The 57,343-nt window shown below is 29.1% G+C and overlaps 3 protein-coding genes and 2 pseudogenes across 11 annotated transcripts; all 5 read right to left on the bottom strand.

Annotated features, from left to right (window-relative positions):
* Window positions 1-9,590: 9,590 nt before the first annotated feature.
* On the bottom strand, window positions 9,591-12,711 carry LOC149881469 (uncharacterized; annotated as a pseudogene). Its single transcript, XR_016445660.1, has 3 exons — window positions 12,371-12,711; window positions 10,158-10,331; window positions 9,591-10,005 (listed from the first exon to the last, which is right to left on the bottom strand). The product of XR_016445660.1 is annotated as an uncharacterized LOC149881469 (transcript).
* Window positions 10,352-12,358, bottom strand: LOC145192188 (uncharacterized; annotated as a pseudogene).
* A 5,823-nt stretch (window positions 12,712-18,534) lies between the features above and the next one.
* LOC145182173 (uncharacterized) lies at window positions 18,535-28,624 on the bottom strand. 5 transcript variants are annotated; one of them, XM_090068909.1, is made up of 4 exons: window positions 28,377-28,622; window positions 27,557-27,713; window positions 25,054-26,967; window positions 18,535-18,904 (listed from the first exon to the last, which is right to left on the bottom strand). In XM_090068909.1, the coding sequence occupies exons 3-4, from the start codon at window positions 25,881-25,883 to the stop codon at window positions 18,535-18,537; spliced, it is 1,200 nt and encodes a 399-aa protein (XP_089925035.1). In that variant the 5' UTR covers window positions 25,884-26,967; window positions 27,557-27,713; window positions 28,377-28,622. The 5 variants fall into 5 exon arrangements, with proteins under 5 accessions (XP_089925035.1, XP_089925036.1, XP_089925034.1 ...); XM_090068910.1 differs by lacking the exon at window positions 28,377-28,622 and adding an exon at window positions 27,985-28,358 and having other exon boundaries at window positions 25,054-27,149; XM_090068912.1 differs by lacking the exon at window positions 18,535-18,904 and adding an exon at window positions 24,557-24,644 and having other exon boundaries at window positions 28,377-28,623.
* A 7,726-nt stretch (window positions 28,625-36,350) lies between these two features.
* LOC149881468 (uncharacterized) lies at window positions 36,351-47,615 on the bottom strand. 2 transcript variants are annotated; one of them, XM_090068873.1, is made up of 5 exons: window positions 47,440-47,615; window positions 44,295-44,390; window positions 43,725-43,860; window positions 40,338-40,759; window positions 36,351-37,448 (listed from the first exon to the last, which is right to left on the bottom strand). In XM_090068873.1, the coding sequence occupies exons 2-5, from the start codon at window positions 44,309-44,311 to the stop codon at window positions 37,058-37,060; spliced, it is 966 nt and encodes a 321-aa protein (XP_089924999.1). In that variant the 5' UTR covers window positions 44,312-44,390; window positions 47,440-47,615; the 3' UTR covers window positions 36,351-37,057. The 2 variants fall into 2 exon arrangements, with proteins under 2 accessions (XP_089924999.1, XP_089925000.1); XM_090068874.1 differs by lacking the exon at window positions 36,351-37,448 and adding an exon at window positions 39,853-39,985.
* Window positions 47,616-50,584: 2,969 nt separating this feature from the next.
* On the bottom strand, window positions 50,585-55,425 carry LOC145193727 (arylsulfatase B-like). Of its 3 annotated transcripts, none has more exons than XM_090069540.1 (8): window positions 55,212-55,425; window positions 54,941-55,100; window positions 54,358-54,517; window positions 53,890-54,036; window positions 53,525-53,776; window positions 53,280-53,424; window positions 51,251-51,526; window positions 50,585-51,043 (listed from the first exon to the last, which is right to left on the bottom strand). In XM_090069540.1, exons 3-8 carry the CDS (start codon window positions 54,466-54,468, stop codon window positions 50,721-50,723), a joined length of 1,254 nt encoding a protein of 417 aa, XP_089925666.1. In that variant the 5' UTR covers window positions 54,469-54,517; window positions 54,941-55,100; window positions 55,212-55,425; the 3' UTR covers window positions 50,585-50,720. The 3 variants fall into 3 exon arrangements, with proteins under 3 accessions (XP_089925666.1, XP_089925667.1, XP_089925665.1); XM_090069539.1 differs by having other exon boundaries at window positions 50,586-51,043; window positions 54,358-54,470; XM_090069541.1 differs by lacking the exons at window positions 54,358-54,517; window positions 54,941-55,100; window positions 55,212-55,425 and having other exon boundaries at window positions 53,864-54,038.
* Between the last annotated feature and the right edge of the window lie 1,918 nt (window positions 55,426-57,343).

Below are 57,343 nucleotides of genomic sequence, written 5' to 3'. Positions count from 1 at the left end.
AGTACCAAAAACTTAGAGAACCTGAGAGTTTTAGATCCGAACTTTATACTGTTAAAATTTTATTGAGCTTTCAAAGTGGATCGACTCGCTTAAATTAAATATTACTTAAAAATAATTTAAAAAAAAAGCAAACACTAAAACATTAATTTAGTTATTAATATTCTGATTGATTTGAATTTAATAACTTCTGACTAAGAACGAATCAAGAAAGCAGAATTATTTTTCGAATGCAAGAAGCGTAGTTGACCCGAAATCATACTCGGATATTTAAGTCATTTGAAATTTCAAATTTTTTGAGTTAGGTCAATTTTAAACTGAAATAAAGTAACATACCGCCATAAACATTTTGTAAATGTGTATAAAACTTACCATTACCATATAACTTACTCGAACCTTTGCAAAATATAAAAATGAGTTTTTACCCAGCAAAAGTAGTTACTTAAGTATATTTATGTAATTAATTTACGATGTTACTTTGTGAAAGTATGTTTTTGAATAAATTATTTACAGAAAACCTTTCAATGTCATTGTAAAAACTTGTGTTTTTTAAAACTCTCTGTATGTCGTATGTTAATTGTAATGTGAAAAAACATTCAAATAAAAATCTGTATATGCTGCATTTTAGATGAAGAAAAAGCCTATCAAATCAAATACCAAATTTGTTATTGACAGAGTCAATCCTTTAGAAGTCTGCAACAATATAGAATTTAAAAGAAAATATAAATTTACAAGAGAAACTTTTGTTATTGTAGTTAATGGGATTTTTAACAATAATATAAACAATCAAGGTTACCCTCTTTCATCTGGGCAACGACAGGCAATTGCATTGCGGTTTTATGCTACGGGTTCATTTCAAGTGAGTAGACGTTCAAGAAATGGTATAAGACATTTATAACTACTTATTGAAGATTTTATGTTATGTTTTTAAACACAACCATGTTATAACAACAAATAAAATAATGCTAAAATAACAATAAAAAAGTACTTTATATTTAAATTTGTATGTAACTTTATATTAAATTTGTAAATTTAATTAAGTATACTCTTTCAGAGAGTAATAGGAGATTGTGAGAAACTGAAAGTTAATCGTCAAATGTTTGTTGAGTGGTTAAAAAGGTTAAATCTGAAACTGATTCTTTGATTATTCAGTAAAAAGGTGGCTGTAAGCTTTCATGGAAATTCGCTATTTGTTATTCTCTACAAACTTTCAAGTTTTCTTTGATAAAGGAAATATAGTTATCAACCATTATTAAGATTTTACTAAACTCAAAGATATTGTGTGAAAAATGCAGATCCTGGTCATGGCCGCCGAGAGACGGGGGTGGACGGGGAAGATTCCCGGGGCCCGGGAAGTAAGCAATTTCTCTCGGTGGCTATGATCCTGGAGGAGAAAAATGCAGAGTTGTAACGAAACAGAAAGGGATTTTTTTTTTTTGAACAGCCAGGTCATAGCAGGTCCTTCAAAAGAAACTTTATCTGCTTGTGTTCAATGACCTAAAGGTGTTCACATTTCACGAGTTTTTAATAGCTCATCTTTTAAACAAGTTAAAGAAGCCCGTCTACATGTGCAATATTTAACGTCACCTTTTTCTAGCCCAACAAAAGAAAGTGAAACTCTTCAAAACTTTGGTGTTTAAAAAAAAAAAGATTCCCTTGCCTTAATATTTACTTACGAACAAAACTACAAAAACTCGATGCAAACAAAACTACAAAAACTCGATGCGAACAAAACTACAAAAACTCGATGCGAACAAAACTACAAAAACTCGATACGAACAAATCTGCAAAAGACAATAAAAACCTGTTTTGAACTTTGCAACAATTAAACACGAAATGATAAACAAGAATACTTTTGAGAAACAAAGAAAAATCAAATTTTGGACCAATTAACATTAATTTTTTGGGTGTGTCTAGAATTACAGATAATAGCTATAACAAAAATTTTTATATAAACATTTTTTTTGGGTGTGTCTAGAATTACAGATAATAGCTATAACAAAAATTTTTATATAAAAATTTTTTTGGGGTACGTCTAGAATTACAGATAATAGCTATAACAAAAATTTTTATATAAACATTTTTTTGGGGTACGTCTAGAATTACAGATAATAGCTATAACAAAAATTTTTATATAAACATTTTTTTGGGGTACGTCTAGAATTACAGATAATAGCTATAACAAAAATTTTTATATAAACATTTTTTTGGGGTACGTCTAGAATTACAGATAATAGCTATAACAAAAGGCTAACAACAAAAAAAATATTTAAAAATGTCTCTACTGCATAATATTTCAGAAGAATTACATTTTAACTTTCAAATTCGTATTTTCATACATCAAAAAACAATTTTTAAAAAAACATTACATCGAGAAACATTAAATTATCAATCCATTTTCTCTCCACTTACGAATCATGCTTTAATTTAAAGAAAGTTTTCTTCGAGTTTTCTTTACTTCTACAAACTATTATTTTGCTAAATATGATCAAGTTGTGGCAATCTCATTTAAATAGTACGATACAGTCAGAAAAACTTAAAAGTTCTTTAAAAAGTAACGGAGAGCAATAACTGATTATAAATTAGTTGAATTAGAAAATACGGCGTAAACAAAATTAATATCTAAATTTATATCAAAATTATTTATATCAAAATTAATATCTAAAACAGTTGTTTAAAAACTAATTAAATTGTTTGTGTAATGAAAGTTTGCTGAGTACTGTCCTCCTCATCTTCAGATTTTATACAAATAAAACTTAAAGCGTTGTATTGCCTTTTAAATTTAATCCTATTAATCTGATTAAATGATTAAAAGAAGTTTAAGTTTTAATGCGTTATAAAAAGTGTTAATGACCAGAGAATATAATAAAATCTTTTGGCAACAGGGTTTGTGCAATTTAAAATAATTATAACTCCCACCAACCCTTTATCTTTGGTGCTATCAAACTAACTTTTTCTTTAAAATAATGAAGGGCTGTTTCAAGGCATTGTGAAAAATATTAAAGAATGGTTTTGATAAAATTAAAAGTAATTGGATTAGAGAGCTTAACTCCGTCCAAAGAAGTCTACAAATCTTGATATCTGCATCCACTGACTGTACGGTACACGTTTTTTTTCTTTCTCTCTTTACCACTTATGCGTCTAGAACTTCTATCACAGTTACTTTTACCCTTTCTGTTATTCTATGTAAAATCAAAGTGTTTTTTTTATTTTATTGTTATTTTTGTTAGACTTTGCATAAATGTCGAAAATCAACATAATTATATATATATATATATATATATATATATATATATATATATATATATATATATATATATATATATATATACAGTATTGGACAAAAATTTGCAACCAACATCGAACAATACTAAAAAGTGTTCCTAATTTTACATGTCTTAAAAACGAAACGAACTATGCTACCACAGCAAACAGTTCAGGAGTCTGGAGTCATAGCATGCCGTGACATGAGCAATCAGCTGACAGGTGACAGCACACAGGCAGAATTTTGTTGACAAGTTCCATTTTGCAGCGGACAAAACAAGTGCAACTTTTTTGGTTTGTTTCATTTTCTTAAGTCTGGTCCGTGTCAACGTCACGGAAGTTTTTTGATAATTAAAGAAACTATCCAGAAGTTTCCAGAAGTTTCTAGAAGCATGCAGAAGCTTCCAGAAGTTTCCAGAAGAAGCATCTGGAAGCATCCAGAAATATCCAGAAATATTCAGAAGCATCCAGACGCATCCAGAAGCTTCTAGAAACATTGAAAATAAGCATCTAGAATCTTTCAGAACAGGTTCACACAGGTTCATTTTACTATGTAAGAGACATGTAAATCGACATGTATTTCAGTCAGTATATGGCAGTTGGTAGCAGATAACAAAGGTGGAAGACCGCGTTCCACCACTTCTAGAGAGGATTCTATAATCGTCAGATCTGTTAAGAAGAATCCCTGGATATCATCAGTCGAGATACAAAAGCAATTAGAGCTGCCTGTATCGGACCGAACAATCAGACGACGTGCTGTTGAAGCCGGATTTTTTTCTCGACGCCCTAAAAAGAAACCGCTGATTTCACTAAAAAACCAGAAGAAAAGACTCCTGTTTGCTCATCTCATATTGACTGGAATGTGCAGAAATGGCGAACTGTCCTGTTCAGTGATGAATCGAAGTTCAACATCATTGGGAGCGATGGCATTTGCCGTGTACGTCGACCGGCCGGAAAACGCCTCGATTTACATTACTGCCATAAGACCGTGAAGCATGGTGGAGGCAATTTAATGATCTGGGGGTGTTTTTCTGCTAACGGTTTAGGTCCAATACATTGAAACGATGGAATAATAGACCGTTTAATGCATAAAAATATCCTGAAAGATGTTATGTTACCTCATGCTGAATGGAATATGCCAATAAAATGGGTTTTTCATCAAGACAACGATCCGAAACACACTGCAAAAGTAGTCAAGCAGTGGTTTCAAGACAACCACCTATCGGTGATGGATTGGCCGCCTCAATCTCCGGATCTCAACCCTATCGAGAACCTGTGGGAGATCGTCAACCGCAGAATTAATCGTGAAGGTGTTTGTAATAAGGATCAACTGTTTGAACAAATACAAAAGGCCTGGGCAGCGATTCAACAAAGTTTCATTGATCACCTGATCGAATCTATGCCTCTAAGATGCAAGGCTGTGATCGACAACAAAAGATTCGCCACGAAATAATGATAGCGAAATACAGCTTGGTCAACATTTTCTAGAGTTGCACTTGTTTTTTCCAGAAGGAAATTAATTTTTTTTAATACTTTTGATTAATTCATTAATTTTCGTGTGCAAATAATGAACTTTGTGATGAATAAAACTTGAAGAACTTTCTCTCTAAACAGTTACATAGTTATTTCTCTAAATTGAAAAAATGCAGCACTTATATAAAGAAACTAAATTAGCATTATTTGGTTGCAAATGTTTTGTCCAATACTGTATATATATATATATATATATATATATATATATATATATATATATATATATATATATATATATATAATTATGTATGTATGTATGTATGTATGTATGTATGTATGTATGTATGTATGTATGTATGTATGTATGTATGTATGTATGTATGTATGTATGTATGTATGTATGTATGTATGTATGTATGTATGTATGTATGTATGTATGTATGTATGTATGTATGTATGTATGTATGTATGTATGTATGTATGTATGTATGTATGTATGTATGTATGTATGTATGTATGTATGTATGTATATAATGAAAAAGAGAGGTAATGATTTAGTATTAACATCACTGAGATACAAAGAAATACGAAAAAATAATAGGCATGCATCACATAAAGAGTTATCGGTTATTATATTCCATGCTGAGAAAATTCTCTTCTTACAACCCACATTTTTTTAATCTATAGAAAAAGAATATATAAAAAATCTCGCAAATGTCTTGAGCATCAAACAAAATCTTTGAATGGAATCATGAAACATAAAGTTTTTAAAAGAACAAAAATTCAGTTAAAGGTTAACTCCATATCAGAAGGACATTAAGTTGTAAATTTAGGAGTTCAAAAACTATTTTTAAATTCAGTCTTTAAAAATGATTAACTTTGATGGTTTCTTTAAATTCAAATAGAACAGAGTTACAAATGACAGCATCGAAAAACATAAAAAAACATTAATAAGAAATTTAAACAGGATAGAGTTACAAATGGCAGCATCGAAATATAAAAAAAACTTTTTACAGATCGTTAGATTTTTTATGAATTTTTGATTATTTTTGTAACTCTTTATATTTTAAAAAATGTTTTGATCATGCAAACCAAATATTCTTTAAATTTTTTCAAAAAGCTTTATTGTTTTCAAAAATTTTTATGTCAAAAAGGCTATTTTTAGTTAAAAGATCTTTTAAGCAGTGTTGACTTGTGTACAGGGCCGGTGCAAGGGCTATGCGAATTATGCGGTCGCATAGGGTGTCGGCTTTTCTGGGGCGCAGCGCTGGCGTAGCTAACGTTTTTTTTTTGGTTATTTTTTTTTTAAGTTTTAAATTGGATTTAAAAAAGTAAAAGTTAAAAATAATAGTGAGTACTTTTTTTTTATTGCTATTTTTGTTAGACTTTGCATCAACTTAGGCGCCCCTAATATGTAAACAACTCACAAGTAGTGAGTTGTTTACATATTAGGGGCGCCTAAGTTGATATGCTAGACTGTTGATTTTGTAAAATATTTGCTCAGCACTTCAATGAAAAAAATAATTAAATCAAAAAGTAGTAGTTAGGTGATTGTTTCAAAGATTAAGTTTGTTAGATTATTATTTATTTAAATCGTGTTTTTGTGTGTTAAATGTTTATTGCAACTGTATATTTACATATTAGGGGCGCCAAAGTTTATATTTTACGCTATTGATTTTGTAAGTATTTGCTCAGCACTTAAATAAATAAACAATTACAGCTAAAAGTAATCGTTAGTTAAATATTTGAAAAAATAGTGGGTGAGTTATTATGGCGGAAAAAAAAGAAACCTTCGGGTTTCTTTTATAGAAAACGCAAATCAGATATGGAGAGAGAAGACAAAAAACAAGCAAAGGCATTGAGTAAATTTTTCTCTATATTAGAAAAACAATATATAAAAGATAATCAGCATCAATTTCAGGTAAGAAATAATACAAGAGTGCATTTATTATTATCAAGTTAGTTAATAAATACAATAATAATAATTTAGAGAGATACCTTTATTTAAGCCTTAATAACCATTGTGTGCTTTTTTCACAACACTTTTTTTATTGATATTGGGTGTTGGGTGTACTTTTAACCATATTTATAAGTCATAACAAAAAAAGTAATAAAATAGCTTGTACTCTATTTTCCTATATAAGCAAAGATGAACCTGTGAAGTCGGCAAAAGAGTCTTTCAAAGTAAATTTCTTTTTTTTAGTTTTAGACACTGCAATTACTTCATTGTCAAAAAGATTTAAACTGATGGAAAATCACAGCAAACATTTCGAATTCCTCTATAACTTGAAAAAAAAAGACAAATGTGAAACATATGCAATTAAAGAAAAGTGCAAAAACCTGCAATCCATTTTGATAGCTGATTATAAGAGTGACATCAATGGGAATGGACTGTTTTGTGAAATTGTAATTTTAGCTTCAATGTTGCCTAACGATAGCTGCCCCAAAACAGCACTATGTTATATTACAAAAAAAAAACGCTTGATTGACATCTTTCCCAATGTGTATGTAGCACTGAGAATTTTGCTTAACCTCCCCATATCAGTGGCCAGTGGAGAAAGAAGTTTTTCTAAATTGAAAATTATCAAAAATTACCTTCGATGGGCTCTTTATATTTAATATGTACTTGCATACATTGGTCAAGACCGAGCAGTGAATGCCTCAGGGAAGAAATAGCATAAGCTCTATGGTTAGGATTAGTAAAAATACTGTATGACAGATGTCCAGAGCAAATGCAAGACTCTCATAGATGAAACTTATTTTTCTTTCCTAAAACGAACGATATAGATAAAAAAATTTCACAATCCAAGTCCACCCACCTACAGTGCCATTATTCCTCAAAATATCATTAAGACTACCAAAAAAACCCGGAAAAAAAACTATTATCAAAAGAACGCATGCGGCACCCATCTTGCATCGAACCCTGATCACCTGATTGATCATGTTTACGCAATGTTTGCTTCTTACTCTTCCACTGAGCTACGCAGATTACATTTAGATAAGTTTTATTAGATAAAACCCTATTCTCTTATATTCTAGCCTAGTGTCAATATTCGTTTTCATATTCACCATTCTCAGTGTATATCTAGCCTGATTCTCTTAGTTCTAGCCCAGTGTCAATATTCGTCTTAATATTGATCTTTTTCAGTGTATTTCTAGCCTGAGCCTCTTAATTCTAGCATAGTGTCAATATATGTTTTTATATTGACCATTCTGACCATTCTAGTCTTGCGCCAATATTCGTTTTAATATTGACCTTTCACAGTGTATATCTAGCCTGAATCTCTTAGTTCTAACCTAGTGTCAATATTCGTTTTCATATTGACCATTCTCAATATATTTTTAGCTTAAATTTTTAGTTCTAGCCTAATGTCAATATCCGTTTTCATATTGACTTTTCTCCGAAAATAAGTTTCTGTTAGGTGAAGTTCCTATCAAGTTCTTCCAATTATAGCCTAGTCTCAATATTAGTTTTCAAATTTCTAGTCTAGTGTCAATATTTTTTTTCAAAATTGACATTATTAAAAGGACTAAGTTTCTGCTTGGATTATCTTTAGCCTTATTTTCTTAGCTCTAGCTGATTATCAAAGTTCGCTTAACTTTTTTTACAAACGCTGAAGTTATTCGATCTAGAGAACTGAAACTCTATTGTTCGCAAAAAAAATTTTTTAGAAAATTCGAATAGCGTCGCGCCGCTATTCGAACTCCAAATACTAAATAATTATTAGAATTATTTCTGAATAATTATATGTTTATCATCAACGCTTTCAAGTAAAGTCACGGTTGGCAAAGTTACTCAATGTGTTTAAAAATATTTTAAAGAAATCATTAAGATTCCTCTTGAGATGGATACGCCAAAACATAAAGGATATATCCTTAGTTGTTCCAGCATGTATTCAAATATCTTCTGAAGCATAAATTTTCTATGAAACTCGTGATGTCATTTAAGAATGATTTTTGTCAATCTGATTCGGTTTATAAAAAAAGGCTTTTTGCTCGTTGTTTTGTTTTTACTTTTTGAGGATAGATTTTTAAACCAGAAACCATTTTTATAAAATAATTTTTTTTTTCTTTTACTCACTATCATACTTAATATAGGCATAGAACAAAATGGGCTATTTGGCCCAAGAGGTAAACCATTTCCATATCTTTTACCTTTATAATTAACATGTAGTTCATCACCTAATTCACCTCCAAGTCCAGATCGACCATAAGAGTCCAAGAACTTGATAAGAGATAAATAAAATCCATTATTACCTAGAATTATTAGAGGTTAATAATATAATACATAGAAGTATTAGAGGTTAATTTGTTGATAAATCTGTTTTTTAATGCAGGATGGCGTAATTATAATATACTTAATGTTTTTGGAAAAAGTCTTTTTCAACCAGAGTATCACATTTTAAAGAAATCCTTGTAAGAGAAACCATCCTAGGAAACAATAAGTAGATCCTGTGATAAAAAAGAAGCAATAGTGCAAACAGGAATATCTTTTTTTCACTAATTGAGGCAGGAGCAAAAGAAAATAAGCAACTGGGATATTGAATGTAGTTTTTTTGAGTCAGAGTCAGATAATCCAGATCCTTGAGAACTAACATCAGAAAAAAAAAATCTTATCATTTTTAACGATGTGTAACTGGAGTAATAAAATAAATAAGAGGTTTATTACTTTCGTGAAAGACAAAGTATGTAGATTCAAAACAAGCAATACGTGAAAATGCAAATTTTATTTGTCTACTTCTAAGTGATTGTAAGAGCATAAATCATATCTATTATGATCATGTTAGTTAAAACATGCAAGTTATTGAGTTACAGAACCTGTTGATTACTCTGAATCCTCGAACTCTTCATCAACGTTTTTTTTTAAACAATATTATCCAATTTTAATCACCTTGAATGCCAATTTTACAAATAATTTTTAAGAAGAAAAAACTAAAAATGTAACAAATCACAATTCAGCGATAATTTAAGATGGGCATGACTTGTCTTAAAACATCAATTGTGCAAATAACTGTCATATAAAAGTCATTGTGTTTAATGTTTTTGCCATCTGATAACCGTCATCGGTTGTCAATAATTTCAAGTTGGATATTAATTGAGCCTAAGCAGGAATTTCATTCATCGATTATTATGATATGTTATGTCCTCCAGCATTAGTGTAGAAGAAAAATGAATTCTCTTTGGTATCATACTGAATGTCTCATTATTAAATTGTTGTCTACTTAAAATGGACAAGGTTGGCTGTGAAGGTTTTCTTTTTTTTAATTCATTCTAAAACGAAATGTACTAGTCAATTTTAAACATATAGAAGAGCTATAAAAACTAATCAAATAAAAATTGGAATAAATTAAAAGAAAAACTATTTACAAGAACATTTAAGTAAAATAAATATTGCTTAAATCCATAAATTATACTTTTCTTACTTCAACATAGTTTAATAGCTGCTCTTGATTAGTTACCAATTCAATCACAACAGGTTTGAGTTTCCTATTGTTATTTGAAACAGAAACCTGTGGAAGCCTTTTCACTGTTAAGCTGCGACACTTGGTATACTGTCGTTGTCGAAAATTGTTTGGCAACTTTTTAAAAATGAGATCCTAACATAACCAAAATATAATCTTATAATTTATTAAAAAAAAGTAACAAAATAGCAAATTTATGAGGCTGTTTGCTAAACAAACATTAATGCATAATTTGTCAAATAAAACTTTAAAAAAACATTAACTTTTAAAATTTACTTATTTATAATACATAATGCATAAATGATTGTTTATTTAAGCCAAAAAGTATATAAAATGAAGCAAAATAACATTTACAAACTCAGTCAAAAATAATTTGTGGCAATATTATGCTTTCAGTAAACATTTGGTTGTAGTTTCTCTCTCTGTAAATAGGTGCATATTCACTTTATGAATGACTCCAAACTGATTTAGCTATTTAACTAACATGGAAGAGCTGGGGGTACAATATAAATGTTACCAGCCTCTTTAAAGTAAAATGCAGGCCAAGGAAAAGGAATATTTTCTGGTGAAATATGTGTTAAAGGAATAGTAATATCTTTAATGGCACTAAAAAAACCTCTTATCTCATCATATGCAACAGACTGGAGCTGTATTGTAATAAAAAACTTTCTGTCACCTCTGACTTGTATCTCCTTAATTATATAAACAAGAAATTGTGAACTACTATGAAACCATAAACGTGACCCAAGACAATATTGAATACCATTAACCTAAATAAGAGATATTACATTTTTCTTAAAAGTTACTTGATCTAATTCACAGAGAACTCCATTATTCAACTCACCAGTAGAACTTTAAAAAGATGATACAGTGCTTAAAATCATTCTCTTTAGGGCAGTATATGGCATATTTTTAAAATTGAAGTGTCTGATATTTTTAATTACTTTTTGTTTTCTCTCAAATCCCATGAACATGTGGTATCATAGAGGACCAAATTGTCTGGATTGATGTGGATAATGTATGAGAAAATGAAGATATAATTCCCTGGATATAATTCCATAAACAGTGTATGATAAGCAGCTATTTTTTCCTCTAGGCAAAATAAATAAGCATCAGTTGTAATAGTAAAAAGACATAATTGAAGTATATGAAGAAGTTTAATTAGGCATGAAAATTGAAGATCAATCGCAGTTGTTCTCAAAAAAATAGGCAAAACACGACAAAGAGATAGCACCTGAGCACTTCCAAATTTCCCCTTAATAACTAAATCGACTATTACAGGTGGTTTTTCACTGTCCTGTGGATACTGAAAGCACTTTACAAAGTCATTTAGGCTATCTAGTGTAAATAAACCTTGAAAAACAGCGTTATTTAAGTAAAGTTCTATCTGTAAAGGTATTACACCTTCTAACAAATCATGTATGGGATCAAAAAGCACTTGTTTTGTGACATCGAAATTTCTAATTTCTGATAAAATGCTTGCAGAATGAACACCATACAATTTTGACCACTTTTGGCGTTGTTTGGGAGGTAGAAGTGGATTATCAAGTTCTTGGACTCTTATCTTATGTTCTTCTTTATCACGAACAATAAACTGAGAATGTCTATTTTGATTAAGCATATCTGAATGAGTAGAATTACAAACTCGACAACACCTAAGAACTTTCCTGTTAAAGCCTTCCTTAAAACCAGCAATTGTATTACATACTAACGAATCACTGATAAAGCTCTTCAATTTAACTGTGAATCGCTTACCTTTAGTATTGTTTAAAGTTGAGCAATCAAATAAATATAGCTCATTTAGAGATTGATATAAATCAAGCAAAAGTGATTTCGTGAAGCTTTTATTTTTCACTGATTTAGAACCAGTTATTGCTAAGGGAAATATTGAAAAAGTTTTACTGAGGCTATAATCAGCTACATTTAAAAACTGAAAATACAAAATTCCACAACTTATGTTTTCCTCTCGATTTACCTATTGGATTGGTAATACCTAAATCATCTGAAAACAATGAAATCAATATTTCTGAAAAATTCTCTAAACACTTATCATATTCAGGGTATATCAAAATAAACCTAAGTATTTCTTTAAATGAAATATAGCATCCCTGTAAGCCATTTTTACAAATAGATTCAACTTTTGGTACATTGAAAGCATTTTTAAAGCATCTTACTTTTTGGATTGCATTTGTTAGTGGATTAGATGCAAAGCCACTTAAGCAGTATAAGATAGTTGACTAGAAATGCCTGTCAATGAAGACTGTGAAAACGCACGCTTTTAAGCTAAAGCTTCTTGAACAAATACTGGTTCAGATACATCTGCTGCGCTCTCTAAATTTGATTGGTCACTAGACTGTTGGTGTGAAGTAGGTGTCTCATCACAAGTCAACAGTGGAGAATTGGACAAATGCTGTGAACAATATTCTGCTGGTGAGCATGATGACATATGAGGCTGACCAAGTAGATTTGTCACTGGTAAAGGTAAACACTGCTGTGGTGAAGAAGCATGAAAATTTTCAAGGTCAGTTTAAAAAGGTTTTTTTAACAAGAGAAAATTTATTTAAACTTTGGCAAGAAGAGCTTGAACAAAGTTTAGACACTGGCAAAGACAAGGCCTCAACTTCCAGGTTTTGCTCATTTAGAATAGCAACAAAAGTATCTTCATCGACAAAACATCCATTCCATGTGATTCCACAAATGTTCCCACTTGCACTAGCAAACTTCTTTGAAACTAAAATAAAAATATTACTTTAAATAAAAACACAACTTTGAAACTAAAATAAACACAAAACATAATTTTTCTTCAGATATGTCTGTCTCTTTTGTAGGCTCTAACCATTTTACAAATTTATTTAAAAAGAGTTTAAAAAATTAAAAAGGTAATGTGGGGTAAATTTGACACCAGAATTTGACAACCTCACTAAAAAAGCAGCAACTCAAAATAAAACATATAATAAAATTAAATATATATTTATGTGTATAAATAAAGATAAAGTTTGTTTTATGTTAAAATGTATGTGTTTAAAGTTGGCATTTTGCAGACAGCTTTTAAAGTTACCTTATGTAAAACTTATGAATAAAAATCAAAATGTTAAATAACATACATATGCATTTGCAAAAATTTTACTAAGGCAAAATATTACGTAAAAATTTTACATTATTCTTAATAACAATCTATAAACATTATTAAATGTGTATTTCTGAAATTTTTAAAAATAAATATGTATACCATTATTTAAAAAATCAATAATACTGCTATTATTAGCAATAACAAGTTTTCACTCGCCAAGGTACTTAACAAGAACAGCTTTGAGCATGTCTCCTTCTTTGGTATTTCTTTTCTAGTTACAATATAAATTTTGAAAGTAACGGTGTTAAACCATGTTTTGCATAAATATTATTTTGTATTGATAATAAGGCACGTTAAATTAAGTCAAATGAAAAAATAAGATTAAAGGGTTAAATCATTATATTTCAACCAATGGCCTGTGGGGCACCATCTACGATTATGCTCCAGAGTGACAGTTGTCAGGTTTCCTTTAACAATCTTTGAATGAATTGAGAAAGGGTCACAACATGATTTGTGGTATATTGAATAGTAATTAATAAATTGAAACCTGTGGTGAGTGCAAACTGTATGCAGATGAATGATTTTTATTCCAGGTCTTAAGGTCAGAAGGTATTTATCTTCATTTAATACTTCTGAAATTTCAGATTGACTGAAGTATGTATTTTTATGACAATCTAACTTTAGTTCAATACCAATAGAACAAGTATTCATGTTTATCTAATAAATTTAATCAGGATGAAATACTATTGAACCTTCTTCTGTATAAATTTACATGATGTAAATTTATACAGAAGAAGGTTCAATAATGATTTGATTCTACTTATACATACATACATACATACATACATACATACATACATACATACATACATACAAACATACATACATACATACATACATACATACATACATACATACATACATACATACATACATACATACATACATACATACATACATAAAGATGCAACAATTAATTACAAAGTTTATTAAACAGAAAAACATACTTTGAAACTCATACTTTGAAAAAAAAATTTATTTATTTAAACAAAACATCAAATCAATATTAAAATGGCTTGATCAGTCTTGTTCTACTTCATATTGCCAGTAATGTATGAACCCACTCTCCTACTTTTGCCTTGAATTATTAGCAATTTAATCAACTATAAAAAAATCAACATAATAAAGATTAAATTGCAATTTAATGATTAACTAAATTTTTTTGAGTATCAACTTTCAACAATAATGCAGGCTCTATATAATTATTACCGCTTTAGTTGTGCTCCTATCCAGTATAAAGTCCAGATCAAGGAGAAAGTAACCAACCATATCTTTTTTTTTTTAAGAAATGACTTATGATAGGTTATATCTCTCATATGGGCCAGGAGGCAGGTTGGGGGGTACTGGTTTCCAATAACGCTATTCAACCCTTATAATTGAAAAATAGGGTTATTAAAAAATGCTGCCATTTTTGTTGTGAACATGACAAGTTTGTAATGTTTACATTTTTGTAAAGTTAGATCTAATGGCCTCATTTGCTGTTTATATCAGATCAATACAAAGTGTTAGAAAAATTTACGAGCTATCCCCAAATGGCTAAAAATGGGACTTTTTAGTCAAGTGGACTATATATTTTTAGATAAAACTGATTTCTAAAATATAACAAGCTGCTTATATTTTGCCCATTTGTTGCAGACAATTGTAGCTAATCAGAAAACTTACATGTAAGGACTTGTTGATGAATAGAAAAATACTACGGTTAACTTCATTTTGCCTTTTTTTAGGATTTTCCATAACTTTTCCATAGTTGAGGAGGCTGTAGTTTTTTTCTAACATGATTCAAGCTAATGAAAATCACTATCTTTAAGACAAAAAATATCTAGAAAATAGTTCTAGAAAAAATGAGCCAATTGTTGAAAGTTAGAAAAAAGTTATTAGGCCTAAAAGTTGTCTGTTTTTACCATTTGAGGAACCGAGGGGGGCTTCCTGAGAGTGTTCGTAAGGCTATAATTTCTAAACCATTGCACTTGGAACTCTGAAATTGCACATTTAAACTAATTACATTGTGTAGATAATGATATGTAAAAATCAGGAAAATCAGAGATGGTGCCCCACAAAGTTCTCTTGAAATTGGTTGAAATATAATGATCTGACCCTAAAATTAAATTTATAAGGCCCATTAACTAATATAAAATATTATTTATTTAGAGATTATATATATATATATATATATATATATATATATATATATATATATATATATATATATATATATATATATACTACACAGAAAATTATAATTTAAATCAATGCAGTTAATTGTATTGATGTGTGTGTGAGTATATATATATATATATATATATATATATATATATATATATATATATATATATATATATATAAGGGCCCGCCGAGAGCCGTAATTTTAGACGGTGCAAGAGATATTTTTGGGCCCTTTCACCCATAATTCTACTATTTTAAACTATTACTGTATGCTTTTGCTGAATTAATTGTGGTTTAATTCCACATTGGTTTTTGAAATCGGCAATTGTTCACAATGAGGATGCAATCTTGTATTACAGTTTTATTTCTAGCTACAATTATTTCATTTACTAAAGAATACTAATTTAAAGAATAATTACTAACCGTTTTGAATTATTTTTTTGTTTTTTTATGTAATTAGTTTTTCTTTCATTATTGGATTAAAGGATATTTCTGATATAAAAATTCAGACTATTTGTTACGTTTCAACCATGTTCAATGATACAATAATCAATCTCAACAAATATTCAAGTACTAATAAAAACAGAATTTTAACAAATAGTTTATTCCAAGAAAAGTTCTTTTACAAAACAAAGGTGCTTTTTTTGAAGCGAAATTTCGAATAACATTGCCAAATCCACTAACCGTCCTTGTAGTTCTTAAAATGTTTTTAATCCAGTTTTAGTTTGCTGAATGAGCGTTCGGCGGATGCAACTGTAGCAGGACATGTTAAGAATATTCTCAAGCATACACAAATATTTGGAAAAAGGCCATGTAAATTAGTTCGATTAATCGAATTTAGGAGTTCAAAGGGGCTTAATTGATTCTATCCAAAATTTGCATAATGTATAGATTTTAACTGTTTTATTTCCATTACAATATCTTCGCTAACATCTGCTGAATACTCTAAACTTAATAATTTTGCTTTCATTTCCAATGTATCCGAATTCCACATGAAGCTAAACTTATCTGAAATGCTCTGCTTTGAATCTTACAGTACGGCCACCAATAACACTATCTAATACCACATAGAAAACAAATCTTCTAAAGCATAATTCCTCCATGGTCTCATCTTCATTTAAATCTGTAAACCCTTGATCCTCTGGCTCGCCAACAACTCTGGCTCTTTTGCGATTTGCACCACCACGTCCTCTTGATAGTTTGACTTCTATATCCAAATTCATTGCAATATTCTTTGATTCTGACCAGATATCTTTCCATTTATTCCGAAGCTCAAGAAGTTGTCTCAGTAAGTGGTTTATGTTGTCCACTTCCACATCTAAAGTTGCATTTCTTGCTTGAATAACTTTGTTGCAAAATTCAATCGGAACAAGAATTTTGTACCATATTGATGACATTATTATGCAGGAAAATGAATTAGTATAATATAAGGCACCTTCTACTTCAGTTCTTGTTTTAGAAGTCAAATTTAATTCTAAAAGCTCTTCCAATGACAATTTAATCCCAGAAAGTTGTGCCGTAAAAGGTTTGACACATTCAACACGATCTGACCACCTTATATGTGACATTCCTTTTAGTGAGCAATTGATGTGTTTTGATAATATCTCCCATCGTTTTGGACTTGAGCTGAACAAATTATATACTGTTTGAATCGTTCCAAAAAATGTTACAGCTTTAGGAATACATTCTGCCGCATCATTTCCCACAAGATTAAGTGTGTGACATCCACAAGGGGAAAATAGTGCTAATGGACATAATTGAAGTATTTTGGCTTGCACACCATTGCATTTTCCAGCCATATTTGATTCATTGTCATATGCTTGTGCCCTACAATCTGAGAGAGGAATGGAGTTATGTTGAAATGTTTCCACTACCATTTGAGATATTTCATCCCCAGTTTTATTGTTGCAATCTACATATGTTAGAAATCGTTCAACAATTTCATATTGTGAATCTTTTAATATTACATATCGTAATATGAATGTTGTTTGCTCTGTTGTTGTTTGACGAATCTGGTGTTGCATCGACCAATTATTGCGAAATACTTAGCAGATCTTCTTTCTTGTAAAATATGCTGTCGCACCAAATCTGAGCATTCTGCAATGAATTCATTTTGAGTATCAGATGATAGATAATGAACTTGAAGTCTTTTGCCTTTTCGCTGAGATTCTTCCACTGATAATACATGCTCTTTAAGTATAGGGTCCCAATGTGAAAGTAACTCTATAAGACCCAAAAAGTTGCCATTATCTACATCTCCAATTCGCTGGGAGGATCCCCGAAAAGCCAATCCACGTTCACCCAAAAATGGGATAACATCTAATATTCTTTTAAGAATATTGGACCATTTCGTTGATTGCAATTTAATCGAGCTTTCCAAGTAAGTTTCAATACCCTTTCCAAATAAAAAACGTCTTTCTAATTCTCGCCAAGCTAGGTAACATTCTCTGTGGACATTACTCCTCTCATGCTCTGGAATCCTGTTACACAACTTTCGCCATTTACCAGTTGCTGCATATCCACCAGGTGAAGCCAATACTGATCGCGAACTTAAATTTCTCTCAGTAACAGAGCTGTTGGAAATATTACCAGAAAATAATTGACATGGATAGCAAAATAATGCCTGTTTATGTTGACTCCAAACCAGCCAGTCTCTTTTATGAACTTCACCGTTGACATTCTTTAGATTTAAAATTATCTTTTTTTAAAATTATCTGGACTGCTATTTTAAGTATTAAATGTTTTTCTGATGTTTTTTAACAGTATCTGTGTTGGTGGCTTTTTTTTTGTTGTGATTTAATTGTAATAATGTTTTTGTAATAATGTAATAATGATTTAATTGTAATAATGTTAATTTAATTGTAATGTTTTATGGTATTTGTCTTTATTGCTACGGTAGAAAATCCGTTATAAGAGAAAGTTTAAAAAAAGGCTTCTTTTTTGTTTTTGCCTCAGACCTCATTAAAACAACCCAGGGTTAAAGGTAAAAACTAAAAATTGAATGAAATAAGTAATCAATTTAAGCAAATAACGTCATGAGCAAGTTCAATTGCGTTTAATATCTGTAAGAACTTTATTAAGATCTTCAGGTTTGTAGTCAGCGGTTTTCTTGAATTTAGCAGCAGTAAAATTGTCGTAGAAAGTTTTTGCTGTTTCTACTGAGTCAAATTTGTAATTTGAAACAATCACTCCTGCATATTCAATAATATCTTTTATTTCAGATGGTAGACCTGGCTTGTCGTCTCTCTTTTTCTTCTCAGCCAAAAGTAATATTCCATTCACTTTCAGAGCGTAGAATGCTGTCGAAAGAATTGGCTTCCAAGAATCGTTGTTGCCGAATAACGCGCAGGTAGAAATGACAAAATCAAATTCCAATGGTTTGAAATTACTTTCTTTTGCACAGTTGATGCCGACCCTGTAGAAAAAGAAACAAGCAACTTTAAGATTTTAATATAATTTATCATAACTTATTATAATTTTAGTTTCAAACAGTTGTTGCGACCCTTAAAGATAAATGAAAGGAGATATTTTTTTTAAAATGGACACATTTTATGACAATTACGGTAGTATTGCCAGTAATGGATCAAGCTCAGAATGAGTAGAAGTTAAAAAAGCGACAAAAAATTCAATTAAAGAATTCGTAGATTTTTAAGTAAGTTAAAGTCTTACAAAAAAAAAAGTGGCGATAAACACACATTTTCGTCAGCATTAGACTCAAGCAGGAATGAAGAAGCCGAGAGACTTTTACCAACGGTAAAAAGACAAGAATAAATACATTGAGACTCGAAACATGCGACGTTGAAAATCAAAGTCCGTGGTTTCTAACTAATAGTAAAGTATCAGTTAGAAACCACGGAAACGGTTATCCGGCTGACGGAGAAGGGAGATAAAAAAGAAGGCGCACATTGAAGAGGGTGTAAAAAGGAGAAAGATCATTATTAGTATATACAAGAATCAAAATCTGCATAACAGGGCAGGAGCAAAATTGCATGATTCCACGTAAAATATAACTTGGCCGCAAGTGGCAAAATAAGTTTGTGCGGCCGCTTACAAGTTCTTAATACCATCTTAAAAAAAGCAGATATATTTCCACTTATTCGGTAGAAATATTACCCCTGATTCAGTTCAAAGAAACATGGTTGAAAAGTTGTTTCACTACCATCATTAAAAGATTAAAGTAAATGGATGGTAAGAAGAATAAAAAAAAATCCAACAAGTGAATTAAATCTAAGTGATTTACAAAAGAAAGAAATCAAGAATAGGTATAATAAGTATATATAAGTATATTATCTATGAAAAAAAAAAAAAAATTAAGTTAATTGATTAATATAATCTACTAACTAAAAGTGTGTTATTATCTAAAATTTTATAACAAAAATACAATATTAACAAAAGTTATTTTTATTTAGAAAATTATTTAATTCTAATTACTGCTTAAATACAAATTGAAAGAAATACATCTTGAAATACAACTTGAAATAAAACTTGGTTCTTCATAACCAACTACTTTAACATTCTACTTCAACTTGTTTCAACTTGGTACCTACTACTCTAACTTCCAAACAAACCCAGAGTGTCTTTAAAATACATCACTTTAATTTTATATTTGATTATTATTTATTACCATAATAGATTTTTTGCTGTAGCACAAATGAATTTTGTACAAAGCTTTGGATATTTAAAATTAAAGAAAATAAACAAATTCTTACTTTATGTATAACCAAAACTAATAGATAATTTAACCACATTAATCAGCAGCTATTGCAAGAATAAGTTCGTGTGGGTGGAGGTCTTTTCCGATATTTACCGAACCAGGCCATTAACCTAATAGACAATATTCAAACTCTAGTTTAAAAACTTTATCCTTCCGTGTTGCTTTTCGAGTGCCTGTCAGTAATATCCTAGTGAAACTTTTGTTTGAAGTATAATTTCTAATCCTTGGTTTTCTAGTTGAAAATATGTTTTCTCTGGTAAAGTATTGCTGGTATATACTATTAGATGTACAGATTTGTCTGGCAGCACGTGTGATATAACTGTCTCTACCCCGTGAGATGATGCATCACACGCTAACTTGAGCAGTAGTTTGGGGTTGTAATTATGAAAGACTGGAGGTTGGGTGAGTTTCATTTGATTGTTGTAGATACATCTTCTTGATTGTCGTTCAACACTCAATTACTCTCCTTTTCTAACATTTTGTTTATATAGATGGTTTTATCTGCCATATTTAAAAGGAACTTACTGTAGTAGTTGACATCCCTTAGGAAACTTTTTAATTCTGCGTTTCTTTGTGGAGCGGGTACTTTGAATAATAAATCTCGTTTATCTGGATTTTTATGGATAGGTGTTTGAGAATTATCCTAAGTCTCAACAGGCCCACAATGGCAGCATGCACGACAGTAATCAAAGATCGTGTCCTGTCGCTGCACTTATAGAACGCTTGCATTTTTATGTTTTAACTATAAGCGTTAAATTATTTATTGCGAATTTTCCATACAAAAAATTTACAAGCACTATTTAGTAGAACCATTTTTGTCAGAAACGTTTTTTGCTATACAAAAAGAATATTTTTTATAATCATACTTTGTGCACTGCGACGTCGTGGAAGATCTTTTTACAGACATGGAATCTAAAACGAAGCTTATGAAGGGTATGGTAAAGAAAAAAGCTTTTTAATTGCAAAGCTATGGAAACTGTGTTTAATCCAAAATAGCCTGCAGTGCCTTCCATCAGCAAAAGAAAAGTTCTCCAGTAAAATCAAATATTAAATTAGTTGTAAAAATAAGAAAATAAAAGTTCATCGTAAATTTAAGGAAGCATTTCTTTTTTGTCATTTTTGTCTTTTCCATTAGTGTACTGTAAATCATAAAGGTGATCAACATTTGATGACGCTATGTAATATGATTTTGGCTTTTGACTTCTAGGTGGTTTATTTTTCGATTTTTATTTTACGGCAAAAATGATGAAAAAACAGCAATATACACGATTTACTTTGGCTTTTTACAAATAGCTTAGGTTTTTTTTTTGTATAACACACAAGTTTTATTATCTTCATAAACATTACATTTCATTACGTTGTTTTGATTCCGATGATCCAAATTGGTAAAAATTCTTGCCTTGTTCTTCTGAGTTGACTATCCTGTTCTCCTTAAACATGTTAAGTTGAGTTTTTAGTAATATTTTGCATCCCATTTCAGCGAAATTCCTTATGAAAGTCTACACCAGCTACTGGTAATTTTCAGCTTTGTGATTGCGAAGAGCCACTGAAACAAAAGTGCGATTCAGTTTTAAGGGGAACTCGTCACACTTTATTATATTCTTCATTTGTGTTCCGTTTAATGAAACCGCTAAAAAAAAACCGTCAAGAAATTTACCTCCAAAAACATTCTGATATCTTGAATATCTTGAAGTTATTAGAAAGCAGACGAGTTCGTGTCTGTTGCTATAACATATTTTTTCATAATCTTTTGCTTAAAATGCGGTGTTGGAATCAACACCTTCTGCAGGTCTATAAGCTGTTTCCATTTGACATGGTTCCTCTCTTCATAGAACTCGGTCCTCTGCGGCCAGTTCCATTTTTGAATTGTGCGATTTAATGTCAGGCTGTCCCACAGGTAAAACATAAAGAAAAACTTTGTAATCTCACTTTGGAGATCAATCAAAAATGATACCATTATGATGTCTTCAATGATCTCCCAGTTGTTGTACTTGAAAGCAGTTAGCAACATTTTCATACTTTTTTCATTTCTCATCATCTGAATATTATTTGTTGATCTATATCCGATCTAATAAGGTACTGGAGTTTGATTGATAAAGGAATGTCTGGATATATGATTGTACATTCCTGCCACTTTAACATTGGAAGGTTATATAGATACAATATAAATAATAAAGCGTTATGATAAATATTTAAATGATTTCCGAGTTCAATAACTACTCTTGAACACTTGGTTTTAATTACTCATTGTATTTAAGATGAGAATTGTAAAAAAGGAGGTTTGTATATTTTTAACAGTTTGATAAGCTACTAAAAACTTTTTAAACAATTTTGGGCAATTTTTAATCTTTTAACCTTTAAATCTTATTTATAAAAGTTCTGCATTTAAAAAACTGTTAAAAAGGAGATTTGTATATTTAATAATTTGAAAAGAAACTGAAAACTTTTTAAACAATTTTGGGCAATTTTAACCTACCTTTAAATCTTACTGTGTTTATAAAAGTTCTATGTTTGCAATATTAATTTTTTTTTTTCGAACTTTTGTTTATTAGAAGAAATAAGAAACAAACATAATTAAAGAGAAGGGAAACCAGAAAGGAATTTTTATTAGTTCAATGATTGGTTAAAAAGCGAAAACAATAAAAATTCAGACTTACCTTGTTTCAATCAAAATGTTCTCCGGAAGGTTTTTCAATTCTTCAATTGGATTTTTTGAGTAATCATAACAAACTACTTTAAAGGTGATATTTAGAAAAAAATTTTGTTTTTCAATTTCTTGAATGAGGAATTTAGCAAACTGCAGATCACCACAACCAAAATCAGCTGCTAATATGCTGCTTTTAGTGCTATTACTCTTGACAAGATCCAGCATAGCAAGGACTGCCCATTTAGCGGGCTCAACAATGTTTTCTCTTTCTCTTTTTTTCCGTGCATATTTAAGAGTATCTAAATAATTCTTGTGTGTAATTTGTCCTTCTTCAGTTTTGAAAAACTCTTCATTTTGATTGTTTGAATTATCAAATTAAAATTTCTTTGTGTATTCCTTCAGTGCATTTTTAGTGAGCTGTAAATGCTCGCGATGGGTTCGAAAGCTTTCACACATTCGTTTAAGTAGGTACAAAAACGCACCCGTTTTGCCATTTTTAGGCTCTGCTTTCAATAACGAACGATGTTCAAAAGCGGCAGCACCAAGATCATAGAGAAACATAGGATTATTTTCATCTGACTCAAAGATTTTATGAACAAGCTCTAAATCACCCACTTCTTCATTTTTTTCAGCTTCTGTGTCACCTATTCTCTTCATGTGCTTTCCAAGAAATACTTTAGTTTTCATTTTCAAGTTTTCCATGGAAAGTCCATCCGTTTCTGTATTCCAAATGTCAGTAAGAAACTTATCAGCTTCTTCTGAAAGTATTAAAACTGGCCCTTTTTTTTTTTGTCATTTTTGTCTTTTCCATCATTGTATTGTAAATCATAAAGGTGATCAACATTTGATGACGATATGTAACATGATTTTAGCTTTTGGCTTCTAGGTGTAGATTTTAGTTAATTAATGGCAAAAATGATGGAAAAAACAGCAATACACACAATTTACTTTGGCTTTTTACAAATAACTTTGTTGTTTTTTTATAAAACACGCAGTTTTATCATCTCCATAAAGATTATATTTTATTACGTTGTTTTGTCCCGATGATCCAAGTATAAATTGGTGAAAATTCATCCTCTGTTCCTCTGAGTTGGCTATTCTGTTCCCCTTAAATATGTTAAGGTCAGTTTTAAGCAACAATTTGCATCCAATTTCAGCGTAATTCTTTATGAAAGTCTACACCAGCTACTGGTAATTTTCAGCCTTCTGACTGAGAAGAACCACTGAAACAAATGTGCTTTTCAGTTTTAAGGCAAACTCGTCACAATTTTTGATATTCTTTATTTGTGTTCTGTTAAATGAAACCGCTAAAAAAAACCCGCCTAGAAATATACCTCCGAAAACATTCTGATATCTTGAATATCTTGAAGTTATTAGAAAGTATACGACTCAGTGTCTATTGCTATAACATGTTTTTTATAATCCTTTGCTTATTATGCGGTGTTGGAATCAACACCTTCTGTAGGTCTACAAGTGGTTTCCATTTGACATGGTTCTTCTCTACATAGGACTCGGTCCTCTGCGGCCAGTTCTATTTGTGATTTGATGTCAGGCTGTCCCACAGGTAAAAGATAAAGAAAAACTTTGAGATCCCACTTTGGAGGTCAATCAAAAATGATACCATTACAATGCCTCCAATGAACTCCCAGTTGTTGTACTTCAAAGCAGTTAGCAACATTTTTATATTTTATTCATTTCTTATCATCTGAAGATTATTTGTTGATCTATATCCGATCTAATAAGGTACTGGGATTTGATTGATAAAGGCATGTCTGGATATATGATTGTACATTCCTGCCATTTTAACAATGGAAGGTTATATAGATATAATATAAATAATAACGCGTTAAGATAAATATTTAAATGACTTTTGAATACAAAAATTATTCTCAAACACTTGGTTTTAATTACTCATTGTATTTAAGATGAGAATTGTACAAAAGGAGGTTTGTATATTTTTAACAGTTTGATAAGCTACTAAAAACTTTTAAATCAATTTTGGACAATTTTAATCTTTTAACCTTTAAATCTTACTGTATTTATAAAAGTTCTGCATTTGCAATATTGCTTTTTTTTTTTTCAAACTTTATTGATCAGAAGAAATAAGAAACAAATATAGTTAATGAAAAGTGAAATTAGGAAGTAATTTTTATTAGTTCGATGACTGGTTAAAAAGCGAAGAACAATAAAAATCTAGACTTACTTTGTTTCAATGAAAATGTTTTTCGGAAGGTTTTTCAATTCTTCAATTAGATTTGTTGAGTAATCATAACAAACAACTTTAAAGGTGATATTTAGAAAAAAGTTTTGCTTTTCAATTTCTTGAATGAGGAATTTAACAAACTGCAGATCACCACAACCAAAATCAGCTACTAATACGCTGCTTTTATTGCTATTACTCTTGAGGTTATCCAGCATAGCAAGGACTGCCCATTTAGCGGGCTCAACAATGTATTTTCTTTCTCTTTTTTTCCGTGCATATTTTAGAGTTCCCAAATAATTCTTGTGTATAATTTGTCCTTCTTCTGTTTTAAATAACTCTTCAATTTGATCATTGGAATTTTCATAATAAAACATCTTTGTGAATTCCTTCAGCGCATTTTTAGTGAGCTGCAAATGCTCGCGATGGGTTCGGAAACTTTCACACATTAGTTTAACTAGGTACAAAAACGCACCAGTTTTACCATTTTGAGGCTCTGCCTTAAGCAATAGCCGATGTTCAAAAGCTGCAGGAACAAGATCATAGAGAAACATAGGATTCTTTTCATCAGGCTCAAAGATTTTATGAACAAGCTGTAAATCACTGCATTCTTCTTCCGAAAAATCCTGATCTTCAGCCTCTTCTTCAACTTCTTCACCATCTGTCTTGTTTATTCTCTTCATGTGCTTACCAAGTAATACTTTAGTTTGCTTTTTTAAATTTTCCATGGAAAGTCCATCCGTTTCCGTATCCCAAATGTCAGTAAGAAACTTATCAGCTTCTTCTGAAAGAATTAAAACTGGTCTTCTGCCGTAGCCGAAGGCTCTACCCATGTCTTGTATTATGGATGTAAAATCTTTGACTGGAGAAAGGTATCATGCTCGCAGATCGAATCGTATGCAATTGCTCGGAAACGTATCTCCCATTCTTCCTCTTTCAATAATTATCATAATCATAGGTATATCTTCCACATCAGAAAAATATGTTTCTTCGGGGAGACTGTTTTTGATAACGCCGAGATTTTTTCTCTGACGAATATTGTCATCTACTTTCTTCAAATGTTCGTCAAAAATGAATTTGTTTTTGACGTTGTTTGTGCTTGATGAATGAATGTTGATGTATGCCTCAATTTTGAGTTCTAATGTTTTGATTGCTTTGATTAACACTTCCCTGGCAATTACAGACTGCCTAATACTATTGCTATCTTTCTCTACTCGAATAACAATCAGCTTCTAGTCTTGAATACACTCTTTTACGTCATTGTATGTCTGTATATTAATTTTTCTATCTAAAACTTCGTTTTGTGATTCTCCATTGAAAGCATGTAGAGCATCTAAGTAATCACACAAGACATGAATAAACTCTAAACGTATCCCATTTATTGTGAGGATGTCGTACTTGTCGTATTTGACGTACTTGCTTGAGTCGGCTTTATCACTTTTAATCTTCCCCTGCTTTCTCAACTCACTCAAGCCATAATAAGAAGATTCTACTCTCTTCACAGTAAGTTTTTCCCTTTCTTTCTCAATTATATCTTTCCAATTTAAGATTTTTGTTTTGTCTTCAATTAAAGTGTAAATGTTATACGGTGTTGCAGACACCATTAATGTAAAAAGATTAGGTAAGATTTCCTTATTATCGCCCGTAAAATGATAGTCACCATTTGAAAATCCCATGAACTCAAAAGCGCTCTGTTTTTTTCCCGATGCCCAATGGCATTCATCATGAATTACTAAATACAGTTTCTTTTTGTTTCTCTTTGCCTCTGTTATGAAGTCATTCCATTGTCTTTTAAACGCATTATGGTTGGGAGAAATTCGGATGATCCGATTTAAGTCATCATCTTTAATCCAGCAGTTAGAAAACATTTTCTGAACCTCAACAAGAAGAGATTTTGTTTGATACTCCAAAGATGTTCTGTCAGGAAGAAGAATTAAAAACTTAAAGTCATCATAGAAATCTTTCAGTTCTTTGTCGGATGGAAACTTATTTGACTCCTTTAGTTTTTCCATAATTGCTTTGAGGGGGATAGGAAACGTAAGGTTTTAATTTTTCCACCACTGATTAATGTTAGTGCAACAAAATTTCAATACTTTTATCTTAAATAAATTTATCGAGTCCTTAACAAATTTTCACAACGAAACATTTTAATACTTCACATAAAGATGGCTTTTACATATATAGCTAGTGTACTTGATATAGCTAGTGAACTTATATATAGCTAGTGAACTTTTGCTTTAAAATTCAAAAAACTAAATATGAATTCTAGTCGGCAAGCGAGTTTAGAAGCTCTTATTAATGTAAAATTTGTACTTCGCAAATATTTGTTGTGTTTGTAAATCTTCTTTTGACAAAAAATGATTTTTAAAAGTGTAATTATTATTTGAATGATTAAAAAAAATATTATATTTAAGTCCTCACATGTAACTAAATAAAGAGCCAAATAAAGAGTCAAAAAAAGAGTCAAAAAAAATTGTTTGAAGACGTTGATAAGAAAGCTTTATACCTCTTCAGTTACACTTTTGTATTTGCAATGCTTTAAGTTGCTGATCACGTTAGGACTTACCCCGGCCCCTTCAGCAAGAACTTTCTGAGTTTGCTTGGTTTTAAATTTTTTTATTTGATTTTGCGCTTCGAGTAGTTCAGCTTCGCATCCATCGGAACTAAATTTTTTAAGTAATTTTAAGGTGATTTTAAAGGTATTATTATAACAATTAAGAATACTCTTACATCCAGTTTTATTAACTTTTATTTATTTTTTTTAAATTAGGATTTCTTGTTCATCCACTTTCAGCATTTACTTAAAAAAAAACAAAAAAACATCAAATATTTAAATGAAATGCAAATGGAAAAGCTTTTTGCATCAGTTTATGAAATCAAAACGTTATAAAAGATGATTTTACTATAATATTTTAATTCTATTAAAGTACTTACGATCTGGTTGCATAAAAGTTACAGAAACGTTCCAAAAACGTTGCAGAAACGTTACAGATATCAACATTACAGACGTCAACAAAAAACAAAAAAAAAAGCAAGTGGATATTATGTTAAACTTTTGAACAAACAAAAATTTAAATGTCTTCAAACTGAAAATCAGTTCATGGAAAGAAATTGGATTAAGAAAAAAGAACTTATCCTGAAAAAAAAAAAAAGATGGAAAAATTTTTACTCTGTCTAACAATGTGAAACAATGAAATCCAATTTGTGTTGGGTCACATCGTTGTGTAAGAAAATGAACTAAGTTTTAATGCTCAACCAGCGACGACAACAACCGATGCGCACCAAATATAGAATAATTTACATTAAAAAAATAAAATTTCTCTCACTTTCTCTTTCTTTCCATGTTTGAACTATTCCCAGAAAAATGTCGAAAAGTTCAAAACGAGATTTTAACTTGAACCGAACAAATGCTTTTAATTTAATATCAAAACAAATTTGGTTTCTGTTTTTTTTAAAAACCTGCTGTACGCTCGAAGCAAGTCAAACGATGTATCTTGAGAAACATTCGAGCTCGACTTAACGATTTCACTTAAGTAAACGTTCACGAGATTAAAATATACGGCTTATTTAACAATAACATTCTTGCTGCAGCTCAAAAGTAGAAATAAGAATGATATTTGCGCGCTTGAAAAGATACGAGCGCAGGATAATGTATTTAAATGTGGTTAAAGATTAAATAATGAAACAAATTTAAAACAAATATTACTTAAAAGTAATTTTTTAAAAAAAAACAATAAAACATTAATTTAGTTATTCGTATTTATCGCAGAAAAAAATATTTCGTACGCTTTTGAAAAGCTTCGTCCAAAAAACGGAACAAATGATTTTATTTAGGCGTCGAAGAATAAAAACCCTCCCATGAAAATAAGTAGTATATACGATAATACTTTTATACTAATAATATAATATTAATATATAGATAATACTTTTTTTTTAGAAAAGGTTGTACTACAATAATTTTTTTAGGGACGTCGTTTTGCTTTAGAAATTATAAATTTATTTAATTTTAAATGTTTTAGTTTTGTTTATATACAAGTAAATTAAGCTAATTCTTTCGTCCCCACATAAAAATAGATTCTGCAACTATTTATTTATTATGTTAATCAGTTTTTGTTTTTTTTTTGGTAGTCTAATAGGGTGGGTTTTTTGTTCTCTAAGTGAAGATTTTTAAAATTTCCCCCGTCTTTAGATATTTTATTGTTAACGCAACTTTTTACGCACGAAAGTCAAAAAAGTTTTTTTTCAGTGCCAAAAGTTAAACGAGATACTTTAAGGAAATATTTCATAAAATGTATATGAATTGAAAATATTAAAACTCGAATATCTTTGGAACTAAATAAGCTACAGAAGTGGTTTAAACCATTTTGAAAATAAAATATATTAAGGAATCCAATGCATTTAAAATAAAAAAGATTTACATTGGCTATAAAAATTACCTAAACTTCTTATTTCATGTCATTTTTTTAAGTCAGGTCAATTTTAAAATGAAATAAAATAACAAACCGTCATTAATATTTTGTAAATGCGTGTAAAACTTACCATTACCTTGTAACTCACTCGAACCTTTGCAAAATTTAAAAATGAGTTTTTACCAAGCAAAAGTAGTTACTTAAGTATATTTAGGTAATTAACTTAGGATGTTACTTAGAAGAAGAAAAAGCCTATCAAATCAAATACAAATGTTTGTTATTGACAGAGTCAATCCAATACAACAATATAGAGTTTAAAAGACAATACAAATTTACAAAAAAAACTTTGTTAATTGTAGTTAATGGCATTTTTAACGATAATGTAAACAATCAAGGTTACCCTCTTTCACCTGGGCAACGACTGACAATCGGATTGCGGTTTTATGCTACGGGGTCATTTCAAGTGAGTAGATGTTCAAGAAATGGTATCAGACAATGTTAACTACTTATTGGAGATTTTGTTACATTTTTAAACACCACCATGTTATAACAACAAATAAAATAATGCTAAAATAACAACAAAAAAAGAACTTTATATTTAAATTTGTATGGTTTGATTTAAATAAGACTCTTATATAGAATCATATATTGACTCTTTTAGAGAGCAATAGGATACTTGGAGGAGCTGAAAATTAATCAGTCAACTGTTTGTTGAGTGGTTAAGAACATTAAATCTGAAACTGATTCTTTGATCATTCCGTAAAAAGGTAGTTGTAAACTTCATGGAAATTCACATTTTGTTATTCTCTACAAACTTTCAAGTTTTCTTTGATAAAGGAAATATATTTATCAACCATTATTTAGATTTTACTAAACTCAAAGAAATTCCCTTGAGTAAAAAATGCTGAACCTGGTCATGGCCGCCGAGATAGGGGGGGTGGATGGGGAAAGTTTCCAGGGCCCGGGAAGTAAGCAATTTCTCTCGGTGGCTATGATCATGGTGGAGAAAAATGCAGAGTTGTATCGAAACAGAATGAGATTTCTTTTCTTTGAACAGCCAGGTCATTGCAGGTCCTTCGAAATAAATTTTATCTGCTTGTGTTCAATGACCAGAAGGTGTTCACATTTCACGAGTTTTACAGAAACTCAACTTGCTAACTCAACTTTTAAACAAGTTAATGAAGCTCGTCTACACATGATACAGGTGATTTTAGCTGTCCTTGCAAGCAATATTTAATGACACCTTTTTCTAGCCCAACAAAAGAAAGTGAAACTCCCACCAATTCTTTATCTTAGAAGCTATGAAACTTTTTCTTTAAAATAATGAGCATGGGTTGTTTCAAGGTATTGTGAAAGATATTAAAAAATGGTTTTAATTAAGTTAAAAGTAATTGGATTAGAGAGCTTAATGCCGTCCAAATATTCGTCGATAAATCCTGATCTCTGCATCTACTGACTGTACGGTACACGTTTTTTCTCTCTTTAATACTCAAGAGGTTCTCTTTTTACTACTCATGCGTCTAGAACTTCTAACACAGTTTCTTTTACTCTTTTTATATATATTTTCTATTATTATCAATATATATATATATATATATATATATATATATATATATATATATATATATATATATATATATATATATATATATAATGAGAAAGAGAGGTAATAATTTAGTATTAATATCACTGAGATACAAAGAAATACGAAAGAACAATAGGCATTCATCACGTAAAAGGTTATCGGTTATTAAATGTACTAGAAACCGTTTTCCATGCTAAGAAAATGCTCTTCTCAAAACCCATATAAATTTAGATTAGTTAAAAATAAAGTTTTTTTAATCTATAGAAAAACAATAGAAAAACAATAGAAAAACAATAGAAAAACAATAGAAAAACAATAGAAAAACAATAGAAAAACAATAGAAAAACAATAGAAAAACAATAGAAAAACAATAGAAAAACAATAGAAAAACAATAGAAAAACAATAGAAAAACAATAGAAAAACAATAGAAAAACAATAGAAAAACAATAGAAAAACAATAGAAAAACAATAGAAAAACAATAGAAAAACAATAGAAAAACAATAGAAAAACAATAGAAAAACAATATTTAACAAACCTTGCAAATGTCTTGAGCATCAAACAAAATCTTTGAATGAACTCATGAAACATAAAGTTTTCACTGAGAACAAAATTTCAGTTAATGGTTAATTCCATTTAACCCTTAGGGTTAATTTAATTTAACCCTTAGGGTTAATTCCATTTCAGAAAGACATTGAGTTTGTAAATTTAGGAGTTCAAATACTATTTTTAAATTCAGTCTTCATAAATCGATTAACTTTGATGGCTTCTTTAAATTCAAATCGAACAGAGTTACAAATGATAGCATCGAAATATATAAAAAAAAATTAATAAGAAATTTACAGCGCGTTAGATTTTTAATGAATTTTTGATTATTTTTGTAACTCTTTATATTTTAAAAAATGTTTTGATCATGCAAACCAAATATTCTTTAAATTTTTTTCAAAAAGCCTTATTGTTTTCAAAAAAAAAATTATGTCAAAAAGGCCATTTTTAGTTAAAAGATCCTATAAGCAGTGTTAATTTGTGTGGTACAATTTTAATGGAGATACAAATGATACGAAAACAATCAAACCAACCAGCTCTAAGAGCAAGTTTCGGACCCTACTAAATTTTATATTTTATACTTATATGAAAGTTAAAACAGTATACCTGTATCTTCAAAGACCTTATTAGAATCAAAAGTTTCTTAACCAAGAAAGTCTTAAAAGAATATTGAACAAATTTATAAATTTGTTTTAAAATATATTTTAGCATAAATATTATATTGAATTCGCATAACTTATAGATCTCTACAATAACGATATAAAGATGTCTTGATCGGAAGCTTTTGCAGCTCAAATACTTTGTGACTGTTGCTGCCCCTTAATCAAGTTTTGTCACAAAACAGTAACAAACTATTTAACTGGTGTTTCTAATGCTTTTTATTTAGAGGAAAGACTTACGAAGTTTTTTCGAACGTAACGATTAAAGAATAAAATTACTTGCGTTCTTAAAATCAATTGAACGCAACAATAAACGATATCAGTTAAACAGTTATATTGAAATTCCGACGAGTAATTGATTCAAGTAATTCGTAACTTCAAGTAACTTGCTCGAAATTTTCGTTTAAAGCTTCAAGAACCATCAACTAACTTTTTAGAATCCGTTCCCATTAAATTGTCATAAAATTTCGAAAATGACTATTTTTACAATGACTGCTATGAAAGATTTTTCTGCAAACCCATTTGTTACTAACGCACTATTAAAGAATGTTATACACATGCATTAGAACAGTCTCACTTTTATTGAAGTTGTTGTAAAAATGGATCTGCGAATGAGCTGGTAACTCTACAGGATGCGGTAGCAATTCGCGGAATAATTTTTGGCTTAAAAAGCATGTTGTAAAGAATTAACATGTTAACTTTTGATAGAAAGGCTAAAAAAGATCAAAGAAGCTTCTGAATCAGCTGAAAAACCATGCTTCGTCAACAGTCAAAATCTCCTCAGCTTAAAAATCTTTTAATGTTGACTGTGTGGCGAAATGGCCAATTCATAGTGCAGGAGTGTTACAGAGTACCACCTGTGTGTCACACCAAGCACCTCAGTCCGTTATGATGCTAAGAATCATCGCTTTTAATGGAGAAAAGTTTCCAACAATCTACATCACAGAGAAAGAAAAAATATAGCTAACTAAAACGCTGTGCCTTGGTTGAAGAAGACATTTCCAGAAAACAATTACATTTTTCAACAGGACAAGCGTTGTTGAAAAAAAGGTTTTCAAAAAGGTCCAATCAATTGTCAAATCACGAAATTCATCTATTACCTGTGTTTGGAACACAATTTCAAGAGGCTAAATAATCAGCACCTGCCAGTCCCTCCGTCCCAGGCTTGAGGTAGTAATCAAAAAAGGAGACCTAATTGACTATTATGGAGGGAAAAGCATTTATCTGAAACTTTTCTTTTATTAATATTGTATGAAAATAATTTTTTAAAGCTTAAAAAATTCCTTATAAAAAATGTTCTAAAAAGTTTGTGAGTTGTTGCTGCACCCGTTAGTAATTGTACCAAGAAGGTTTAAGTTGACCTTTTAGCTTTCAACGAGTATTGATAAGTTTTAAAGATTAGTAATGACAAATTTAATATGCTAATGATGAGTTAATAATGACTATGACCACGTCACACAGTTTAAAAAGAATCTCGTTTGTATGATAAGGTGTTTTTGTTGCAGTTATCGGTGTCGTATTTACATAATCGTTCTCACCTTTCTATTGCAAAAAAATTTTTTTAAATTACCAATATTGGCTTCTTAAATTAATAAATACATGTTCGCTGGATAAACCTTTTTACATAAATGTTAGCATTACAAGTTCTTAAATACATACCATTTTATTTTTTTACTGCTTATAACTCGTGTTATGATTATGAGTTACATAAAAACATTGGTCTCAAAAATCAATGTAAAGTGCTCTTACCTTAATTTGAATCCTTAATATTCGCCATCTTGAGTAAACTAACTTAACGGTTTATTTTGTTTTTAAGGTTAAACGCTGAAAGTTTGGATTGAACTATGGGAAAATGCTATTTGATTTATTAAAGACGTGAAAGTTGTTTCAAGTGAAATCCGACAAACAAACGAATTATGAAGCATTTTATTTTAGTGAAACATTTGACCCTTTCTTATGAATACAAACTTCATAATAGAAATTTCGTCTTTTTTTTTTTTCAATAAAAATTTTCATTCTTGTTAAAGAAAAAATTTAATTGAAAAGACGAACGTTTATCAACGGAATTCTTTATCGTTTCTTCAATGTTACGTTCAATGCACCGAGAAAGCTAACAATGTTAGAAGTCAAACAGGATATGCTGTTACAACCTGATCCAAAAAGTTTACTATATAATTTTATTGCAGCAAATTTACGTTTAACTTTTAATTAAACTTAGCATTAAAATTTTGTGGATAATTTTAATTGTATTTATCATGATGTATAGCTAAATATACATGATATTTTTACTATACTTTATTTTCATATTTTTTTAATTTTGTATTTTTATGATTTTTTAAACCATAAGATGTCTTAGAATTGTTTTGTAAAAGTAAGCGTCTTACGGTTCATTTGGTTACCAACCTCGAATCATTTATACGTGCCTCTTCATCGAGCCAAATATATTCAAAAATGATGGTAGCTTTGGGTTTTCAGCTATATTTATATTGCGGAGAAGAGCGCATTAAAAATAATTAATAAATAGAAGTTCGTTTTGTACTCTCTAATGTAAAACAATTGTCTAAAGAGTACAGAGTTGATAAAAAGCGGAAATCTTTTCGCTTCCGCATTTTTTCCGCTTCATAGTGGCTGCTGCCAACCAAATGACTGCCAATACCGTTGCACAACCGTCATCCTCCAAAACATTATTTATTCGGATAATGTTTTGGAGGATGACTGTTGTGCAACGGCGTTTTTGCCTCCCTCAAATGATTTTTCCGTAACTATTTGTTACGGAAAAATCATTTGTTTTTGAAATTACTTTAACCAAAAACAGCTAAATAGGATTTTTTTGGTGCCAAAGAATTAAACCCCAACCATGAAAATCAATATGCATTTTTTAAAATCGTTCAGTGTTGCTTTTTTAAGAAAAGAATATGGATCATCTTTTTAAGTAAGGCGAAGTTTTGCATTTAAAAAGTTATTCACTTTTAAAAGGTTCAACTTTGTTTTAATACCAGTAAATTTAGATGGTCCGTCCGTCAGTACATTAAATTAGGTTCGTAAGATTTTCAACGGTTATTTATGAGTCGTTAGAGTTTTTCGTTTTCTTACAAGTATTTTTTTTTATGTAGGCTGATATAAAAATAAATAGATATACCTAGCTGAAGATTTTGTTATAAATTTTACCTAATAACTTTCAAAAGAAGATTTCTAGAGATAAGTTTTTTTCCTCTTTTCTATTTAAAATGTCTCATTTACTTACCGATAAGTACCAACAATGTTCATTTATGTATTATGCTAAATTTAATTCAAATTTATATGTTTTCTTGTCATGCTTTCCGGGTGTCATCAAAATGTCAAGCATGATCACTATCAGTATCTTTTTGATGTCCAAGTATCTTTTTGATGTCCAAGTATCTTTTTGATGTCCAAGTATCTTTTTGATGTCCAAGTATCTTTTTGATGTCGAATAAACTTTTGTTGCTTCTTTCCATTTTACAAAGAAAAAAAGAAGAAAAAAGTTTAACACCTTGACTATTTCAGAATTTGAGTTAGATCTTCGCTCCATGGCGTTAACGGCGCAACCCCAAATAATGCAACATACAAACTAAGCATCGGCGTAACCGAACCGTCGGTAAAAATGCGCATTACACATTTTACCTAATTTTACCGCATTTTACCGAAATTTTTTTACCGCCGGTGCGGTTACGCCGATGCTTAATACAAATGCCATCACCATTTTTAAATACTAAATAATTTTAGAACTATTTCTGAAAAATAAATAGTTTATCATCAACGCTTTCAAGTAAAGTCACATTTGTTAAAGTTACTCTATGTGTTTAAAAATATTTTAAAGAAATCATTAACATTCCTCTTGACATGGATACGCCAAAACATAAAGGATATATCCTTAGTTTTTCCAGCATTTATTCTAATATCTTCTGAAGCATAAATTTCCTATGAAACTCGTGATGTCATTTAAGAATGATTTTTGACAATCTGATTTGGTTTATATAAAAGGTTTTTTTATTGTTCCATGTTTTTATGTGAAATGCTTGTGCTTTAATAAGTTTATAATACAGAACTACAAACTTAAATATTAGAGAAGAGTTCTCTGGGATTTTTAGAAAAAATGTATGTGGTCTAAAACATATTTACAGTACTGTATATATATTACAGAATCTGTTGATTACTCTGCATCCTCAAGCTCTTCATTAACGTGTTTTTTAAACAATATTACCCAAGTTTAATTGACCTCAAATGCCAATTTTAAAAATGATTTTTAACAAGAAAAACTAAAAACGTAACAAGTCACAATTCAGCGATAAATTAAGATGGACATGACTTGTTTGCAACATCGGTTATGCAAATAACTGTCATGTAAAAGTCATCGTGATTAATGCTTTTGCCAATTGATAAACGTCATCGGTTGTCAATAATTTCAAGTTGGATATTAATTGAGTCTAAGCAGGAATTTCATTCATCGATGATATGTTATATCCTTTTTGTTTCTTGTTGGAGTATTTTCCTTTTTTTTTTTAAAGTGCACCCCAATTTATTTAAACAGATTTGTGTGTGTTTAAAAATGGTCATTCGATTGATCTAAAAGCTTATCTTATTTTCGAATAATTACTTAAAAAAAACTTGATAAAAAACTTTCCTGATTTTTTGACACTTGCATCTGTGTTGGTATTTCTACGTTAGAAAATCCTTTACATGAAAAAGCTTTTTAAAAAGGCTTCATTTTTTGTTCTTGTCTTAGATTTCACTGAAATACGCCAGGGTATTTGAGTAAAAACTAACAATTGTGTTTAGTAAGTAGTCACGTTAAGGGAATTTTGATTGGTACGTTTTATTGCGGTGAATCTTTGCAAGACTTGGTATAAGTTTTTCAAATTTGTAGTTAGCGGTTTTTTTTAATTTAGCAGCAACAAATTCGTCGTTGAATTTTTCTTTTAATTCAACGTCAAGTTTGTAATTCGAAACACCCACTCCTGCAGCCTTAATACATTCTTTTATTTCAGAAGGTAGACCACAATCATCGTTGCCCATTCTCTTCTCAGCTAAAAATAATACTCCATTTTCTTTAAGAACGTCGAATGCTGTCAAAAGAATTGGCTTGCAAGTGTCGTAATTTCCGAATAATGCGCAGGTAGAAATGACATAATCAAATTCCAATGGTTTGATACCAATAGGTTTTGCACAGTTGACGCCGAGCCTGTAGAAAAAGAAACAACAAGCTTTAAAATTTCATTATAATTTTTTATAATTTATTATAATGATATGTTATAATTTATTATAATATATCATTATTTATTACAACTCACTTTAATTTATTACAATCTATAAACTTAAACTTATAACTTATTATAATTTATTATAATTTATATGTTAAAAGGTTTTTTCCTTTCAATTATATTATGTTTGAACCAAACAAAGCGCTCGTTTTAAATATAAACTTTTCTCTGATTTTTTAAAGCAAAAAATTTTTATTGCAGTCTGTCATTCTATTGATAATAACCCCAAAAAAGGCTTAAATAATAAATATCAGTCTTTAATTTTTTTGAGATGCAAGATGAAATTTAACTTAACTCGTTGCAAGTGTTATTAAATTTATCTTCTTACACGAATTACTTAATTTCAACAAATTGTACGAATCGCTCGATTTGATTGGTTTACAGTGTAACACAAACTTTGCTGCATTTCGGTAAGATGGCATTCAGAAGTTACAAGCATCCGCGCAAACTCAATTTGTTGACTGCGGCTAAGTTTTACATACAATCATACATTTTTACTTCTGCCTTGTTATGCATGCTTAGGTTCTCGTATATACTGGCTTTTCTCGTTTTTACACTATCTTCAACGTGCTTATCCCTTTATCCCCCCCCCCCTACCCACGCTCCCTACTTCCCTACTAACGTAATATGCTCCCTACTTTAACTTTACTTCATTCCACAATTCAATGTTCATATTTCAATGAATAATTTTCAATTCATAATTCAATGAATTCGCCATAAATACAACTTTTTAAACGGAAATTAATTTGTAGGGGTACAACCTGATCCTGGTGGCTTCCTTCCATGTTTATATCCCACTCTGCCAGAGAATTATCTTCTTCTGTTACTATCGTCTCAATGCTGCTTCTTACCATGTGATCTATGTCTTTTAGTGAACATGTTTCCTTTTTTTTCTTCTTTTTTTTCTGTCATTAATCACTTAATCATTTAACTATTGTGTTACTGATAACTTGGATTATACTGCACTTTATCTTCAATATTGAATTGGCGTACGCTTATGCGTCCAATATGTTGACTATATTAGCTCTAGTTTCGTAGTTCATCATCTTTTGTAACAGGCTTGGTTTGATTAACTAGATTCTTGTGCGAATGTTTCTTCCTAAAAATAGGTTACTTGGAGTAAGTCTTGTTTTGGTTGCTGGTATAGGTCATTTTTCAACGCCCACGTGGTTTAAATCTTCTCCTTTTGCGGTTTTTACAAGTTTCTCGTCTCCTCCATTCAACCTTGGGTGAAATTCTGATAAAAAAGGTGTGTTTATAGCCACTTACTTTTTTTAAATCTATGGATGCAGTAGAGTGAAACTATGTTTTATTATTATTGTTATTATTGCTACATACAGAATAAATGTTTTAAACATATCTACTCCTTTTTGATCTTTTACGTTGTAAATACGTTTTATATATATATATACGTTAAGCCATTCTGAGACAAACACTAATCAAAATATAACCAGTAAAACCTGTTTTAGAGAATCATAATTCAGAGGTTAAAACAATAATACTAAACAAACTTGAAGATAAAAGTGATTGTCTTTACTAGAATTCAAGAAACATCTGCAGTCAAATAAATAAGAACGGTTGAGAAAATCTTAAGGTGTGTGTGGGGGGGGGGGGGGGGAATTTAGAAGGATTTTTTAGAGGAGATTTTTGAAGAGATTCTCCTTTTTGGGGAGAATTTTATAAGAAGAATCGTATGAAATTTATGAAGAATTTTATAAGAAGAACCGTATGAAATTAATGAAGAATTTTATAAGAAGAATCGTATAAAATTTATGAAGAATTTTATAAGAAGAATCGTATGAAGCTTATGAAGAATTTTATAAGAAGAATCGTATAAAATTTATGAAAAATTTTATAAGAAGTATCGTATGAAACTTATGAGAGAATTTTATGTGAAAATTTTGAAATTAATTGAGGAAGATTTTAAAAAGAGATTTTGGAAAAAGAGAAAGAGAAGATTTTAAGCTGAGAATAGTTCTAATCTAGAAAGACTTTTTTGCTACATGATGAGATGAGACAGAGTCCAAAGGTGGTATGAGAATACTTTTGAGTAACTTTGATTACGTATTATTATTGTTATAAATATATTGCTATTTCTATTTGTAACTATTAACAGAATATATTCATGAGTAAATAGTTGAGAAAATTTATTAATTAGTATAAGTAAGAAAAGAAAAACCAGTGGTAAGTATTATTACAAGTATTATTATTATACATGTAGTTTGACTTAAATTATATATTATATGATTATATATTATACATATAGTTTATTATACATATTATATATTATACATATATTATATATTATATGATTATATATTATACATGTAGTTTGACTTAAATATTAGCATTAATATTGTTACTATATGCATTAATATTTTTATTGAAAAGTTTCACCACCATCCTTAGATTCTCTTCTCCGCCCAAAATAAACAACCGCGCACACACAATTGCCGACCTAACAGTTAATGGCAAATATTACATAAACACTCGGTTTTGATGCACAGCCAAAGTAGTTTAGATGAAGATTGTTAACAAAGAGATGAGTTTATTTTTTTAATCGTTTGAAAAGATCCTGAAAACTTTTTTTTAAATATTTTTTGCAATTTAAACCTACCTTCAATTTGTAGTGCATTTAAAAAAGTTCTTTGATTGCAATACCGAACAATATATGACAGAACCGTTTTATTACTGAGCAATGATAATGAAAAGTAATAAGGAACAACGAGAAGTAATGGGAAGTAAAAGCAGAAAAGATTTTTTCATTAGTTTGATGATTCTAAAGTGAAACATTAAAAACGAAGACTTACTTTATTTTAATTGTAATGTTCTTCGGAAGGTCTTTCAATTCTTTAATAGGGTTCGTTGAGTAATCATAGCAAACACAATTAAAAATAATATTTTGAAAAAACTCGTCTTTTTTAACTTCTTCAATAAGTAATTTAGCAAACTGCAGTTCACCACAACCAAAATCAGCTACAAAAAAGGTTTTCTTATCACAATTTTCCTTGTTGTAGTCCCCCTTGATGACGTCCAACATAGCAAGGACTGCCCATTTTGCGGGTTCACAAATGTTGTTTTTTTTTCTATTTTCCTGTGCCGATCTAACCCACTTGAAGTAATTCTTCATCATTTCTTTTCCTGGGTCACTCTTGAGAAGTTCTTCATTTTTGTCGTTGGAGTTTTCATAATAAAATATCCTTGTGTATTTCTTCAGCGGATTTTCATTCGGCTGTAAATATTCAGAGTTGATTAAAAAATTAAGCAAATTAGAGAATTTAAAAGATCGGCAAAATTATTCTAAGTCTTTTAATTATTGACTTCAAAAATCAAAATTTGCTAAATTAAATAATTCTGAATAATAAATAACTATGATATATTAGAAATACATTAAACTCTGTGAATTATTCATCAAAGAAAAAAATTAGTAACAAATAGTAAAGAATGTTTAACATTTGTTTGATGATTATTTTGATAAAATGAAACAAAAAATAGTTTTTTTTAGTGTTGTGACCAAAACTAAAAATTGTAACTAACTTAACTAAAAAAAACCGTAACTAAATTTAGTCGACTAACTTTTTAGTCTAACTAATTTTAGTCTATCAAATTTTTAATTTGCGAAAAATATATGGTTACTGTTACCCAAAAAATACTTTTTTAAAATCTTGTTATGCGTTAGTTGTGAAGTGGTTTGAGCACCATGTTTTTAATTACAAATTGCTGCAAGTTACAATTTACATCTACAGGGCAATCACAACAATAAGATTGAAACAGTTAGGCAATTAATGTTTTTTATTATTTCTATATTGTGTAATTGATGATATATCTTGTTCAACTCTCAATTTTATTTTTCTTTTAAAAGTAATTGTTAAAATGCTAATAACTAATTATGTTTTCGGTATAAAATATCAGCTGTTTTTGACCGAGTTGTTCTACTAACAAACCAATTTTTATTTAATTCAATAAAATAAAATTTGGGGCAACACTAGGTACAAACAAAACAATTTTATTACCTAATTGTCACAAATTATATTAGGCACAAAACAATAAACTTTGATGAATGTGTTTAAATTGATATATTTGTCATAATTCATATTATGTTTTAGTTTAGTTAGACTAAAAAGTTATTCGACTAATTTTAGTTAGACTAAAAAGTTAGTCGGCTAATTTTAGTTAGACTAAAACTAACCTTAACTCCCACCCCTCGTTTTTTTTTGCTTGTCTCATAAAAATTTTATCAAAGAAATTTAAAAAAAAATTTTAACCACGTTAACTATGATTGGTTTTAATCTGAATCAGTATCATTGATTTCATCTTTTACTTCAAGAATTTTTTGAGCCTTGAGCAATGTAAGAACTTCTTCAGAAAATGTTCTTTTGTGTGTAATATTCTTTCTTTGACTGTTTGTAAAAAATAAATTTAACTTTGACGCTGTTTTTAGAAAATAGAGATGATCAAGCCACAAAGAAATAAAGAACCAATTTATTGACTTTATATTTGAGCTTTACAAATTTAATAAAAGGAAACTTTTAAATTAGAAAATAGAGATGATCAAACCACTCCATCTGATCCAAAAAACTAAATGTTTAACTTTTATGAATATCAAAAGATCATGGAGAATGCCTATACAAAGCAATTATCGAAAAGCTAAAAGAATAAAAAACGTTTACATCCGACAAAGAACGACTGTTATAATAAATTTAAATTTTCAGTACTTCTTCTTAACAGAACATCCTTGGAGTATTTAAAAAAATCACATCGGGAATGGGCATCGGGAAAAATGCAAAGCGCTTTCAAGTTCATGGGATTTTCAAATGGTGACTATCACTTTACGGACGATAATAAGGAAATTTTACCCAACCTTTTTACATTAATGGTGTCAGCAATATCGTATAGCATATACAATTTAATTGAACACAAAACCAAAATCTTAAAATGGAAAGATATTATTGAGAAAAAAAAAGGAAAAGCTTGCTCTGAAAGGAGAAGAATCTTCTTATTACGGCTTGAGTGAGTTGAGAAAACAGGGGAAGATTAAAAGTGATAAAGCCGACTCAAACAATACGTTAAGTACGACAAGTACTACACGTACGACATCTACGACACAATAAATCAATGAATGAATGAATACGACAAGTACGACACAATGAATGGCATAAGTTTAGAGTTTATTCATGTTTTGTGTGATTGCCTAGATGCTCTAAATGCTTTCAATGGAAAATCACTAAACTTCGTTTAGCGATTTTCCGTTGAAACTTTAATATAATTTACTTTTATTAAAATAATTGTTTAATTAATTTCCTTTTTCTATCATTTTAGCTTTTTCATAGTTGTTTTGTATAAGCATTCTCCAATTATCTTTTGATATTCATAAACGTTAAAGATTTAGTTTTTTGGATCAGATGGAGTGGTTTGATCATCTCTATTTTCTAATTTAAAAGTTTTCTTTTATTAAATTTGTAAAGCTCAAATATAAAGTCAATAAATTGGTTCTATATTCCCTTACCAAATTTCAATTTTTTGAAAAATTTAGTACGCAAGGATTTATTTTCATAGTGAATTATTGTCGCAAAACAATCGAACTCTCTTTCCTCAATTATAAACCTCCTGGGGCTTGAAATAATAGTTTACTAAAGTTTATTGTATTTAAGTTTATTGTATTTAAGTTTATTGTATTTAAGTTGAAATTTAGTTAAGGATTAATTAATTGATAAAAGTTTCGTTAGGGAAAACAGGATAACTTTGTGTTAGAGTTCTTATCAAATGCAAAGTTTGTCACCTCTATGTTCAATTAAAGCATTCTAATGATGCAGTAGTTATTAAAGGTTGGTCTGTCTAACCTTTAAAATTTTACATGATTTGAGTTTATTCTGTTATAAGACATGAACGTTTCTTTCTGCAATTGCAAAATTAGTTCAGCTTTTTAGCACGAATCAAATAAACAATTATCTAAACAAATAAATATTACCAATATTTTGAAGGAATTTAAAAACTTGATGTGATTACTTAACTTAAAAAGTATATCAAATAATTTTCAAAATTATAGTAATAATTTTCAAAATTATAAGTATTGTATATTAATATTGTATTGTAATTATAATATTAATTATAAATATTGGTTCAAATCTAACATCTCTTGTTTATGAAAATTTTTGTATTTTTAATAAATCGAAGACATTGAAAAGAAAGCAATTTACCTTTCCAGCACTACTTTTGTATTTGTCATACATTGAGTTAGTGCTCTCATTAGGGCTTACTCCAGCAACATCATCAAGAGCATTCTGAGTTTGCTTGGGCTGTCTGAGTTCAGCTTCGCCTCCGTCAGAACTTAATCTTTAAAATAATTTTAGAGTGATTTATCAAAAAACATCAACAAAAGCAATTATAAAAAGTTGCAATTACTAGCATCTGTTTTATAACGTTTTCCGGTCGATCAACTTTTTATTAATACCATAAAAGGAAAGAAAAGAGAATGGGAAACATTAGTAGAAGCATAAATAGGAAGTATAAGAAGAAAAAAATGGTTAAACATTTCAAACGGTGCCATTGTTTTATGATAAGAGAACTTTGTCTGAAAACAAAAAAAAGGAAAAGCTTTAATGCTATATAACGATGTGAATCAATAGAATGTTGAATTGTTATGGACCACATTGATCGTTTAGAAAATGAAACAAGACCGTTAAGAAAATGAAACAAGATAAAGTTGCATACGATTTGCACCAAATATAAAATATTTGTTCTGTAAAACACAAAATAATTTAACTTACTTTCTCTTTCTTTCCATGTTTGATAGAAATGTTCCAGAAAAAGGTCAAAATGTGCGGTCTTCAATTCCTTAACCCTTAACCGCGCTATTTTTGTAACTAGAAGAGAAAAATTATGAGTCTTGAAATTAACTTTAAACGGTCCCTAAAAAGCAAACAATCAAACATATAAAAAAAATTTTTTTAGGTGGGGCGAAAATTTGGGTGCGTGACTTTTTCGTCACAGGGAGCAGAAAAGGAAAAAAAAAATAAAAATTTGGAAAATAAAAAATTAGTAAACTCGTATATTTTTATTGACACTAGTTGCAGTACTTAGGCATTTATTCAGTTAAAAAACTAAATTATGCAAAACATCACAATTGGTCCTGAAAATTAAGTTTATTTGTAACGAAATTGCAAAAAATATTTGAACAACAATTCATATTGACTAGATAAATAATTAAAAAAATATTGATTCCTTCAAGCACTCGTGATATTTGAACTAGCTCAAACTGTCTAGTAACAAATACCGTATATATTGACTAGGTAAATTGTAATACTGTAATTTGAAATCCTTTTTCTAAAACAAGCTTTTTATAGGTCTGTTTTATAAAAATATTTATAATACATTAGGTTATACTCCATGAAATTTCATGAAACAGTTAGATGTCGAATTAAGACAAAGATGAGCATCGCACTTAGTGCACTTGATAACTGGCGCTGCCTTACAACTTGGAAATCTGCATCTCCCTCTTGTTGTTACAATTGGCCAATGACCAAATTGATCATTTCGAATAGGTTTAGGGGGAATTTTAGTTGCAACTCCTCCATCTCCCTTAGAAACCTTTGCTCTCTGAAGCTCATCAGCATCAATTGATGGTCTACCTCGCTTGGTTGGAACTTTGTTTTCACGAGTAAGACACAGGGCTATTTGATATTTAAATGTTTGAAGTTTTATAATCTTTCTAGGATTCGTTATTCCGCTAAGTCTTGCGTCTCGCCTGTATGTGTTCCATGCTTGAACGACTATGGTCTCAAGTAAAATTATCCGATGATACCATTTCTTTGATCGTACTGGATTTCTATAAAGGGCAATGAGCATGTCTAGCAGGTCCACTCCTCCCATACACTTGTTGTAAAGTTTCACAACATCCGGACAATCAACATCAATTCTTCTTTTAGTCACTCTGTCATAACGACTTATTTTGACAAGGGGTGCTATACCAGCATAAGTAGAAACTAACATTACCCCACGGTTATCATACCACTTTATTGCTCACACCTCAACATCATTGAAGAGAGTTGTATGAATAACAGACGCACCTCTCCCTTTCTTTTTGAGTTCCTTATCATTTGGCACATTGCAACTAGGTAATCTATTCAACCGAGCTGTGCCAACATAATGAATATCTTCTTTTTCACAAATTGATACAAGATTCATACTACATTCCTAGGAATGTTTTGAAGAAGTCTCAGTACAATATTTCCTGATGATATAATATCAGGTTGACCTGGACAAGTTTGTATACCCCCATCATAAATCTCAAAATTATTGATTAGTCCATCTACCCCGCATATATTTTATAGCCCCACTTTTTGGGCTTCTTTTGATTATACTGTTTGAGCCCCGATTTACCTTTGAATGGCACAATTTGTTCATCACAAGATAAATGTTCCCCTGGAACCATTTTTGAGAAGTTTGCATTAAATGCATCAGCTAAAGGCCTAATTTTAAAAATTTTATCTGAGCAGATTTCAGGACGTTTCTCATTATCGACCACATGAAGATTTTTTTTTATTGTTTCAAATCTCCTACAACTCATGACATCTGCTACTTTATCGTAACGCATCTCTCTATCCCAATACATTCGACTATAACTCATTTTTACAATACACATCAATAAAATTATTCTAAAGAACTGCTCAATTTCCTTTTCATTTACATCTAGAGGCCTATTTATATCACATTGTAGGGCATAACGATTTGACTCTACAACAATGTTTGATAAAATTCTATCATCCTATATATCACGAAAGTGATATATGGGATGATAGAATTTTATCAAACATTGTTGATAGAATTTTATCAAACATTTTCCAGTGAAGAGTTGTTTGTTAACATTGTTTATCTTTGATTATATAAGCCAATTGAACTTCAAAAAAAATCGAAAGTTAGATAACATTCATCTCATTAATGATATAGAATCTGCAGGGCAGGATTTAGATAAGGAGAGGCTCTAGGCTATTTCAATTGCGCATTTTTTTTTTTTTTTTTTTTTTTTGTTAAATCATACGACATAATTTATTTTAATATTATCTTACGTCATCATGCTTAATGAAAGAAGTCGTGATAATAAGAGTTTATATTAAAATTATTGCTGTGATAAATTTATGCATTAATTGACTACCAATATGCATTATTTATAAATTCATTGACTTACCATTATAAAATGTTAAAAGATAACTACGAATTAAAGTAGTTAAAGCGCTCGTATATATTTATCAGGACTTTAATTTTTAATAACTGTTTTATTTAACAATTTCATATAAACTCTGACGAAAGCCGCTCTTGATCTGTAAGCCCCTCTAGATTTTGAGCTTATTTCCTGAAATACTGTTCATGTAATCATGTTATTGGAATGTAGTCACATTTAATTTTAACTATTATTTATGGCGAGTACTTCAATTTAATATAACAATTTTTTACTTGCTCTTTTTGGTCGGCGTAAGTAGATATAACCTGCCAATAAAATTTTCTTAGAGAGGCTGTAAGAAGTGAAAGATATGACTGTCGTAATAGCCTATCTTCAGTACTTCTTCATAAATGCTAAACTTTGATTACCTAAAATCTTGCATCCAATATCTTAACAAATAAGGTTTCACTAAATCTGCTTAATATTGAGTATTTGATGGATTTTTAAACTTTTATTTTTACCCATATTTTTTCTAACTGTCTTATAAAGGTCAACATTATTTTTTCGAGGTTTTAAAGAATCAAATTATCACACTCTCGTTATCTTCATTTTATAAACAGTTAAGTAAGTAGGTTTCCATTCTTTATTGGAAACAGCTGTTTAAAATTCAAAAAATATATGAAGAAAACATTTTAATTTTATAACAATGTTGAATGAACTGTTCTTGAAAAAGAGAAGTTACTTAAGCTACGTACCTCTCATAAGATGGCAACCGATGTGTCATTAATAATGAGGGCCAGCGGCGTGCGAATGCTTTTTTTTTTCACATGAATAATACAGATCAAAAACAGCGAAGAAAACGCTAAGATTCTATTTATTTTCCGTTTTCAAAAAACTTCAAATATTTATTTAAACATTTAAATAACAAAATAAAAAAAGCTAACTTAAGTGTAAAAATATTAAAAACCCCAATTTTTTAATATTATTTGCGGACAGACTACGTTTCAGATTATAAATAACTTTTATCATATGTTCCTCATCAAGATTCAAAATACTGCATTCATTCATGAAAGTTGGGATTTTTTAACGTATTTGAATAAGGAGAAGATTCTTAGCAATTACAACTTCAAGAACTTACAAATATCTATTTGCTAAATTTTGTTAAATATATATATATATTTTTTTTTAAATTCCTTCACTACATTGGTGAAGCTTTTTGACAAACAAATTTTACAATTAATGAGTTTGAATAAGAGGCTCATTGATACGTCATCAAGATTATTTTTGATAGTTTTTAATTCTCTTTTCGTTTCCGTGAGTTTTTCAGGGGAAAAAATATAGATATTCACTTTTTCGTGTGAAGAATTCAGGATATTTAGAAAATTAAGAAATTATTAATTAACTATATTAATTAATTAACTATAGTAATTAATTAACTATAGTAATTAATTAACTATAGTAATTAATTAACTATATTAATTAATTAACTATAGTAATTAATTAACTATATTAATTAATTAACTATAGTAATTAATTAACTATAGTAATTAATTAACTATATTAATTAATTAACTATAGTAATTAATTAACTATAGTAATTAATTAACTATAGTAATTAATTAACTATATTAATTAATTAACTATAGTAATTAATTAACTATATTAATTAATTAACTATAGTAATTAATTAACTATATTAATTAATTAACTATAGTAATTAATTAACTATAGTAATTAATTAACTATAGTAATTAATTAACTATAGTAATTAATTAACTATAGTAATTAATTAACTATATTAATTAATTAACTATATTAATTAATTAACTATAGTAATTAATTAATTTTAGTAATTAATTAACTATAGTAATTAATTAACTATAGTAATTAATTAACTATAGTAATTAATTAACTATAGTAATTAATTAACTATATTAATTAATTAACTATAGTAATTAATTAACTATAGTAATTAATTAACTATAGTAATTAATTAACTATATTAATTAATTAACTATAGTAATTAATTAACTATATTAATTAATTAACTATAGTAATTAATTAACTATAGTAATTAATTAACTATAGTAATTAATTAACTATAGTAATTAATTAACTATATTAATTAATTAACTATATTAATTAATTAACTATAGTAATTAATTAATTTTAGTAATTAATTAACTATATTAATTAATTAACTATAGTAATTAATTAATTTTAGTAATTAATTAACTATAGTAATTAATTAACTATAGTAATTAATTAACTATAGTAATTAATTAACTATAGTAATTAATTAACTATATTAATTAATTAACTATATTAATTAATTAACTATAGTAATTAATTAATTTTAGTAATTAATTAACTATAGTAATTAATTAACTATAGTAATTAATTAACTATATTAATTAATTAACTATAGTAATTAATTAACTATAGTAATTAATTAACTATATTAATTAATTAACTATAGTAATTAATTAACTATAGTAATTAATTAACTATATTAATTAATTAACTATAGTAATTAATTAACTATATTAATTAATTAACTATAGTAATTAATTAACTATATTAATTAATTAACTATAGTAATTAATTAACTATATTAATTAATTAACTATAGTAATTAATTAACTATAGTAATTAATTAACTATAGTTATATGTATATGTCAAGGTTGAATTATTTCATCTTTATGTTTTGTCTTCATGCAGAAAAAACTCAAAAGTTTTAGACAATAAAAAAAATGTTTAAACAGAAAAGTTAACATTAAATTTAGAAATGTGCATCTAAATGTGCATATTTCAACATGAGTTTTTATGAAGAAAAGTTCGAGTTGCAACTGAAGGCGATGCTTGCTTTAAATAGTTACTTAGCATAATATCATAAGCGGGATGGTTATTCGCGATTACACAGCTGTATAATTAACCTGCTCTGTTGTTCTGTTTCTTTTTTGTTCTCAAGATTTTTTGTTTTTTTTTCTGTTCACAATCATAAATAATAAATTCAGCCCGAATTTGTGAAATTTAGTTTACTTGGAAAAATATTTTTAGTAAATATAAAGTAGGGGTGGGAATTAAGGTTAGTTTTAGTCTAAATAAATTTTGTCGACTAACTTTTTAGTCTAACTAAAATTAGTTGACTAAAACAAGATTTAGTGCTAAAAAAAACTGAATAACCTATACCATGAAATTATATGAACATAATATGAATTATGACAAATATATCAATTTGAAGACATTCATCAAAATTTATTGTTTTGTACCTAATATAATTTGTGACTATTAGGTAATAAAATTGTTTTGTTTGTACCTAGTATTGCCTCAAATTTTATTTTATTGAATTAAATAAAAATTGGTTTGTTAGCAGAACAACTCCGTCAAAAACAATTTTAAATGATAAAACTCATGTGAAATCAATTTTTTATAAATTGATTTCACATGAGTTTCATCATTTATAATTCACTTTAATTAGAAATTGAAAAATCTAGATCTGAACCGCTTTTCATTGAAATTTAAAACAAGTACTTAATAATAACGGGGGACTAATTAGATAAGTTTTTTTACAAAATTCCAGTTGTATGTCGCAAACCTTTCCCCAAAAACCTGAAAAACTCTGAAAATCGAACCTTGAAACAGATCCCCTGTAGATGTAAATTGTAACTTACAGCATTTTGTAATTAAAAACATGGCGCTCAAACCACTTCACAACTGACGCATAACAAGATTTTAAAAAAGTATTTTTTCGGTAATAGTAACAATATATTTTTCGCAAATTAAAAACCTAGTCGACTAAATTTAGTTAGACTAAAAAGTTAGTCCTCTAATTTTAGTTACGCTAAAAAGTTAGTCGACTAATTTTAGTTAGACTGAAGTACGACTTTTAACAAGATATAATTATATTTAGGCGATTATTTACAGACCAAGAAGAATTTTCAAAAATAAATAATCTTTAAAATTTTTTAAAATAATAAAATAATAATCTTTAAAAATAATAATTACATAACATGTTAAATAAGTTAATAGTCATTAAACTAACACCACCCACGGCTGCCATACTCCGTTGTGAAGCATCGGATCTGACATTGGATCAACTGCCATATTGTTTCTAGGTGACACCATTGATTGCTTGTACACAGAAAGTTTGTTCATTAATCTTTTAAACATCAGCGGAAACTCTTTTGAGAGATCATTAATCTCGCATGGATCATCATCAATGTTAAATAAACAATAATCACTGCAGTGATTGTTGCTGACTGGAAAATCACGACCGCATTTCACAGATAAATACTTTAGAGTGGCATTTACATCAACATTCGGAGGAGGATACCAATTATCCCAGAAATTACCATCTAGATTCAAGATTTTAAATAACATAACTTTTAAAAGAATCATTTAAATAATCTACTTAACACTTTAAAATCACAAACGTGTTTGTATTTACATATATTCTATGGTAAATATTACATATATTGATTTATATTTACATTTATTAAGTTATATTTACATATATTGATTTATATTTACATAAATTGTAGTAAGTCTTTATATTTAATCACCTTGTTTAATAATTTTCCAACTTCCCTCTCTTAAAGCTTCATTTTCCCATCTGACATCATCAATATTTAATAATATTTCATTTCTTTTATTAAAAGTCATATTTTGCAAAGTAGACCATTGGTCAATTCCGTCTAAAAAAGTGACATTAGAAAGGTTTCCACCTGCTAAGTTGACCAGGGTAGGTAACCAATCAGTAACATGAAAAAGATCTCGTGAGATTCTTGCACTTTGTTTTATAAGACTACTGTAAACAAATCCAACACCACGAACTCCACCTAAAACAAGAAAGATTTACTGTTAAATACATGCATACATTTATACATTCATTACATAAATTACATACAGTACATACATACATACATACATACATACATACATACATACATACATACATACATACATACATACATACATACATACATACATACATACATACATACATACCTACGTACGTACGTACGTACATACATACATACATACATACATACATACATACATACATACATACATACATACATACATACATACATACATACATACATACATACATACATGCATGCATGCATGCATGCATGCATGCATGCATGCATGCATGCATGCATACATACATACATACATACATACATACATACATACATACATACATACATACATACATACATACATACATACATACATACATACATACATACATACATACATACATACATACATACATACATACATACATACATACATACATACATACATACATACATACATACATACATACATACATACATACATACATGCATGCATGCATGCATGCATGCATGCATACATGTATATGTAAGTACAATTAAAGAAAACTGGCTGTGTTTACATTTAAAGAACCAAAATTGAGAAAATTGTAAAGTACTGGATGGAGCTTAAATCACTAAGAAACAAAAACATCTTCTTCTGAAATAAGTAAAAGAGAAGAATATACAAATATGAAATATATAAAATGTATATATAAAAATATGAAAAAGTAGAGATTATGGTAGAGCAAATATTAACAGACATAAGTAAGCCTGAGGACAAAAAGGAAGATACTATTTTCCTAACAGACTAATTGGGAGAGAGAGAAGGGATTTAGGAGCCTTTAAAAAGAAATATAAGCAGAGCCCTAAGAAAATGAGTGAAAATATTTTTTAGAGAAATTGCCAAACAAACAACATGTTCTTGAACATCATATGGTTCATTTCTGGAAGATATATCCAGGCAGATGCCTCAGAACCAGATAACTATGTTTAAAATTCTAAAAAATAGATATTCGGGATGTTAAAATAAGGACCCACTCCCCTTACTGTAGATTGATGAGCCAAAGCTAGTTGCTATTCAGTTTTTCAAAAATATAGTTAATTTTAAGGATCCTAAAGGATATAAAAAAAAAAAAGGAATATATTTTGTTACAACTAGCTTCATCATTTTAACACACTTATGCTTAAATTTGATTAACTACATATAAAACTACAGCACATTATTTTTTTACTTCAAACATGTTATTGAATTATCAAAATCAACTAGTTTGATTTCAGCAATCAGCTAGTTCCCAGCCTCCATTAACATTTTGAAACAAAATAAAAATTTAAACACAACAAAAATTATATTTTCAGGATAATCTAGTAAAGGCTGGCTACTGCTTGTGGTTTAATGCAATTAGAATATTTATACAATAAAATCATATTTGGTCATTGGCATTTATTAAAGTGAATGAGTAAGGCAAACAAAAAAAGTATACAAATAATTTGAGCTTCAAATTTAAAATTGTTTGAAGTTATGCAAAACAATATGTGAAAATAATTCAGTTAAAGTTAATATAATTTGTATTTCAAAAATGAGTACCGCATCTCTTTGAAATTAGAGGAGCCCTATCATTCAAAAATTTTTTTGCAATAATAAGCCTTTTGTGTTAGCGAAAAATGAGAGTAATAATTTTAATAGAAAAATTAAAAACTTAAGAAGAACATTTTAAATTAACTTCATCTAAAGTTAAAATGTAACAACCTTCAAAAAGTGTTGACTTTACGCCTCTGAGAGGAAAATTATTTGCCCAATTGTAATTAAAACCATTTGCAGGACCTCCGTTGTCCGTAGTAAAAACAATAACACAATTATCTAACATCCCCTTTTCAGCTAATGCATCACGTACCTAAATAGATAGCATTGACCTTTAAAAACCTTTATGAAATAAATTCACTAACAAATTGAAACATTTTTACAACTTTCATCAATACTACTTTTTATCATACCCTGCCTATCCCATAATCCATGTATGCTAACATGGCTGCATATTTTCGTCTTTGCTCATGTTTTATGTATGAGAACTTATTAATCCATTCTTGGGGAGCTTGCAACGGATCCTCTACAGTATTAGCACTATGGACAGCTTGATACGCTAAGTATAAAAACAAAGGTTCAGAGGTGTTGTGACTGTTGATGCGATCAATAGCTTCTGCAGTATACATTTCAGTACTATAGTTTCCATTTTGTGAGAAAACAGCCTGTCAGTATTAGAAAAAGACAATATTACAAAAATTTTATTCCTATTTCATTTATAAATAACAGTTATAAAAATAGTGACTACTAACCATTAAATTTATGTTAAAACAATTACATTTTCATTATTATGAAGGTCCAAGCCAGAATATGTCTCAGTATCTATGTGACTCCAGTAATCTCCCTTTCCTAGGTAGCAGCCATAATAGGTGTCAAAGCCACGATAGATTGGAGTGTATTGCTTAGCATAAAATCCAAGATGCCACTACAATATAGATCAAGTATTCATTTATAAGAAATTTGTCTTTGTTGATACTATTAGAAAGTATTGGAAAGTATATGCACATTGGTAGTATAAAGTTAATTCACATTCAAACCAGAAGGAAGTGCAATAACTTAAAGGTACACAGGAATTATTATCACATTTATGGCCTGATATTTTGTTGAACCTCCAGCAAAAGATTTTGAATCTATTACACAAAGTATACCTAACAAGATATTTGAACATTGCGTTTGTTTCATTAGACCAAGTGTAAATTAAGAATCAGGATAAAAATATGTATAAAAGTAATGATCTGTTAGGTACCTTTCCAATGCCATGAGTTTTGTATCTTTGTTGTTTTAGATATTGTGGTAAGAAGGTTTCATTCAAACCAACACCATATGCATTTGGTCCAAAAATGGTGTCATGATGCATCCCTAATTTTAAAATCCTTCAATAACATTACTTATGTACTTGTCCAACTCTACACAGATTGAAAAAAAAATACATAATAGTTTCTAAGCAAATTTAATTAATCATGACTATAAAAGCATTTTATCAATTCTATTCCATTAATCAGTTTTGTGCCTAAGATTTCCTATTTCCTTTTTTAAATAAATCCTTTTTTTCATTTACTATTAACTTATCATTATTTGAGTTTTAGAATGCAAAATTATTTCCATAAGTTGACCAAATTTAGTACATAATAAATTTTCCTAAATCATTCCTAAGTAAACAGAAGCAGAATAGCTAAAGATTTAACAAATTTGAAATGTGCTTTGACATTACTAACCAACAGCAAATAAAAATTTCTGGCTGACTGAAACAAAAGCAGGTTTTTTACTTTTTCTTAATTTAAATCTTTTTTAAAATAGTAAGATACAATATGTTTTAATACAAGTAGTACCTGTATGAATTGGATATCTGCCTGTCATGATAGCACTTCGACTGGGAGTGCACAATGGCAAGACATAATAATTGTCAAGAATAACACCATTATTTGCAAGCGCATCAATATTTGGAGTAGGTATTTCATTTGAACCATGAAAACTAATATCATTCCATCCCTGTAAAATTATTATATCATCCATGACTTTATGAGTGATTTAAAAAACTTTTGTGAAAGAATATCTATGCAAAAGTAGTAAGCATTGAAAAAAATTAACAAAATAACATACCAGATCATCTGCAACAATCATTACTATGTGTGGTTTATTAGCAACATGAGATATTACCATAAAAATTGCCCAGATGAAACAATGCATTTGATTTTTATAATGCATAATGCTTTAATATACTTCGCATACAAAAAAAACTGTGTAATAGTAATTTTTTAAAAAATCTGAAAATATAGAATAAAATTAGACCAAAAAATTGTTAAAAATGGGATTTATATCTGATTTTATAGATTGTACTGGAAATAGCGCAGTTAAATTCTTTTAAAAAACCTTTTAAATTAAATAAAATTCAGTTAGTAGTCAGATTACTAACTTCTTTATAGACTTATTTTTTCTATTATTAGCAGAATATTTTATTATGTTAATATTTCCAGTAAGAGTGCTCAATACAGCGGAAAATAAGTAGAGCGAATATATTATTAATATCATTATATAAACTAAATAATTAGCTTGGTTTATATTATATTACTTAAAGTTTTACGCAACAGATAACATCTGATGATTGCTACATATGTATGTATGTATGTATGTATGTATGTATGTATGTATGTATGTATGTATGTATGTATGTATGTATGTATGTATGTATGTATGTATGTATGTATGTATGTATGTATGTATGTATGTATGTATGTATGTATGTATGTATGTATGTATGTATGTATGTATGTATGTATGTATGTATGTATGTATGTATGTATGTATGTATGTATGTATGTATGTATGTATGTATGTATGTATGTATGTATGTATGTATGTATGTATGTATGTATGTATGTATGTATGTATGTATGTATGTATGTATCTATATATATATTTGCCATTTTTTTCTTTAATTAAAGACCATGAAAATTAACAATTGTTTTGTGAAAATTTGTGTCTACATAATTATGCTCAAACAAACTTAAAAGATCAAGAAAGTACACAGCTTTGGCGTGTTAAAACTTGTGTTTATCTAATTATGTTCAAGTAGTTTTCGATTAAATAAACTTTTTTTTATACAAAATTACGAAACAGAAAGGGGCTTTGATTAAAATTATATATCAGTATTTATTGCTACTTTAAATTCGATGACAATGATTTAACGCAAACTAAAGTTTTTTGGCGCTACTGTAGTTTCTCCCCCCCCCCCGCCCACCCCTCTTCTTTTATTTTCTAATGATTGAATATGATAGAGAATTTTATGCTAATTCAGAAAAATATAAGAAACATTGACCTGAAAATCAACGGAAACTGCTCTAATTCGAAGTCAAAGTTTTAAAAAATCCCACTAAAAACCCTAATATTCGCCATTTTTTAAGATTCTTTTTCAAAACAATTTGAATGTTGACGAAAATTAATTACCGTAACTTTGCGCAATAAATAGGGTAACTTAATCAAACCTCGCCCACATCCACACTAAAATACATTATTCGAAAGCTTAGTTTTTCAGCTACAAAACTATGCAGACTATTAAAGACTTTTTAAAAGTGTTTAGCATTACCATTAAAAACTGTACTGTTTGTCAAAAGCACTGAATCTCGCCCACTTGAACTCAATCTCGCCATGTTGATTTAAAGTCGCCCACTACACAGTGGGCCAGAATTCACTTTTACTGGACAAAATTCGTAACTAATTTAATGTAAGAGCTATATTCACTAAAATAAGTATGAGTACTAATATGATGTTTGCGCTTTTTATGAAGGTAATATTTTTTATTTCGTTGCTATGGATACCTTTATTTTGCTTAGCAACAACCTATTTTTGTTACCTGCAGATATATTATATGTGCTATTTTCACTAAATTTGTCATGAGTACCAATATGAGATCATACTTCTTACAAAAGTGATAACTTTTTAAATTTAGTTGCTATGGATACTTACATTGCTTAGTTACCGGATACTATCCTTAGTTTCAAAGTGGTAAATTGATATTTGAATATTTTATCGGATTTTTGACCCACCAATATTGAATAACAATTGAGTATTTAGGTAAATAATGTTTTAGGAATAATAAAAGCAAAGAATAGTGCAAGAAAACATTGTCAATTTTAAATTACATCAAAAATTTAAAAACAATAATATCGTTTGAACCTTCAGATCAATCATTGTAAGTTCAATAATACAATTCACTTCAATAGAAGATCCGCAAA

Source organism: Hydra viridissima, unplaced genomic scaffold (assembly GCF_058129835.1).
Source record: "Hydra viridissima isolate aposymbiotic clone 2 unplaced genomic scaffold, HvirCarnegie_v1 scaffold_12, whole genome shotgun sequence".
Classification (NCBI taxonomy): domain Eukaryota; kingdom Metazoa; phylum Cnidaria; class Hydrozoa; order Anthoathecata; family Hydridae; genus Hydra; species Hydra viridissima.
Note: the sequence above shows the minus strand (reverse complement) of the source record. Positions and strands in the feature narration are given on the sequence as shown.

What these genes read in the sequence shown, in the direction of transcription:
- LOC149881468 (XM_090068873.1), bottom strand. An exon ending in ACAAAAGTAGTGCTGGAAAG is followed by an intron (nt 40,760 to 43,724) that starts GTAAATTGCTTT and finishes GAATATTTACAG; the next exon opens with CCGAATGAAAATCCGCTGAA. An exon ending in AACATTACAATTAAAATAAA is followed by an intron (nt 37,449 to 40,337) that starts GTAAGTCTTCGT and finishes CTTTTTCTACAG; the next exon opens with GCTCGGCGTCAACTGTGCAA.
- LOC145182173 (XM_090068908.1), bottom strand. Translation starts at nt 25,883, where the DNA reads ATGGGTAGAGCCTTCGGCTACGGCAGAAGACCAGTTTTAATTCTTTCA. An exon ending in AACATTTTCATTGAAACAAA is followed by an intron (nt 18,905 to 25,053) that starts GTAAGTCTAGAT and finishes CTTTTTCTACAG; the next exon opens with GGTCGGCATCAACTGTGCAA.
- LOC145193727 (XM_090069539.1), bottom strand. Translation starts at nt 55,316, where the DNA reads ATGCATTATAAAAATCAAATGCATTGTTTCATCTGGGCAATTTTTATG. An exon ending in CAGATATCCAATTCATACAG is followed by an intron (nt 54,471 to 54,940) that starts GTACTACTTGTA and finishes TTTTAAAATTAG; the next exon opens with GGATGCATCATGACACCATT. An exon ending in AAACTCATGGCATTGGAAAG is followed by an intron (nt 54,037 to 54,357) that starts GTACCTAACAGA and finishes TCTATATTGTAG; the next exon opens with TGGCATCTTGGATTTTATGC.